The sequence below is a fragment of the Ascaphus truei genome, chromosome 6 (genome assembly GCF_040206685.1).
Source record: "Ascaphus truei isolate aAscTru1 chromosome 6, aAscTru1.hap1, whole genome shotgun sequence".
Lineage (NCBI taxonomy): Eukaryota > Metazoa > Chordata > Amphibia > Anura > Ascaphidae > Ascaphus > Ascaphus truei.
Window position 1 is genome coordinate 120,534,058 of NC_134488.1, and position 71,042 is coordinate 120,605,099.

Genomic DNA, 71,042 nt, shown 5'->3' on the forward strand with positions numbered 1-71,042 from the left:
CTAAAGCACTTATTCCCATGATCTGTTATTTATATTATCTGTTATTTATTTGATTACCACATGTATTACTACTGTGAAGCGCTATGTACATTAATGGTGCTATATAAATAAAGACATACAATACAACAATACAATATATATATATATATATATATATATATATATAGAGAGAGAGAGAGAGAGAGAGAGAGAGAGTGCCTTGTGCATTGTATTTTTGTGCGACCTATTTAACATAGCAGCTAAGCAAGTCATTTCTGTCAGTGTGCTTTACATATCTATCTATCTATCTTTTGTATAGTATATTAAGAATTCTGTGTGTGCATAATACTGAATATATGTATATATATATGTATATATATATATATATATATATATATATATATATATATATATACACACACACACACACACACACACACACACACATATATACACAGACATGTAGTGACCAGGGAAATCCCGTGAAGACAGCACACCGCAGTAATAATCCAAAAAATGTGTATTGTGAACCCCGGTTCCGCCAACCTTTCGGTCCTCGTAGGGGGACCTTCCTCAGGGCAGTGCACAAGTGACTGATCCAATAACGATATATATAGTATGATAACATTGACCACACAGTCTATTTAATAATATGCCTTGTGCTCTCACTACATCATTATCATTATATGTCACAGAATAGAATGAAGTCAGCATGTACTAGTCTATTAATACATTTGATACATTCCTGAGCTAATGTGTGTTAAATGCTAAAACTCCTTCAAAATAAATATCCCCATAGTCACCACAAGAGGCGCTATCACCTCCAGCTATAGAAAATATAGAAATAAAGGACATTTAGTAATGGAATCAGAGTTGAAAATGCCAACACACACGTTTCTCCGGGAAAGACAAGGGGTTTTGTGTGGTTCGGAAGGCCAACTTCAGAACTAACGTAAGGCAGAAAGTACCTGAAAATGAGCTGGGTTCATATCATTTACTTACACTGAAGTCATTGATTCTAACATTTCACATCATGCAAAAATATGTCAGTGCCTTGCAGTGATACAAATCCCTTGCAATATATTTGTACCATATGTATAAAATACTATTGAAATCAATAGTATTTTTCAGTGCACTTATTTTTGCCCCAGATTTGCACCACTTCTGCATTGATCAACATCTCCTGGATTCAAAACCAGGGCAAAGGTAAAGCAAAAAACATATTGGAGTTTATGGGGATTATGCACTAAGAGTTGCAAACACCTTTTTTGGTACAAAGTTGGCACAGGTAAAAATCCCATTTTAAATTGCACTTGCATGCTGCGTCTATGCTAACCTGAAATATCTCAATCTGCGTCAGATGTACGGAAAAAATGATTTCTTCATTATTTTTTTGCCGCACATAATTGGACTGCGCTTGGTGTGCAGGTGTAAATGGTATGTACTAAAAATATATGTTTTTTTGTGCGCCAAAAAAAAGAAGTGTTTTAAAAAATGTAACTTTGCTATAGACCGGAAAAAGGCTCTTAATAGTGTTAGCACAGAATTAATTTGCAATGTATTAATCTAAAAATGTATTTGACGCAGCGCAGATGTGTTATTATATAGGTTAATAAAATTTATTATTTTCACAGTATGGCTACTATATGACACTAATCGTTTATATTTACTAACTCCAGTTATAAGTAAATAAAATACAAATGATTCTGCTTTCATTTAAACTGTATCAATCCGGTATTCAAAATGACGCAATGCAATTCAAGCAACAAATAATGGCCACTTTAGTCATTTTATGAAGGTTATATATTATATAAATGTTTTATATATATATATATATATATATATATATATATATATATATATATATATATATATATATATATATATATAATTCACACTGATACACATACACACTCTTTCATCACTTGCTTTCAGGAACCTTTTGACACCTCCAGCCATAAAACACATCCACACCGGGGGAAGGACCAGCACAGATAACATTCCAATAGACACTGTTTATAGTATAGCTTTTGCTTGCTTCATTCATTGTAACATCGCCGGAAGAAGAGATCAGTGTATCTCGAAAGCTCGCACAAATAAAAGCATTTCGTTAGCCACAGAACGGTATCGTCTATTTATTTTTTGATTATTGAAGCTCGGCTAACACGGTACTGATACCTCTATATATATATATAAAAAATTTGAGTACATAGGCTCCCAAAAATCAAGACAAAATTAGTGCAATTATGGGGCGATCGCATTCCAGTTGGATTTTGTTTTCTTTGTGCAGTGTCTTCCTTTGCAGTTTTCTTCTAGCCAGAAATTCTACAAAGGTGCTACCTGGGCTTGGAGAAAGGTCCTGACCACTGGCCGAAACGTTTCCCTTTCTTCCTGTGATTTATTACAAACACTTGTGAGGTCTGTCCTGGGTTTGTAGGGGGGGGGGGGGGGTTCCTGCACTTATTCTTCTCCATATCCGTGTTGGTATCATTTTGGGTAGAGAAGGAGAGGTGTGTCAGTCCCAGGGCTTCCCTGTCACCAGCTTCTCCTCCCCCTCCACTTCTGCACACGCTGTGCCCAGCTGTGTTTGTCTCACTGAGAAGTCACTAAGTAGGCGATGTTGCAAGTGTTGTGGTTTAGGTGCAAGCAGAAACTGCAGATGGAGATAACAAGAGGTGTATTATCTCAGCCAGTAGAGCTCTGCCTCACTGAGTGTCACTTAGCCATGGAAACTCTTAGTCACTCCTGTGCCCCCCAACATGAGCTGGGGTCCCCTGTGATAATAAGTGTCTTTCTGATTTATCCTTCTTGTATGTGTGCTCTCTGCTTCTTACCCACACACTCTCCATCACCATAAGGTCTGGGCCACGCTCTTTTACCCCTTAGCACCAACATCAACCTCTGAGCCTACTGTAGGTGCAATGGGAACGAGGACATTTGACAAGGTGTGGGATCGCCCCTCTGCAGGCCAGAGGGTAGAAGAATAGTTCAAATTAGCAAATGCCTCGGGAGTGTGTCAAGAATTATATTAGACCTCCCACCCCTGGAAAGTGTCAACTTTATGGACCGCACCCTTTAATATGGGCAACAACCTTCTTTCAGAAAAGGGTCTACTTCCTGTTCAGTCCCACCCTTAAACAGCACCTATCCCCCTGGACAGCTCCCACCCCAGCCTCTTCCACAGCCTCGCAGGAATGAGCAGATCATAATAATTGCTCCCTGATTCCCATACAAGCAAAGCTATAATCAATAGTCTTTTATTCTGCATCAGTGTCTCCCCCTCCTGTGTGCCCCTGTTATTATATGCACCTCACCACCCCTGCTATGCCCCCTATTGTATTCGCATCCCCCTCTACTGACAAGTGAGGCAAATGTTTTTTAAAAAATGAACAGGCACAACTTGAAGTTTCAACTTTTGCAACATCTGTCACCAAAAGGAAACCAAGCTGTGACCTCACTTCCCAAAACGACACACAGACTCTCTCTCTCTCTCACACACACACACACACACACACTGACACACACACACACATTGATACACACTACACACATACACCACACACACAGCCTCTCATCCGGCCCCTCTCTGCGCAGTGAGCAGCACTTTTGCCTAACATGGCATCTTGAAAGCCCTGGAGAAGACAAGGTGTATCAAGGTGCTATGGATTGTACTATCAAGGTAGGTGCTGAGAGCTGTTGCTGGTGCACCCAGGGCCCCTACATGCTTCAGGATCTGGATTCCCCCCACCCCCCTCCTTTCTCACACTCAGGCTTGGGGCGGTAATCCGAGGCCCCCACTCTTTCCTTCTGGTACCAAATTTCCTCTTCCTTCCCCTTGGCGGTTCATGTCTGAGCTTAAATAACACCCGAAACCGCCAGCAAAACAGCACAGAGAAAGGACCTACTGACATAGCCTGGGACAGAGGACTTTGAGCTGAGGATGGGTGATCTATATACACATAGATGGTCATCAGCTCTGGGTGGTCTTCCTGGACCACCTGTTGATTTAGGAGGAGGAGGTGGGGGTCCACTCTACTGGCTCAAATAGTCTGTGGATCAGCAGGTGGGTGCTGCTCATTTTTTTGGAGGGAGGAGGGTGTGGTGGGGAAATCTAAGTCTTGAAACTTGAGACTTGGAGGAGCTTGTGGGAAATGGTTATGGTGGTCCTTCTGTACCCTATATCCAGCCCTTCTCTCCCCACCCCAATCATATAAAGACGGCGATCAGAGCAGATATGTCCATGGGACCTCCAGAACTGAGCTATAGACAAAGGAGGGGGAGGGGGAGAGAAGGGGTCTCCACTAATTTACAGAAGAGTCCCTCCTCCATCAATTAAAGGGAGGTGTGTATTTAATTTAGCAGCGTACCCCAATACCCCCAAACACAACCCTGCCCCATTTAATGTAGAAACGAGGCCTTTTTTTACCCCAAATTCCTACCACTTTATTCCTTCGTTTTCCATTTTTCATTAATCTCAACATTTTTATTTTATTTCAATTTGTCTCCCCCCCCCTCCACCCCCCCCCCCCCCCCCCACCCCATCTCTTTTAAAAAAAAATGTATTTTCTTATACTTAATTTCTGAATATTCAAACACAGTATCAACTAAATATATCATTTGCGTGTGACTGTTTTGATTGTACGATTTATTGTGTTAGTTTGCGGTACTGTATTCGTTTTGCGGTTTTTTTTTCATCCTTTTTACGCGTTATAATACATCGCTCTCTCCTCTGTATAAAGTCTCTTATTGATTGGGGGTTTGCCATATAATGTAGAATAATTCTCACAGAAAGAACAAAGAAAGCGTCATACACAAATATAAAGTGTAGAAAGTATCAACCTTAAATACACAAAAATAACAGATACAAAAGAAGCAATTTAATATTATCAGTCAAAGCCCGTGTTAGTAATTTTTTTTTTTTTACTTATGTTGTTTATTTGATAAAACGAATTATACATGTGCCGTTCCATAGTGACATGGTATACTATAGTACTATTTAATACCATGGCGGGTAATTGTTTATAGTATAAAATACATTCGCTTAGACATTGCTAGCGCGTTTCGTTCCGATTTCTGCTTTTCATTGTACGTTTATTCGATTTGTTTTCCATTATTATATATTAATATATTTGGCTAAAGATGTGTGAACACTTTGTAACTGAGAATGGCAAATATCTGGCTGTCAGATTGAAGTTCGATTTATTTATTTTTTTCCCCTAAAAGAACGTGGAAAATGTCAAATCTTAATTTTGGTTTAAAAACGAATTTCAAGCCAGTTTCTTTTCAGCTTAAAAAAAACCGCTTAATCCTCAGATATAGAGACATTAGGTGTTGCAATTGGAAATGATATATATATATTAATACGTATATATATATATACGTATACGTGTATATATATATATATATATATATAAATATATATATATATATATATATATATATATATATATATATATATATATATATATATATGTACATACACCCACACACCCGTGTGTGTGTGTGTGTGTGTGTGTGTGTGTGTGTGTGTGTGTGTGTGTGTGTGTGTGTGTGTGTGTGTTTTGCAGTTAAATAATTGCCTAATTGTTCAAACAATTGCTCAATTATTACAAGATTAAACTTTCACAAGATGTTCTGAGAAGTGTTAACCGAGCAGTGTGAGATCGGTATCAACAATCAGGGGCAGGGGGGTGGGACAGAGGTAGGAAGGCGGGGGGGGGGGGGTGAATATATATCCATACACATATATACACAAGGCACTCACCGATCTTAACAAATAGAGGAAAAAAGTTTAGTGCAAACAATTGACGTTTCGGTTTTATCAGGAACCGTTTTCAAGAACCGAAACGAATTTTTTTTTGCATTAAATATTTTTTCTCTACTTTTTAAGACCCGTGAGAGCCTTGTTTATATATGTGTAGGGATATATATATATATATATATATATATATATATATATATATATATATATATATATATAGATAGATATATATAGATATATATAGATATATATAGATATATATATATTATATATATATAAAAAGGGCAGAAAATAGCCTGTTAGTCCAGTTGCGATAGTGCAGAATAAATGAGTTCTTCAGTATTAGGTGATACCTTTTTTTTAGGTAAAAAAAGGTATCAGGAATACTGAAGAACTCATTTATTCTGCACTATATATATATTTATTTATATTGAGTGCCTTGTGTATATACGTGTATGGAGATATATATATATATCTCACATTCGCCCCTCACATTCAAAACATTTCTAAAACTTGTCGCTTTTTCCTCCGCAATATCACAAAGATACGCCCTTTCCTCTGTTGCTCGACTGCTAAAACTCTGACTCAGGCCCTCATTCTCTCCCGTCTTGATTACTGTAACCTCCTGCTGTCCGGCCTTCCTGCCTCTCACCTGTCTCCCCTCCAATCTATCCTAAATGCTGCTGCCAGAATCACTCTACTCTTTCCTAGATCTGTCTCAGCATCTCCCCTCCTGAAATCCCTCTCCTGGCTTCCGATCAAACCCCGCATCTCACACTCCATTCTTCTCCTCACTTTTAAAGCTTTACATTCTTCTTCCCCTCCTTACATCTCAGCCCTAATTTCTCGCTATGCACCATCCCAACTCTTGCGTTCTGCTTAAGGGTGTCTTCTTTCTACCCCCTTTGTATCTAAAGCCCTCTCCCGCCTTAAACCTTTCTCACTGACTGCCCCACACCTCTGGAATGCCCTTCCCCTCAGTACCCGACTAGCACCCTCTCTATCCACCTTTAAGACCCAAATTAAGACACACTTGCTTAGAGAAGCATATGAATAGCACTGTGGATATTCTGAACACATGATACATAAAGCTTGGCCCCCTGCAGACGCACTTACCAGAACTCCCTCCTACTGTCTCTGTACGTTCTCCCTACCTACCAATTAGACTATAAGCTCCTCGGGGCAGGGACTCCTCTTCCTTAATGTTACTTTTATGTCTAAAGCACTTATTCCAATGATCTGTTATTTATATTATCTGTTATTTATTTGATTACCACATGTATTACTACTGTGAAGCGCTATGTACATTAATGGCGCTATATAAATAAAGACATACAATACAACAATACAATATATATATATATATATATATATAGAGAGAGAGAGAGAGAGAGAGAGAGAGAGAGAGAGAGAGAGAGAGAGAGAGAGAGTGCCTTGTGCATTGTATTTTTGTGTAACCTATTTAACATAGCAGCTAAGCAAGTCATTTCTGTCAGTGTGCTTTACATATCTATCTATCTTTTGTATAGTATATTAAGAATTCTGTGTGTGCATAATACTGAATATATGTATATATATATATATATATATATATATATATATATATATATATATATATATACAGTATAGCACATAAAAAGATCACTTGTGAGCACATTCACATGTCTTAGACAGGTCTGCAACCTTGCCTTTCACCATTATCACCTAGCAGACTGTGCTTCCGCTGCAGCAAGGGGTTATATATATATATATATATATATATATATATATATATATATATATAGCAGAAAATAGCCGTGTTAGTCAGTGGTGATACATTTCTTTTAATTAAAAACAAATACCTGAGGCACTCCATATACAGATTTGACTTATACACATAGCACTGTATGTACTCAGTCAATATTCAAGGGCATTCTCAGGAAAAAGCTCATGTGAGAGCCAAAACATAGATACACTTTATGAAATATCTTTCATCTGGTGTGCCTAATCCTTACCCCTACTCTATACTCATTCTTCTACAGTTTTGCACCCAGGCAGTGTATATATATATATATATATATATATATATATATATATATATATATATATATATATATATATACTTAGTTAAGTTATGGTGGGTAAAATAAGTGACAAAAACCCTCCACAGCACTCGACTCAGCCACTGATTAAGCCACCTCTGCTGAAGCAGGGATATCCTGAAAACCTGACCTGTTGGTGGGCCTTGAGGATTGGAGTTGCCCACCCCTGATCTACATTACACGTCAGATTATTCATCCTCTCCACAGTGGGGAGTTAAGAATGATTTATTTATTAATGTAAACCTTTTAATTCCTTCTTCAAAACCTTCTGAGCACGTGGCCACGGGCCTAGGGCACAGATTAAAGTGTCAGGAGCCTTTGTGAATATTGAGGTATTTTTTGAGCAATAACAAAAACCAAACCATTAACGTTCGTTCAACTATCATGCAAAGTTTTCTATTGGCTGAGCTATTTATAGAGACATATTTAGTCATCTAGCTTTTTCCGCGCTGCTAAGCTGATTTTGTGGTGCTGTGCAAAATGCACCCGTTCCCTGCCAGAGAGACCCAAAACCTATTGCCTTGCATGTGTATATATATATATAAATATAGACATACGTTACCGTTCCGAGGTCTGGTAAAGCAAGAGACAGCACTCAATTGAAGAAAACTTCACTTGTGTCCCCCTGAGGAAGGTCCCATTTTGGAGGACCGAAACGTTGGGTTTCTTGATGTACCACTATTTTCACTAATACACTTTGTGAAGTTTTCTTCAATTGAGTGCTGTCTCTTGCTTTACCAGACCTCGGAACGGTAATGTATGTCTATATTATCCATATGGGACAAGCACCTACAGCCTATCAGCACCTATGGAGTGCCAACAGTTCTATTTGACTATATATATATATATATATATATATATATATATATATATATATATATATATATATATATATATAAAACACAAAATAGTTCAGGGCACTCTAAATGGGAGAAGAAAAAAAGGGCAAAAAACTTATCTTTCCAGTTGTGGTGCTTGCAGTGCAGCCAGGATCACCACCCAGCAACAAATATACACATGACAGAAATCCAAAGAAGATCCGCAGCACTCACCAAATTTTAGTTGTAAAAAAGTTTAATAGAACAAAGCAAGCATCAGGGGTAGTGACAGAAAAAATGGAGCGACGTTTCGGACCTCACGGTCCTTTCTCAAGCTCCAGCACCCAGCACACAGCGCTTCCACTACAGCAAGGGATTCTGGGAAATGACATGCAAATGAACACACAGTGCCACCTGTTGCTACAAAACCATTTAACATGGTCCCCTATAAGCTTAAGCTTGCTGCATTTCACAGCTTTGAGCACAGCTTGGGTTAAGATGCATAGCAGGTAAACCCACCCATAGACAGCCGTTCCGACCTTAATGGGTCTCATCAGTGTGGGTTGGTTATACTCGCTATGCACTTTTTTTTACCCACCATAACTTAACTAAGTGTGGTGAAACCTATCCCTGCTTCATTTTGCAAATGTATATATATACATACATAAAATAAATGGAAATATTACTATATATATATATATATATATATATATATATATATATATATATATATATATATATTACACAAAGAAGCTAATGACTCTGTTATTAACAAAGCATCAAGATAAGTGTAAAATAAAGTGCAGACTCCTATAGATTTTCACAATGTCCAGTTGCATTATACACCTGATGGCATCAGAATTATTTTACAAGGAACAAAAGAAAATCCCGTACACACATTGGGGCTTATTCATTGACTTGAATGGGGCTTTCCGTGCAGATCGCACATTACAGCGCTAACAGGGCTTACAGAATAAGCCCCAAACAGTCTTATCACAAATCATAAAAAGCCCTCAAAGCATTGAAAGCGTCATATGTTTGCATGTAATTATAATTCTATATAGAAAAAGGGATCTGCATACAGATGAACGCTGCAGATATTACTCTGCTCAAGCATAGAGAGGGAAAGTGAAGCAAACAGTGATGAGAGGGTGCTGCTCACAGGGAATGGGGTATTAGCAAACGGGTGGAAAGAAAGAATCCCTATAATGTGGCACTAGGAGAGAGGACACCCTAATTAAAACTTAATTTTATTATATAATTGTTAAAATAAAACTGTTTGGAAAAACCACATATACAGAACAAACAAAAATAGTTAAAAGGACGGAGAGGTGTGGTAGTGTGTTTAATGGAGGAGTGTTATATATATATACCTCTTATTATTAAACTTTAATGGACCCTATAATGAATGAGGGTAGTCTCTATATCATTGATAAGTGTAAATACTTCAGATGATATTATGTCTCAAATCTCCTGTAACCAATATAGTGTAAATTGGATGGGGTATACACAGTTATACATAAGCATGTCTGCTAGGGAGATGCAGAGCCAGACTGAACGCAATGGTGGCTAAAGTGAAGCAACCATACATATATCTGGCAATATAAATATCCAGCCTTTTACAGAGCAAGTTAGGACAACTGCAGAGATAGGAGAGACTAACCCTACGGTCTGAGTGCTCTTGCTGCCCACGGAAGCACTCTGCGAAGCACTCAGATGGTACACAGCCCACACCTCACAGATGAGCCGACGTCACGTGACGGTGACATCAGACGTACGCTACGTACGTTTCACCGTAACTGGCTTCATCGGGGGCCTTTAATTATAATTCTATAAGTGCTGATTGCTTACATTGAAACGTTATACGTCACTTTCATTAGTACACGTTAGTCTAGGACCTGTGCCATAGGCTCCGCTGGGAGCAAGGGCATTAAAACACCATTCTCACGGAACGTGTGTGTGTGTGTGTGTGTGCGTGCGTGCGCGTGCGTGCGTGCGTGCGTGTGCGTGCGTGCGCACGCGCGTGCGTGCGTGCGTGTGTGTGTGTGTACCACAGCTATTTAAAAAAATGTTGTTGAGATTTTTCTCACAACTGCAAAACTCAGGCAAAAAAATACAGCACCGGGTTTAGCAAAGGAATTGAAATCCATTGAAAGCAATTGGAGTTTTCCCTTAAATCTGGCATCATTATTTTCCAATGGTTTTGCCCCAAATAGTTTTGATGGTTTCAAATAGGGGCGGTCAACTCCAGTCCTCAACGGCCACCAACAGGTCAGGTTTTCTGGATATCCCTGCTTCAGCACAGGTGGCTCCATCTGTCCCTGCTGGAGTTGGCCACCCCTGGTTTAGAACTTCTCCAGATCAGACGTTGCACACTCACATTGTACGATTACGTGTGTATTAGAAGTAGATTTATAAGGAGAATTTGCATAAAAGTGCATTCTGCAATGACGCCCTTTAAACACTACGCCATTCTTAACACTGGTTTCATAATGACCACGTGTTTAACCCTTCAGATGCCAAGGGGGGGGAGCGCTAGGTTCCAAATGCAAGAGCCAATTAACCCTTCCGCAGCCAGAGAGGACACATAGCAAATAACAAGGGATCCTTGCAGCCGTAGTCCAAATTTTCAGGGGAAAGGAATAAAATGACTGTTTCTTTTATTTTTGTCGGTAATATGTCCATTGGCAGCGACATTCTGCGCCGGGGTTCTGTTTCTCCGTCTCCGTGCCGTACAGAGGCACAGCCGCTGCTACGTTATCTCCAGGGTTCTGAAAGCGATCACATAACAAGATGATGATTGGTCAGTGTGGTTACCGGGCGGGTTGTGCGCCACGTTGCGCAGGGGGGAAACGCTGGCAGATAGGAGGTTACCGCGGATCCGGACGTACACACTGAGGTGCCTATTCACTAAAGGTCCCTGGCTGCAAAACTGGGGCCAAAACAGTGTTAAAAAAACTCATATTTATCAAATAAAATGTATCGCATTGAAAGCAGTGGGAAGTTTTCCTTTGCTAAACGTGGCACAAATATTTGGCACTATCGCATTGGATTTCCCTTTGCGTTCAGGGGAGTTTCTGTGCGATAGTTCCCGATGGGCACTATTGCAGTTTAAGGAATAACCCCCATTGAATCCTTGGTTTTGTACAGTGGCTGAGAGGCTGTGATACATAGTAACCATCAGACTAGTATTGCTCAACAGGGATTCCTAGGTACCCTTGTGTTCCGCGAGCATCTCTCCGGTACCCAATTTTTGAAAATTGCACCAAATAGAGGATAATTTACAATGCATCTGATCTCAGACGCGCTATTATAGAGGGTTGGGGTTCCTTACAATGCATCTGATCTCGGACGCACTATTAGAGAGGGTTGGGGTTCCTTACAATGCATCTGATCTCAGACGCACTATTAGAGAGGGTTGGGGTTCCTTACAGTGCATCTGATCTCAGATGCACTATTAGAGAGGGTTGGGGTTCCTTACAATGCATCTGATCTCAGACTCGATATTAGAGACGGTTGGGGTTCCTTACAATGCATCTGATCTCAGACGCGCTATTAGAGAGGGTTGGGGTTCCTTACAATACATCTGATCTCAGACCCGCTATTAGAGAGACTCGAGTTTCTGCAGAATTTCAAAATATAATTATAGGGTTCCTTAACCGAGGAAAGGTTAGAAAGCACTGCTTTAGAATATCAGGTTTTTACCTTGAAAGAAAACTTTTGCAGAGCCAGAAAGTGGGACTTCAGTTGGAGAAACTGAGTGGTATTGAGCAGGTCTGTCACAGTTGAGTTCAGCCGTTAGACGTAAAACCGCTGCCTAGAATACTCAGACTAGACACTGTGGTTTCAGCAAAGCTGCAGCACAGACTGTAACCGTTACTAAAACCTACAAAAACCAGCTTAACAGTACATATTATATACCAGGTACAATCCAAAAATCCATGGAGGTATCACCTAGATTCAGCAAAAACAGCAACAGAGGAAAAATAGTGGGATTTGGATAATTCTGTCACCTTTTTTTTCCCTTGCTCAAATTTCCATCAATTTTGCTCCCGAAAGAATCTGAGAAATAATCTCCTTAGGGTGCTGCGGCATTTTTCGACTAAAGAGCGATTACTATTGACCTTTAAAACTCAACAAACCGACTGCTGTTCCCGATCGTCACGATGGACAATATTACACCGCTTTGTAAACGTTTGCTGACGATCGCTCATTCCCACTCGTTACCATTAACGGTAATGACCGTTAACATCGCAGTAACCATTTAAGAGTTCGGTGAGCAATCTTTTCGGGGAAGAGAAAACAGTGACTTGGTTATTTCTCGTCACATACACATTGGGTTTCTCCTCCTCCTCGTAGCAGCGTTCCCTGACTCATAAGCGCCCGCACGCAGGGGCAGGGGAGGTGGACAATAGAGTAATATGCTGGGGCCATTGACTTTTGTTATATTAAGGAGTCACCCATTTTTCTTCTAAATGTTTTTTCATTTTGCTCAGGCTTTACCGGTGATACTGTGTGCTCATTTGCATGTCATTACCCAGAATCCTTTGCTGCAGTGGACGCATTGTATGCTGGGAGATAATTGGGAAAGACAGGGTTGCTGACCTGTCTGAGACGTGAATGTGCTCACAAGTAGTATTTTTATTTGCTGTACAATGTACGGTGAAGGGTTTTGGTCACTTTTTTAATCACCATAACTTGTTTAGTCTCAGGCTTTAGGAAAACGTAATTTACCACCCTGATTGTGAATGAAGCAACCAGACACATTTGTTCCCCTTCTTAGACGAAAACCAAACAAATAACTAAATATCTGTCAGTAAAAAGCCTCCACTCACATCAAAATAGCCATTAACAAACTTGTCCCACTTTTACTATAAACTGTTCTTACAGTAATTGTTGCGACTGGGGCGGATCACCAAATTTGCATAAACCACACCCCCTTTTTGTTCATGTGCCAGCAATTAAAAAGCTTCTGGTGAGGAGCGGCGCAGAGCACAAGATGTGGTCCAAACAATGACAGGAAAACCTTTAATCACGCTGGGACAATGCCAGCGTTGGGGAATGTGCACCAAGTTTCAGCATGTGCGCATGACATCCCTTGTCCCAGCACCCCCTATCATTAACCTTTTATTATTTAGCTATGGTTAAAAATAAAAATACTTCCTTGTTTATAAAAATAAAATCATATACATATACATATATCTTGTGTGTAATATTGTGATGAATCCATAAACAGACAAAGGAGGAACATGGAACACAGTTGTCTGAGTGTGATGGTAGAGACCTTAATGCAGTGTTTATCAACAGGGGTTCCTAGGTACCATTGGGTGCCCCGGGCATCTCTTAAGGGGTCCTTGCAATTTTTAGGTCGCTGGAAAATTGTGAGGGATTGAGGACAAAAAACAAACAAAACAAACGTGTAAACACAAAATATAAAAATTTGGAGAGTATTCGCCAGGGTAGGACGACGTCGGCTGTTTCGGAGGGGCAAGGGCGTCCCTGTCATGTCAGAGCGTCTCGGAGACAGTGGCCGTGGATAGCAAGAACGCTCTGACACTTATATTTGTGCATCTTTATTAATTTATGCAGAGTATGTTTGTTGTTTCTTATACTTATTTTTTCAATCAGCCAAAGAGCTGAGAACTGGATTCAACACTTCCCAAAAAATATTTGTCAGAAGTATCTCCTAGTACTAACCAACTGAGCAAACATCTACAGTGCATGTTGCTCAGTGGTGGAGGGGTTACTATACCCACCCACTTACCTGGGTTCTTTAGGTTCTATTAATATCTATAGGAAATTTACTCAGCATCTATTTTTCACCATTTTCTCTAGAGATATAATGCAGAAGTTTTGGTATGTTTTTTGTCCTCAATCCCTCACACCTTTATTTTAATACATTATAATAAAATTGATTTTTAATTTAATTAGGTGCTCTTTGTGCCGCATAAGGGGATCCTTTTCTATCCCAGTATTATACAATTCACCTTCCCCAGTGAGCACCACTGATTCTCTGGTGTTTGGGATTTTTACATTTTGATCACTACACCCGCCCTCCTTATCTCGTTTGGGCAAAGTTTACATCCACGCCCTCACAGGCATCATTGTGTTCACTTGAAAATTGTACCAAATATAGAAGAATTTGCAATGCATTGGATCTCAGACGCGCTATTAGAGAGGGTTGGGGTTCCTTTCAATGTATCTGATCTCAGACACGCTATTAGAGACAGTCGGGGTTCCTTACAATGCATCTGATCTCAGACGCGCTATTACAGAGGGTTGGGGTTCCTTACAATGCATCGGATCTCAGGAACGTTTTTAGAGAGGGTTGGGTTTCCTTACAATGCATCGGATCTCAGACGCGCTATTAGAGAGGGTTGGGGTTCCTTACTATGCATCTGATCTCAGACGCGCTATTAGAGAGGGTTGGGGTTCCTTACTATGCATCTGATATCAGACACGCTATTAGAGACAGTCGGGGTTCCATACAATGCATCTGATCTCAGGAACGCTTTTAGAGAGGGTTGGGGTTCCTTACAATGCATCGGATCTCAGACGCACTATTAGAGAGGGTTGGGGTTCCTTACTATGCATCTGATCTCAGACGCGCTATTAGAGAGAGTTGGGGTTCCTTACAATGCATCTGATATCAGACACACTATTAGAGACAGTCGGGGTTCCTTACAATGCATCTGATCTCAGACACGCTATAAGAAACAGTTTTGGGGTTCATTGCAATGTAAGGAAAGGGAGTGGTGATAGGAAGTGATCAACCTAGAGGCCATACTAAAAAAATGAAAATAATCGATAGTAATAATGGTGGGTGCAAACTGTGAACTGAAAGTGAATGAGTAAAGTGATGCGTACACTAGACGGTGAGCTCGAAAGAGAATTCACTTAAATGCACACCACTAACAATATAAAATATAACTTTTAATTAGTATTTACATAAAACATATAATTCCGAATGTGAGTATAACAGTAATTAAAAAATCAATCAATGGTGAAACGATATGCCAATGCAATCCCTACTTAATAAACACTCTGACAAAGTGTAATGCTTGGCAGAGATAGGAAATTATTGGCTTTATTCGGTGCTGATGGCAATAGCCATCAAAAACGAGAGCAAAACACAGAAACTCACCTTACTAATGATGTTAATTATAAACTTACTGAAGAGCAAATACATGGTGCAAACTTTAGATGTAATGAGGTGTAGCTTTGAGAGTTACCTCTCGTTTTCAAGTATGTCCTGGGCACAGAGTTAAAATGACAAATAATACATGGTTGCAAATACATAGTTACATAGGTGAACAGGGTATACATTATATACAAGACATAGCATGCACAGTAAGAGATAATATATATTATAGGCGTATGTAACAGTTACAGACCAGATTAAAATGTCAGACAGCTTTCGTTTTGAAAGAACTTAGACTGGTGGCGGCTGTGAGAGTCTCCGGTAGACTGTTCCAGGTGTGAGGTGCACGGTAAGAGAAGGCGGAACGGCCGGATACTTTGTTGAACCTTGAAACCATGAACAATCTTTTGGAGTCCAATCTCAGATGATAAGTGCTGCATGTGGTAGGGGTGAGGCTCTTGTTCAGGTAGACTGGTAGCTTGCCCAGAAAGTATTTGAAGACATGACAGGACAGGAGGTGAACTCCTTTCTGAGTGCATCACGCAAATTAATTTCCCCTGACGAAGCTCCGTAACTGGGGGGGGAAACGTGCGTCGGGCACATCCATTATGACGTTCAAGAGTCGTGAGTACAGCTGTGACGATATCAGAGACAATCATACTCTGCAACAGATGTGACTGTCACTCACATTTGGCCGTGTGAGTGTATATTTATATGATCCTTTTCCAACACCCTATTCTAACATTTAATTTGTTTTATCACCATCTAACTAATTATCATTATTAACATTCTGTGTTTTATGTGCGCTCGCTGTTATCTTGTGAACATCCATTATGACATCAGACGCCATTATGTGTCTGCTTATATACTTATAGACGCTTCGTTATCACCGTTATTGTAGGGATTTAGATTTAGATTGTTAAATTTCGCCTCCCACCTACTATTATTGTTCTAACAGCCCAGCCGATCAGTCTTTCTAGTGTTTATTCTCCCTCCCTCCCCCCGCCCCCCCAAAGGTTTAGTGATTTTGGCAGATATATCTACTGGCGATGAACTTGTAGTTACAACTATGATGTTCATTTATATACTGTTCATTTGCCAACTATAGGCAAGATGCTATTTATCTCAGTGGCATTCGATTGGTGATATATTATCTTTATTCAGGCTGTTTACATTCAGCTGTTTATCAGTTTAGTGTAGTGATATTCCTAATGAGGCTATATTTATTTTGGTTTATTTGAGCTTATGTAGCCCCCCTTTCCCCGTGTCTAAGGGAACTACACGTGCTGAGCACCTGTTTAGCGTACAGGAGGCCTGATCCGCTGTCTCCGCTTGAAACAACATAACCACACACAAGTTTATATAATAAAAATGCACATTATTACATACAACTTAACTGATGCATAACTCTAAACCAGATTGAACAATTCAGTAAACATGGTTATGATCGAAACTAGCTTGCTCCGAGCTAGCCGCTGAGACTCATAGTAGGGTGCCCCTAATGAATCATATGCCACTCCAGTGGGAGTCTCAGTCGCTGACTCCTGCGAGTCTCTTCTGCAGCATATTCCTCTTGGGAGAGGCTGCCATTTGTTTGTGCCACTGTTAAGGGGTGACTCAGTCTCTGCAATGTCTCTGTGAGGAACGAAGCTTGGGCTTCTTGGGTCAAGTGGATGGCTTGTTGAAGCCGCGGGGCATTGCCCATGAGGCACTGGCCCATTACCCGTTGCTCCTTCGAGAGGTGCCCACCAGTCTCAATTTGAACTAGCGGAGGTTCCTTCCATAGGATCCTGATTTGGTTCGATCACTGAATCTGAGTTCTCGTCGGACCCCTCTTGCTCACTGGCCGTTACTATTGTCTCTGGTTCGGGGTCACTTTCTCCCACATCAGGAATGGGCTGCAAGTGATTTCGGTGTCAGACCTTTACCCTGCCATTTGCATCTCGAATTCAGTAGACGGAGGCCTGGCAGCTGAGACTCTACTTCAAAGGGAGCATCGCGCCAGCGGTCCTCTAGCTTGTGTTTACCGGGGACTCCTAGATTTTGCAGGAGAACGGCGTCTCTGGGCCGAAGTTCTCGATAGTGGGCCTTATGGTTGTATCTCAGCTTGTTGCTCGCATTCAGTGGTGCGGTGGCTTTTTCCGCCAACTGGTACGTTCAGTGAAGGCTATCTTGGAGCCATCTCATGTATTTGTAGTGAGTCATGTTGGGTACCCCATCGGTAGATACCCGCATTACGGATGTCCACAGACAGGCATTCCTCTCGCCCGAACATCATGAAGTATGGTGTAAATCCCGTGGATTCATGCCTGGTGCAGTTATAGGTGTGCACTAGTGACTCCACATGTTTGCTCCATTCTGCCTTCTGGGAGCCCTTTATGGTGCTGAGCATTTCAAGTAGGATCTGGTCGAACCTCTCCGGCAGAGCATCTCCCTCTGGATGGTATGGAGTGGTCCAAGACTTCTCGATGTTGAGCAAGTTGAGATCCACGATCAACTTGCTCTTGAAGTCTCTCCCATGATCGGAGTGCATCCGATTCGGCTATCCGTAGTGGATGAAATACTTCTCCCACAGTACTTTGGCTACTGTGAGAGCTTTCTAATCTTTAGTCGGGAACGCTTGGGCGTACCTGGTGTAGTGATCGGTCACTACCAGGACATTCTGATGCCCTTTGAGTCTGCCTCTATACATAGAAAGTCCATGCAGACTTGGTCCATGGGACCAGAGCTCTTTAAGTGACCCATTGGGGCACCCCGTGTGGGCAGTGTCTTCCGCTGGATACACCGCAGGCACTTCCGACAATGGCGCTCTACTGACTCCCGCATTTTGGGCCAGAAGAATCGGTCTCTCACTAGGCCGAAGGGCTTGTCTACACTCAGGTGTCCGTGGTCGTCATTAAGGGACTGTAGGACAGGGTACTGTAGGCTTCTGGGCAGGTCTAACTGTCTCCTGTTGGGGTGGTTGTGATTGGAGACAATTCTGTAGAGCAGATCGCGCTCTATGTGGAACTTGTCCCATTCCCTCATTATGACGGCGACTGTGTCCGTGGGAGCACGCTTCACCAGTGTGAGCTTGTTTTGCTGGATAACCTGGCATATAGCCCTAGCCACCGGGTCTTGCAACTGGTGTTCTACCAATTCCTTCCACCCCATGATGGTGTTTTGGATGCTGTACATGCCTTCCGGGTGGCAGTAGGCAGCAGGGAGTGCCTTGGACTAGCATCCCAGCGAATCGGCGACTCAGCACAGAGAATGTCACCTTGTCCTCCACTATTGTGGCCGTTGAACACATCGCCCGAAACCCAAGTCCAGGGATTTCTTCCCAAGGGCCTTCGTCCGGTGTTGCACTCAGTCCCGGTCTTCTGGACAGAGCATCGGCTCCGATGTTTAAAGGCCCAGGATTGTACTTGAGGGTGAATTGGTAGTTTGAGAGTGCCGCTAGCCACCTGTGCCCAGTAGCATCCAATTTGGCAGAGGTTAGTATGTAGCTTAGCAGGTTATTATCTGTCCACACCTCAAAAGAGACTCCATACAAATAGTCGTGGAGCTTGTCGACTACCGCCCACTTGAGTGCGAGGAACTCCAGCTTGTGAACTGGGTAGTTCTGCTCCGATGGTGTGAAGCTTCAGCTCTCATATGCCACAGGGCGGAGGCAAGCAGGGTACTTCTGATGCAGTACAGCTCCCAGCCCATTGAAGCTTGCATCTACATGCAGGATATATGGTTGCTCGGGGTTGGCATAAGCCAAGACTGGGACTTCCGTGAGGCTTTTCTTGAGCCCGATGAACACCTGTTCGCAGGCGGACGTTCACTTGTCTCCAAAGGGCGTCCGTGGGGTTGCAGCCTTCTGGCGAGGTTCCTCGGGGTATACCTTCAGGAGGTTATTAAGGACCTTGGCCTTACTGGAGTACCCCTACACGAATCGGCGATAGTAGCCACAAAACCCTAAGAAGGACCGCAGCTCCATTACATTGTCTGGTCTGGGCCAGTTTACTACAGCTTCGACCTTAGCGGGGTTGGTTGTCACTCCTTCTGCGGACACTATGTGGCCCACGTAGCTGACTGACGTGCGGCAGAACCGACATTTGTCCAGTGACAATTTCAGGCCTTCTTTGCCCAGTCTATCTAGGGAGAAGGAGTGGCTCAATGAGTAAATACACTGACTGGCACTGAGAGTTTGAAGCAGGGGGGCCTGGTTCAATTCCTGGTGTACGTTAAACTACCAGCGCTATACAAGAACATGCTATTATTATTATTATTATAATTATTATCCAGTACCTTCAGGAGGAGTTCTTCGTGCTCTCCAAGGTCTTACCAAACTCGATGATGTCGTCTAGATAGACTAGGCATTCCCGGGGTTCATATCGCCAATGGTCTTCTCCATTAGCCTTTGGAAGGTTGCGGGAGCACCACAAATGCCTTGGGGCATCCGGGTGAACTGATAGAACCCGAGGGGACAAACAAACGCCGTCTTCTCCTGGTCTTCGGAGCTCATAGGTACCTGGTAGTAACCAGACCTCAGGTCCAGCACGCTGAACCACTGGCTTCCTGACAGGGCGCTGAGGATTTCTTGTATCCTTGGCAAAGTGTACTGATCTGGTACCGTATGCTGGTTCAAGGTCCGGTAGTCTACGCACAGGTGAACGGACCCATTCTTCTTACGAACTACCACGATCAAGGAGGCATAGGGGCTACGGGACTCCATTACAATGCCCTCCGTCTCCATCTCCTTCAGGACGTTCCTAACATCCACTACATCTCGGGGAGCGATGCATCTGGAATGATCCAGGAATGGCATGGCGTCACTCAGCCGGATCATGTGCTACGCGTTCGTGCTGCAGCTCACATCCATCTTGCTGGTGGAGAATACTTCCCGCCACTCCTCCAATTTGGCACTTAGCCACTTCTTCCAGTCCTCGGGCAGGGTCGATTTCCCGAAGTCGAACTGTAGCCCGGACGGCTCTTCTTCCATGGTAGCGGTGTTCACATGGGCCAGGGATTCCACGGGCGTAACCGGGTATATCCAACCCAGTGCTTGACCGACGTCAAACCGTATGGGGTGAGGCAAAATGTTCTGTATCGCCACTTTGAAGCGATTAGGGAGGGCAGTCTTTCACTCCTTCATCTCTGGTACCTCCCGGAACCCTCTTTTGGTGTTGTCTTCGGGTGTAGTCTCTAGGGAGAAGTACCAGTTGGCATTGTCACGTCCCCGGTAGCTGGGCACCACAGCCATGCGCTTCACATCCCTTGGTGGAATCTCGGCCAACCCCTTATCTAGATTAAAAAATTGCCAGAATCCGTCTTGGGCGGAGTTCCTATAGCACTCCTCTTTGAAGACTGGGTGGATCCGTAGGGAGGATAGAGGTAATTCACCTGCCTCTTGCAGATAGGCTCGGATCATTGCCTGCACCCCATCTGTGTTGGTCCCCAGTATGATGGGGGAGCTTGGATATTCCCGGGCCTCAGGACATATTAGAGGCTCCACTTCCATCGGGGGAGTCTTGTTGGTGTTCAGTTATGGTATGTCTAACCGTACTTGCACCACACCATCAATGGGGTAGTCTTCACTGCTAAGACCCCATAGTTTCATCTTCTCCACCGATTGCATAGGCAGATGTTTCAGATGTGCTTCGTAGAAGGGGCAATAGATGATGGTCACCTGCGACCCCGTGCCCAGCAGTGCGGAGGCATATATCCCTTCCACTAGGACTCGTATGATAGCCTCTGGAACTACTCGGCTGTAGGCCTGGGCGCTCCCCGGGGACGTGGAGGGCTGTTCTGTTGTCTGCACAGAGAAGACAAACTGTAAGACATGTTATTACAGTAGCATGTACACTACATATAACTACAATATATGTTATTACAGCACATGTACATTACATATAACTACAATACATGTTATTACAGCCCCATGTACACTACATACAACGAATATAACAAATAGCATTTGTTACATTTTCTTTTTTGTCTATTCCTTACAATGCATCTGATCTCAGACGCGCTATTAGAAAGGGTTGGGGTTCCTTACAATGCATCTGATCTCAGACGCGCTATTAGAGAGCGTTGGGGTTCCTTACAATGCATCTGATCCCAGACGCGCTATTAGAGAGAGTTGGGGTTCCTTACAATGCATCTGATCTCAGACGGGCTATTAGAGAGAGTTGGGGTTCCTTACAATGCATCTAATCTCAGACGTACTATTAGAGAGGTTTGGGGTTCCTTACAGTGCATCTGATCTCAGACGCGCTATTAGAAAGGGTTGGGGTTCCTTACAATGCATCTGATCTCAGACGCGCTATTAGAGAGAGTTGGGGTTCTGCAGAATTTCACCATATAACTATAGGGTTACGGAACAAAAAAAGCTTAAAAAACATTGACTTAATGGAACAGTCTCCTTACGACATCATGTAATGCGTTATTGCGTAGTAGAATAATCAGCGCTGTACATAGAATTTACAAGTCAAAGGGCTGGAAGGACATTGTAGCATCATTTATATACATCATAAAAGACACACAAAAAATGCCATACTTCACTATTTTGTGATAATCGGTATAAATCTGTATATTATCACCACAGCTTTATAATAGTGAGTTTCAGGGCCTAATCTAAATAATGCACTTAGCTGCCAAAGCAGTGAAATTAGCGAGGGCCGACGGTCCAAGGTCCTTTGTGGGTCAGATCTGGTCCATGGGCCGCGAGTCAAGCTGACTTGCTAGCACAGTAGCACTACTTTAAATATCTCATACACTTGGCCGGGTGATACAGAGAGCAGAAAGTCTCTGTTAGAGTTAAGGGGGTGCCGCCCCCCCCCCCCCCCCCCCACTTCTATTCCCAGCACAGGAAGTTGTACAAAGTCTCTGTGATTATCTCCTCTTATCATTAGCACCAGAAGCCTGAAACTTCCGCCTCAGCATCCTGAGTGTTTCAGGGCCAGGACCAGGAGCCCTCCCTGCCCGGGCCCCACACCCTTCATTTCTAGACACAGTGGTATCCATAGGAATGCAGCATCACCATGTACACTACATATAACTGCAATACATGTTATTACAGCCCCATGTACACTACATATAACTACAATACATGTTATTACAGCCCCATGTACACTACATATAACTACAATACATGTTATTACAGCCCCATGTACACTACATATAACTACAATACATGTTATTACAGCCACACGTACACTACATATAACTACAATACATGTTATGACAGCCCCACGTACACTACATATAACTACAATACATGTTATTACAGCCCCATGTACACTATATATAACTACAATACATGTTATTACAGCCCCATGTACACTACATATAACTGCAATACATGTTATTACAGCCCCATGTACACTACATATAACTACAATACATGTTATTACAGCCCAACGTACACTACATATAACTACAATACATGTTATTACAGCCCCATGTACACTACATATAACTACAATACATGTTATTACTGCCCCGTGTACACTACATATAACTACAATACATGTTATTACAGCCACACGTACACTACATATAACTACAATAAATGTTATTACAGCCCCATGTACACTACATATAACTACAATACATGTTATTACAGCCACACGTACACTACATATAACTACAGTACATGTTATTACAGCCCCATGTACACTACATATAACTACATTACATGTTATTACAACCCCATGTACACTACATATAACTACAATACATGTTATTACAGCCCTATGTACACTACATATAACTACAATACATGTTATTACAGCCCCATGTGCACTACATATAACTACAATACATGTTATTACAGCACCATGTACACTACATATAACTACAATACATGTTATTACAGCACATGTACACTACATATAACTACAATACATGTTATAACAGCCCCATGTACACTACATATAACTACAATACATGTTATAACAGCCCCATGAACACTACATATAACTATGATACATGTTATTACAGCCCCATGTGCACTATATATAACTATGATACATGTTATTACAGCACATGTACACTACATATAACTACAACACATGTTATTACAGCATCATGTACACTACATATAACTGCAATACATGTTATTACAGCACCATGTACACTACATATAACTACAATACATGTTATTACTGCCCCGTGTACACTACATATAACTACAATACATGTTATTACAGCCACACGTACACTACATATAACTACAGTACATGTTATTACAGCCCCATGTACACTACATATAACTACATTACATGTTATTACAACCCCATGTACACTACATATAACTACAATACATGTTATTACAGCCCTATGTACACTACATATAACTACAATACATGTTATTACAGCCCCATGTGCACTACATATAACTACAATACATGTTATTACAGCACCATGTACACTACATATAACTACAATACATGTTATTACAGCACATGTACACTACATATAACTACAATACATGTTATAACAGCCCCATGTACACTACATATAACTACAATACATGTTATAACAGCCCCATGAACACTACATATAACTATGATACATGTTATTACAGCCCCATGTGCACTATATATAACTATGATACATGTTATTACAGCACATGTACACTACATATAACTACAACACATGTTATTACAGCATCATGTACACTACATATAACTGCAATACATGTTATTACAGCACCATGTACACTACATATAACTACAATACATGTTATTACAGCCCCATGTACACTACATATAACTACAATACATGTTATTACAGCCCCATGTACACTACATATAACTACAATACATGTTATTACAGCCCCATGTACCCTACATATAACTACAATACATGTTATTACAGCATCATGTACACATCATATTACTACAATACATGTTATTACAGCACCATGTACACTACAAATAACTACAATACATGTTATTACAGCCCCATGTACACTACATATAACTACAATACATGTTATTACAGCCCCATGTGCACTACATATAACTACAATACATGTTATTACAGCACCATGTACACTACATATAACTACAATACATGTTATTACAGCCACACGTACACTACATATAACTACAATACTTGTTATTACAGCACCATGTACACTACATATAACTACAATACATGTTATTACAGCCCCATGTACACTACATATAACTACAATACATTTTATTACAGCCCCATGTACACTACATATAACTACAATACATGTTATTACAGCCCCATGTACACTACATATAACTACAATACATGTTATTACAGCATCATGTGCACTACATATAACTACAATACATGTTATTACAGCCCCATGTACACTACATATAACTACAATACATGTTATTACAGCCCCATGTACACTACATATAACTACAATACATGTTATTACAGCACCATGTACACTACATATAACTACAATACATGTTATTACAGCACCGCGTACACTACATATAACTACAATACATGTTATTACAGCACATGTACACTACATATAACTACAATACATGTTATAATAGCCCCATGTACACTACATATAACTACAATACATGTTATTACACCCCCATGTACACTACATATAACTACAATACTTGTTATTACAGCACCATGTACACTACATATAACTACAATACATGTTATTACAGCCCCATGTACACTACATATAACTACAATACATGTTATCACACCCCCATGTACACTACATATAACTACAATACATGTTATTACATCACCATGTACACTACATATAACTACTATACATGTTATTACAGCCCCATGTACACTACATATAACTACAATACATGTTATTACAGCACCATGAACACTACATATAACTACGATACATGTTATTACAGCCCCATGTACACTACATATAACTACAATACATGTTATTACACCCCCATGTACACTACATAACTACAATACATGTTATTACAGCCACACGTACACTACATATAACTACAATACTTGTTATTACAGCACCATGTACACTACATATAACTACAATACATGTTATTACAGCCCCATGTACACTACATATAACTACAATACATGTTATCACACCCCCATGTACACTACATATAACTACAATACATGTTATTACATCACCATGTACACTACATATAACTACTATACATGTTATTACAGCCCCATGTACACTACATATAACTACAATACATGTTATTACAGCACCATGAACACTACATATAACTACAATACATGTTATTACAGCCCCATGTACACTACATATAACTACAATACATGTTATCACACCCCCATGTACACTACATATAACTACAATACGTGTTATTACAGCCCCATGTACACTACATATAACTACTATACATGTTATTACAGCCCCATGTACACTACATATAACTACAATACATGTTATTACAGCACCATGAACACTACATATAACTACGATACATGTTATTACAGCCCCGTGTACACTACATATAACTACAATACATGTTATTACAGCCCCATGTACACTACATATAACTACAATACATGTTATTACAGCCCCACGTACACTACATATAACTACAATACATGTTATTATAGCCCCACATACACTACATATAACTACAATACATGTTATTACAGCACATGTACACTACATATAACTACAATACATGTTACTACAGCACACGTACACTACATATAACTACAATACATGTTATAACAGCCCCATGTACATTACATATAACTACAATACATATTATTACAGCCCCATGTACACTACATATAACTACAATGCATGTTATAACAGCCCCATGTACACTAGATATAACTACAATACATGTTATTACAGCCCCATGTACACTACATATAACTACAATACATGTTATTACAGCCCCATGTACACTACATATAACTACAATACGTGTTATTACAGCCCCATGTACACTACATATAACTACAATACGTGTTATTACAGCCCCATGTACACTACATATAACTACAATACATGTTATTACAGCACCATGTACACTACATATAACTACAATACATGTTATTACAGCCACACGTACACTACATATAACTACAATACATGTTATTACAGCACCACGTACACTACATATAACTACAATACATGTTATAACAGCCCCATGTACACTACATATAACTGCAATACATGTTATTACAGCCCCACGTACACTACATATAACTACAATACATGTTATTACAGCCCCACGTACACTACATATAACTACAATACATGTTATTACAGCCACACGTACACTACATATAACTACAATACATGTTATTACAGCCCCACGTACACTACATATAACTACAATACATGTTATTACAGCACCACGTACACTACATATAACTACAATACATGTTATTACAGCCCCATGTACACTACATGTAACTACAATACATGTTATTACAGCATCATGTGCACTACATATAACTACAATACATGTTATTACAGCACCACGTACACTACATATAACTACAATACATGTTATTACAGCCCCACGTACACTACATATAACTGCCATACATGTTATTACAGCCCCACGTACACTACATATAACTGCCATACATGTTATTACAGCCCCACGTACACTACATATAACTGCAATACATGTTATAACAGCCCCATGTACACTACATATAACTGCAATACATGTTATAACAGCCCCATGTACACTACATATAACTGCAATACATGTTATTACAGCCCCACGTACACTACATATAACTGCAATACATGTTATTACAGCCCCACGTACACTACATATAACTGCAATACATGTTATAACAGCCCCATGTACACTACATATAACTACAATACATCTTATTACAGCCACACGTACACTACATATAACTGCAATACATGTTATTACAGCCCCACGTACACTACATATAACTGCAATACATGTTATTACAGCCCCATGTACACTACATATAACTACAATACATGTTATTACATCACCATGTACACTACATATAACTGCAATACATGTTATTACAGCCCCATGTACACTACATATAACTACAATACATGTTATTACAGCCCCATGTACACTACATATAACTGCAATACATGTTATTACAGCCACACGTACACTACATATAACTACAATACATGTTATTACATCACCACGTACACTACATATAACTACAATACATGTTATTACAGCCCCATGTACACTACATATAACTACAATACATGTTATTACAGCCCCATGTACACTACATATAACTACAATACATGTTATTACAGCCCCATGTACACTACATATAACTACAATACATGTTATTACAGCCCCATGTACACTACATATAACTACAATACATGTTATTACATCACCATGTACACTACATATAACTACTATACATGTTATTACAGCCCCACGTACACTACATATAACTGCCATACATGTTATTACAGCCCCACGTACACTACATATAACTACAATACATGTTATTACAGCACACGTACACTACATATAACTACAATACATGTTATTACAGCCCCATGTACACTACATATAACTACAATGCATGTTATAACAGCCCCATGTACACTAGATATAACTACAATACATGTTATTACAGCACATGTACACTACATATAACTACAATACATGTTATTACAGCCCCATGTACACTACATATAACTGCAATACATGTTATTACAGCCACACGTACACTACATATAACTGCAATACATGTTATTACAGCACCATGTACACTACATATAACTACAATACATGTTATTACAGCACATGTACACTACATATAACTACAATACATGTTATTACAGCCACACGTACACTACATATAACTACAATACATGTTATTACAGCCCCATGTACACTACATATAACTGCAATACATGTTATTACAGCCACACGTACACTACATATAACTACAATACATGTTATTACAGCACATGTACACTACATATAACTGCCATACATGTTATTACAGCCCCACGTACACTACATATAACTGCAATACATGTTATTACAGCCACACGTACACTACATATAACTACAATACATGTTATTACAGCACATGTACACTACATATAACTGCAATACATGTTATTACAGCCACACGTACACTACATATAACTACAATACATGTTATTACAGCCACATGTACACTACATATAACTACAATACATGTTATTACAGCCCCATGTACACTACATATAACTGCCATACATGTTATTACAGCCCCATGTACACTACATATAACTGCAATACATGTTATTACAGCACATGTACACTACATATAACTGCAATACATGTTATTACAGCCACACGTACACTACATATAACTGCAATACATGTTATTACAGCACATGTACACTACATATAACTGCAATACATGTTATTACAGCCACACGTACACTACATATAACTACAATACATGTTATTACAGCCACATGTACACTACATATAACTACAATACATGTTATTACAGCACATGTACACTACATATAACTGCAATACATGTTATTACAGCCACACGTACACTCTATATAACTACAATACATGTTATTACAGCCACATGTACACTACATATAACTACAATACATGTTATTACAGCCCCATGTACACTCTATATAACTACAATACATGTTATTACAGCACATGTACACTACATATAACTGCAATACATGTTATTACAGCCACACGTACACTCTATATAACTACAATACATGTTATTACAGCCACACGTACACTACATATAACTGCAATACATGTTATTACAGCCACACGTACACTACATATAACTACAATACATGTTATTACAGCACATGTACACTACATATAACTGCCATACATGTTATTACAGCCCCACGTACACTACATATAACTGCAATACATGTTATTACAGCCACACGTACACTACATATAACTACAATACATGTTATTACAGCCCCATGTACACTACATATAACTGCCATACATGTTATTACAGCCCCACGTACACTACATATAACTACAATACATGTTATTACAGCACATGTACACTACATATAACTACAATACTTGTTATTACAGCCCCACGTACACTACATATAACTACAATACATGTTATTACAGCCCCATGTACACTACATGTAACTACAATACATGTTATTACAGCCCCATGTACACTACATATAACTACAATAAATGTTATTACAGCACATGTACACTACATATAACTACAATACATGTTATTACAGCCCCATGTACACTACATATAACTACAATACTTGTTATTACAGCCCCACGTACACTACATATAACTACAATACATGTTATTACAGCCCCATGTACACTACATGTAACTACAATACATGTTATTACAGCCCCATGTACACTACATATAACTACAATACATGTTATTACAGCACATGTACACTACATATAACTACAATACATGTTATTACAGCACATGTACACTACATTAGGAAAGAGGCGTCTGAGAGGGGATATGATAACTATATACAAATATACAAAATATACAAATATATTCAGGTTAATACAGGGAGCTTTCAAAAGAACTACAGTATTCATCCCTCGGGCAGTACAAAGGACTCAGGCATCCCTTAAGGTTGGAGGAAAGGAGATTTCACCAGCAACAAAGGAAAGGGTTCTTTACAGTAAGGGCAGTTCAAATGTGGAATCCATTACCCGTGGAGACTGTGATGGCAGATACAATAGATTTGTTCAAAAAAAGGTTGGACATCTTTTTTGAAAGCAAAGGTATACAGGGATATACCAAAATAAGGAAACATGGGAAGGATGTTGATCCAGGGAGTAATCTGAATGCCATTATTGGAGTAGGAAAATTATTTATTTTTCCCATTATGAGACATTGTTGGATAAGGTTTCACTGTGGTTTTTGTTTGCCTTCCTCTGGATCAATATACTGTATATTACAAATATAGGATAAAGTATCTGTCGTATAAATTTAACATAGGTCGAACTTGATGGACGAATGTCTTTTTTCAACCTCATCTACTATGTAACTATATAACGATGTAGCTATGTAACTATGTAACTATGTAGCTATATAACTATGTAACTATGTATGTAACTTGAATGGCATGTAAGGTGTCTGTAGGCACAGGAAGGTGTCATATGGCATAGCACCGCTTAGTAAACATGGTCTACTCTATAGTGTAGCAGCTCTAAATACTTCTAAATTACTTCTAAATGCAGTGAAAAATAAAGTGCTACATTTCCCGTCATACGAAGCCAATGCGTAACATGAGCTCAACGCTAACACTAACAAAATATGTATCTGTGCCAATTAAATACTGCAGATTGCACCTTTTGAGAAGCTACTGTGTGAAGTCATTTTAAATCTTTACAAATGTACTATTTCAGCATATTGAATATCAATACATGTTCTAGTCTGGCAAAACACAAGCTCTTGTGTAGACCAGCATTTCCCTCGGCCGTGCCAATGAGTCAGGAAAATATTCAGTTTCTCTTGTCATTATATCATCGTTGTTTCTATTTATGTGCGGTTCTACTTCTCATTTTATGCTAAATCTGGAGTTTTGCTTTCTCACGGATTACATGACGGGACTGCACTGCAAGCCATGAGAAGGGTGGCTGCCATGATCGCCTTACTTGGTAGCTTGGAATTCTGGGGGATTGTAGTCCCACTCATATTATTCCATTGTCCTGCTTAGAGTATAGACCCGCAAGCTTTGTGATGCAACGCACAAATCAAGGCAGCTTCTTTCATGTTACGTTAAGGAGAGCATAATAGCATCTCTTAGCATCATTGTATAAAGGTGCTGTACTATGCACCCTGTGCGAGTGCGTCAGTAAGAGGATTGAAGGGAGGAGTTAAAAGACACACCGACAGTATTATACATTTAGTCTCTTTCCCCATTATTTTGTTCCCACTTTTTAAACGTCAAAAAGCTATGCCCGGTCTCTTGTAAACTTTTTGGCTGTTGACAATCCTAAGTAGGTAAAGGGAAGGTGACCTCGCTCAAACTCCCAAAAATGGTTGGTTTATTGGGGGTGCTACCTGGGAAATGTCCTAGGATATGCAAAATTGTACAGAGGGTACAGGTGTGCCCCACACTGGGACCTCTGTACCCTCTGGTACAATTTTGTTGACTATCTTACATTGAACTCCGGCGCCGACAGTAAAAAAAAATAACAGTGTATCAAACCGTACTTTTAACCCACCAAAGCAAGTTTCTGTGTGTAATTGGAGTTACTCGTGTTGAGCTGAGACAGATTTTTAGTTCACAAAATGTATTATAGTTTATTTTCTTCGTAATAGAAGTTCCCTTAACCCCAATTGAAGCGATCCCCTTGAGTGCTGGTTGGCTCACTGGGCCCATTGACGCTGAACAATTTAGCTTGAATTGTAAAAGATCTCCATGAGTTTCCATCCACGTCTCCCTGATAGGAAATGTCATATTTGGTCTCGTATAATGCTGCCCTTGCCTTGGAAACAAAGGATTGACACAGGATTGTATTCTCTGTTACACATGTGCCACTAACTGGACCAGTACAGATTACGTCACCTTTGCTTTTATACCACTTACTGTTCACAGGTGTGCTGCACCTGTAAATGCATTTGTACAGTACATTTCAGCTCAAGCTGGTCGTGACAGCTACACTGTGTCTGTGTTGGAGGCAGATTGTATGTTGACTGAGCTCAGTAATAGTCTGGTGTGGTTTGGAAATGTATGAGGAGTGGAGTGAGAAGGGAGAGACAGACAAAGGACCAAGTCAGCCTCAGTTTCATAGTGAATGTCATCAATAAACCGATGCTTTTGCTTCCCTTGTTGGTAAGGCTACTTACTGGTGAGTGCTACAGGGGGAAGAAAAATAGTTTCAGATGTCAGCAAATGCATTGAATAGATTCCAACATTAGAAACCCAGCCAGAAGCACACGAATACAGGTCCAATCGATAATAAAAATAGTTTTTACTAAACATAAATGTGTATTTTATTTAATGCCAACAAAGTATGCTGCACTTTACAGACTACCGGGAATATAATACAGTGCATAGCACTAACCATAAAAGTAAACATCACCTGACCCAAAGAACTTGCATTCTAAAAGGTATGTTGGGAGACTTACAGCGAGAGTAAGTGGAAGGCCAGAGAACGATAGTGTTTGGATAAGAGGGCAGGTTAGTATGTTTGGAAAGGCTAGTGTTGATAGATAGATTTTCCTAAAAGCAACCCCAAAACTTCCTTGGACCTCTAACGGGGTAATTCAATAGACTTCGAAGAGGCCAATCAGGAGTCAATTGGGGTTTTCGGTCATGGTGCAAACGACCGCTTCAGGGTATATTAAACGACCCCCTAAGTGGGAGAAAGTGACTCTGAAGAGTGAAACTCCCCGCTGCCTGGGATAAAACAACATGGCAGATACGATCAGAAGAAGCTGAAATTCCAGTCTGATAATGTCACTGCCCTCACTGGGGAGCGAGAGAAGCAATGAGAATGAGATGAGCAGCAGGAGAGTGTGAGAGAGCGACCACAGAGATTCCATAACACAGCGGCAATAAAGCCCATTCCCCAGCACAGACTTTGAGAAGCTGACGTTTTTTTGGCGGTTATTTACCACAGACCCCATTGTACTGCACTGTGGAATATCTTGGCACATTACAACTTAATGATATTAATAATAGTAACCTCTCCCTGCTGCAAAACTGGGGCAAAACCAGTGAAAAAGAATTGCAGCAGATTTATCAAAGGACAGCATCTCATCCAATAGGATTCCTTGTCTTTGTTTCATCTGTTGCTGCTGCTTTGCGCTGGTGTTGCCACAATGTTGCAGCTGAGATAATTAGAGCATTAATCAGTATGCTTCGAAGTGCCCCACTTGCACCATTAATGGGAGTTTTCGGCTGATAGAAGTACAATTGGCCTCTCCGGATTAGACTGAATTCGGCCCTTAGACTAGGGTTGCCAGACGTCTTATATATCCGGGAGGGTCCCTTATTTCATGGACTTGTGCCGGAAATGTCTGTCGGGGCCCATAATTGTCCCGTATTTTAGCGCCTTGACATGTAATGCCTGAACTTAAAATGACTGCAATGAAATCAGTCACAAAAACGTAACAGATTTCCTCTTGACTGTAATAGTAAAATTTTCCGATAGATGCCGCCTTACTAAATGATTAAAATAATAAAGTTAGGACACTGCCTGGTCATCTCATAATACCCTGAGACCCACCCCTATAGGCGTCACTTCTTCTCCTGCCGCTACTTGTTAGGTCACTGGGCGTCTTTCCCCGCCCGGCCAAGCGCAGAGATGATAAAAACAAAAGGATATAGTGGTCAAGCGCAAGATACCATTCAGCTCGCAGCGTTGGCAAATCATTCATCGCTCATTATGACGTCACACTTTCATACGGGGTTTTGGCGTCCCGTATTATAAAAACTTAAATGTGGTTGGACCCTTCTGTTTTAAATAATCCCCCCCACATCATATGGGGGGGAAAAAGTAGTCGAACGCTTCCAGGCCCCTGCGCTTTTCAGCTTTCAAACGTTGTCTTCCAGTATCTAGTTGGGAAGTTATTTTCCTTGTGCCAATCTTAATTTCAGTTCATTTGGAACAGCCCAGACAGATGTCCCAGACCGTGTTCCCGGGGGGGTGGGTTAGGGGCTGAGCTGTGCATGTGGTTTACCAAGAACTCTGTACTGGGCGCCCATCAGAGTCACACGGAAAGTGTAAAGCTGGAGGCTGGATCTCAAGGTCATTTAACCGGAGGAGTTTTTGTAGGAATAAAAAAAAAAAAGTATCAGGACCCTAAGCAATGTAAAACTAATTTAGATCTAAAGTACAATAAATGTTCCGGTGTTAGATGTGAAAATGTGTAATAAAAAGCATTGATTGCGTAGTCAGTAATCCCGCACACTTCCTGATCATTTCCTTAGCATTATAGTTTCTTGTTGATGTGCAATGTGTGGCAGCCGCCCTGTGGCAGCACAGGAGTTAATGCCGGAGAGGTTGGGTGCGGATTATAGCAGCCTTCCCATTGGGACAGGGAAAGTGAGCCGAGGGGAAACCACATGAATCAGTCCTAGGAAAGGTCATTTTAACCATTTCAGTGTCCTAAAGGCACCAAAAGAACCAGCACTCTCTCTCTCTCTCTCTCTCTCTCTCGTGGCGCTCGTGACCTTCACTGAACTTCACACTATTTCGCTGCCACAATCAGAACTGAATAGAAAGACTCACTCTCTAGATTTGGACGTTGCGACACTAGCGATTGCATGAGCGGTCACTGAAAGGGTTAATGTCGTCATAGGGGTCATGATAGATTAGTGTACATACTGTAGATGAGTGTGTGTAGATGAGCTTGCATAGATGAGTGTGCGAGTGAGTGTGTATGGATAAGTGTGTATAAATAAGTGTGTACAGATGAGTGTGTATAGATGAGTGTGCATAAATTAGTGCATATATGAGTGTGCATACAGTAGATCAGTGTGTGGGGGTGAGTGTGCATAGGTGAGTGTGCATATGTGAGTGTGCATATGTGAGTGTGTATGAGTTTTTCTTTGGCAACAACACAGACTTCTATCATAGGGTTCACACTGAGGGAAGATGACTTGTTTAACATGAGGAATAAACAACACTGCGGCAGTTTTACACACACCTTAGCTCATTTGTAAGAAGTCCAAAATGAGCCAGTTAGGCCTCGGAGCCCCGTGGGGAGGTGAAGGAAAGCATGGCATGACCGTCGCCGGCAGAGGAAATGACCCGGGGTTATCATAACTGATGGTTTGAAAGTGGCTAAACAATATAACAGGACAGTGAGAAACAGCAGCAGGATGTAGGCATTACAAGCTGAAAGAAAGACGTGGTTTAAAGATTATTGGTAACAGCCACAGTTGTCAACTCTTCCTGTTTATCAGGGACATTCCTGGGGGTCTGTATATTAACGCAAAGAAACATTTGTTTTGACGCATTGCACTATTTTTAGCTCACGCTTGTGTCACATTTAAGAAACAGTTTGCTCACACTTGCTACAGGTTGTGTTAGCCAGAAATGCTGATGTTTCCTCAAACTTGGCAAATGTTCAACATATAATAAAGGACAAAAAAAAATGATGGCGAGAAAATGACACACAGTGCCACCGAATCTGATACCCCAAGTCTGTGTCTCATGGAACTCTTCCCCTCTGGACATTCTCCCAATCCCAAGCTGAAGCACACAGTGCAAAATGGGAGCAAAGTACTTTGATATGCTGGTAAAAGATGAAAATGTGCTAGTTTTTCCCCAAATTGCCTTGATGCGAAGACCCTTTGGCTAGTAGCTGTGGTCTCCTCTGAGAGAGCTTCCATATGTTTTCCTGTAATAACCTAATCAAGGAAACCATGCAAGCTTCAAAAAAGGTGTATAGGCTCCCAATTAGAACATCAAATGAGTTATTGTAGTACATAGTTAGTTGGGGCTAATTACATGTTAATAAAGAAGTTTGTGTGGTTGATACCCATAGCACCAGCACAATACTCACTAAAGGAGTAACATGCAAAGCCCTAATTATTGGTAACGAGTATGGTATAATGCTGTACAGGCATAACTAAGCTACACCCTGCTGCTGTCTACACTAGATGGGATGATGGAGCGATGTTCTGTTGGTGGCTACAAGAGATAGTATTATGGAGCAATGCTCTTTTGGTGTCTACAAGAGGTAGTATTATGGAGTGATGCTCTGTTGGTGTGTACAAGATATAGTATTATGGAGCGATGCTCTGTTGGTGTGTACAAGATATAGTATTATGGAGCAATGCTCTATTGGTGTCTACAAGAGGTAGTATTATGGAGCGATGCTCTGTTGCTGTCTACAAGAGGTAGTATTATGGAGCGATGCTCTGTTGGTGTGTACAAGATATAGTATTATGGAGCGATGCTCTATTGGTGTCTACAAGAGGTAGTATTATGGAGCGATACTCTGTTGGTGTCTGCAGGAGTGGTGATGATGCTATAAAGAGCTAAAGTAGCAATGCTCTGTAAGTGCCTTAACATTGTGTCTCCCCATGCAGGAGGCTCTGTCTGTGGTCAGTGAGGATCACACTCTGTTCTCTCCACTACTGCTTAAGACAGAGATGCCAGAGGATTACTCACCCAGCATTAAGGAGCGTGGGACCCTGCCAGAGCATCACTGGGTGTCACCCAGTGACAGGCAGCACAGTATCAAACAGGAGGCAGAGGAGAGATCTGTATCCAGGTGAGACGTGCTCCTCTCTAGCACCTATCCTAGTAATACTCTATTACACATACAGTACCACACCTAGTGGGCTCCTCTAATATAGACATACAACAAGGTAGGTGGCTTTTCCAACACAGGGGGGGGGGCAACTCCAGTCCTCAAGTCCCCCTTACAGGTTAGGTTTTAAAGATATCCCAGCTTCAGCACAGGTGGCTCAATCAGAGGCTTAGTCAAGGGCTGATCTTCTGATTGAGCCACCTGTGCTGAAGCAGGGACTGATTGAGCCACCTGTGCTGAATGTGAGACTGATCGAGCCACCTGTGCTGAAGCAGGGATTGATTGAGCCACCTGTGCTGAATGTGCAACTGATTGAGCCACCTGTGCTGAATCTGGGATATCCAGAAAACCCGACGTGCTGGGAGGGTCTTGAGGACTGGAGTTGAGCCCCCTGCTCTAACACATTCACACGCACAGAGTCAGTGTTCTTGAATATACTAAACATCTCTTGTGCCCCTTGATCTCTCCTCAGGCTGCCCAGTGGAGGAGGCTCTCTGCTACGAGTGGACAAATCAGAAGTGGACAGCGATGGGCCTCACACAAACTACCAGACCAGTTACCATGACAACCAGAACATTGGGCCTACTGCTCCTTCCCAAGCCAATGGGAGTGAAGAAAAGAGAGTGATAGTCCCTGCAGGTCAGGACTGCCTCACTTGCGTGTCGGGGGGGTAGTGGGGAGTGACTCGGGCAACAGCCAAACACTACAGTAGTTACATTTCTCCAAAACATTATAAGCTCGGTGGTCTCAAATTCTTTTGCATAATAGCGTGTGGGGAGTTCTTGCCACACTTTCAAACAGAAAAGATGTAGTTTGAGCTTAAATAAAGCTTTACCTCAATTCTTAACAGGTTCAGGATTCCTCGATGTCAGACACATTACCACTACGTTTTCAGATATGATAACCCCCGAAGAGCAGTCAAATGTTGGTGCTCGAGGTCCACAAATGGCATTTTAAGGGAAAAGTACGGATTTATTTTTATCAGTGAAACGTCATCAAAGGTTACAACACCTCTCGTGCTACAAATCAGAGAGAATTACTAAGTCCCATACACCAGTGAAAACGGCGTTTTATAAATCAGGGGAAAGTACAGCATAATTAGGGACTGTGATTATTGAGGGGTATCTTTGAATAGTAGTTTATCATGGTGTCTCCCCCGTCACAGACCCAATGGTGTGGACTCACGAGCATGTGGCCCAATGGCTGGACTGGGCGGTGAAGGAGTACGGACTCTGTGATGTAGACTCTTCAATGATGCTGGGAGTGGATGGGAAGGAGCTGTGCAGGATGAGCCGAGAAGACTTCCTGAGACTAGCGTCCTCCTACAGCGCTGACATACTGATGTCCCACCTGGCGTATCTCCGCCAGAGTATGTACCCCAAAACCAGAACCCTCCCCCCAATCATCCATCTCTTTCAGCTCAGAGAATAAATCCAAGAAATCTTACCAAGAATAAGTCTGGGGTACCCATTTTTTACAAAATTCTGTACCCCACATCTAAAACCACTCACACCCAAAACACCTTCTCCACCACAGGCACGTTTTTTGTATTATTATTATTATTATTATATAGTGCTGAAGAAATACCAGCTGTGTACATAGATTTTTTCAGACACAAATCCCTGCTTTCAAGAGCCTACAGTCTAATTCAATGATGACTGAAGAACAGGGACAGAAAGTGAACTGCCCATGGTTCATAATCTACAAATCATAAGAAGCCCAGGCATGGAATTTGGGAAGCCCCTTAATCCACAGCTATGTTCTTCACTGAGCCTCCTCTTTCCATAACCCTCTTTGGTTTCTCTAACATTTCCACAGACAGCCCGACCTTCACATACTCATCAGTCCCTACTGTACCAGCACAGCAAGTGACCCCACGGAACCACGTGAAGACAGGTAAGGAGGCGTGACTGTGGGAATGTGTTGGAGTTCAGACGATATGCGTGAGCAATGAGTGCTGCTTCATGTTGGAATTACTTTGGGTGACCTTGGCTGTCTCTGTGTTACATCCACAGAGCCCTTGTATGAAGATGTTAGGAGAATAAACTGGAACACAACCGCAGGCTCAATCCACAGAGGTACAAGGGCAATGTGTTTAAAAGACGGAGTACTGATTAGTGAAGGGAGAGGCAATATTCATGATCTCTGGGAGGGGAAAAGGCATTGGGGGAAGTAAGGGTGTTTTATATACTGTGCATATATAGTTCAAAGTTCTAGTAGCCATATTGGGCCTAGAGAAAAGTAGATATTCTGCAAGTTGTGACACTTTTTAGTGGGCCAACGTTAGAGTTATTCATAGAAAAAATAATAGGGTACTGAGTTTTTTTAAACATCATACGTTTCTTATTTAATTACACTTGAATAAAAGGTATTACAACCTGTGACAGAGAGACAGAGAGACAGAGAGACAGAGAGACAGAGAGACAGAGAGACACAGAGAGACACAGAGAGACACAGAGAGACACAGAGAGACACAGAGAGACACAGAGAGACACCAGAGAGAGAGATACACACATACACAAACACACATCCGTATATATGTAAATAACAATGTGTCCTCTTGTAGGTTCCCCTCCTGAGACACCTGGAATCACAAGCACAGGAAGCACAAACCGAAGCAGCCAAGGTGAGTCTGGGTATTACTTGAAATCCATGTTGGAAATAGTTATTCAGACCTAGATTGACACCATGGCTCAGTGCCCCCGGGTGCTGCACACAAGGGGATTCTGGGAAACCTGTTGCTGTTTTTTTTTTTTGCACTAATATTACTAAAGTTTTGCACCAACAGTCTTTTCTCACTAAACCCATAACTGTTCCTGCCACTAATACTCAAAACAATGGCTCATCTCTTTCACAGATCCATACCAGGTCCTCGGGCCGACCAGCAGCCGTCTCTCAAACCCAGGTTTGTAACCCCTCAGGTCACCACCTTGTTTCCTGTGTCCTGGGCAGTGATTGTGTGGCTGAAAGCAGGGCCTGAAAAAAAAATCAATATGCCCTATCTGCCCCAGTCCTTGGGTGGCATGGTGCCGCGATTCATTTTATTGTGCCACTTTCCTGGTCATGGTGTTTGGCCGGGCCTGTGAAAACCGCGGCACACCGACTTCTCGTCGTTTCCAGTAAGTGATCCCAGTGGAATGGTGCAGAGAGACTTGCCCAGTGGCAGGGATCCTAGCTGACCCCACTTGGTTTACCACGTGTTCAGTTTTGCTGGTTATGGTTTAGGAGAACTTCAGGGCCAGGTGTACCAAAATATTTAAAATCTCGTAGGCAAATTGAATTATTAGATGGTGAAATGCCCAAATTCCCTGACACGTTACGTACACATCTTGATCAAGCCAAGCAGTCTCATCAGTCCAATCAAACACGTGCCAGGAAAGGCAGCCACACGTTCGTTGTTTGGGATTACTTTTTTAACCTCTTAACTGCCAGTGGTTTATGAACTAACAAACATTTACACCCCCTGTAGGCGAACGCTCACAGAGGTATGCAAGGGAGTCTGGTGATAGTGAAATTAAATAAGGCTTTTAGTGCACCTGTTTCCTTAACATCAGGAAACCATCCAAACAAGGGGTAAACAAAGCTTCTATTCACTTGGGGGTATTTCTAGTGAAATACGATGCAATCCACCACTCCCTTTAGATAAGCATGTCTCCCAGCCCCAAACATATAGCATGAAAATAAGCAGATATATAAAGTCTCATAAATGAAAGTCTTATCTGTTCCTTGTGGTTTGGAGGGAAAATCTTCTCTGTTCCTGCGTTGCTACCTTTCCTCAGGTTTTTTCAGCATTCAGGTTTAGAAGTTTCCCCTGTGTCTTGAAGCAGCTCTGAAGTTTCTTCTGGCAGGGCTCAAGACAAGTTGTGAGAGTCAAGGACAATCCCTGCTCTGTCTCCAAGTTCAGCTCAGGTGTGAGCTAAGGAGTCTCTCTTCCTGTCTCAAAAGACAAGCTTTTCTAAGCAATCTAATCAGGCAGGTGGTGTTTGTTAATTGACTACCAGCAGTTAACCACCACACTGCTGGATTAGAGGCACATTACCTGAACAGGGATAACTCCCCTGTTACACCCCCCTTCCTCCTGATAAAGGGAGGTTAGCACCAGAGAGCTTACCCAATAAAAAGTTATCCCACACTACATGTACCGACACATTTCCTTTTACATGTTATTCAGTATGCCGTGGAGCCACTTCCCCGTGCTGGGGGAATTCTTGGTCCCATTCATTTGAATAGAACTGATCTTTTACTCGGCACTGAGAACAGCTCACACCATATTGTATATAGGGGGTCTCTCTCTATATATATATATATATATATATATATATATATATATATTTATATATATATACATATATATATATATTTATATATATATATATATATATATGTATATATATATATATATTGACATCTTTTATTCTCAGCACCTCCCAGTGGTAGCAAATTGAGCAGGATATCAGGGTGTGTGTGATAAGATGGCTGCCTCTTCTATGATGTTGAAGGGTGCTATTTAGAGACCCAAACTGTTCTGCCTGTATACTCCACCGGGGGGGGGGGGGAGGAGCCTGGAGGAGGGGGGGGCCCCGGGGTCAGAGCGCAGACATGATTATACTTGTTTCTGTAAAGATGTATTATTCTGTTGTTACGGGTTTTTTTGTTGTTTTTTTTTTTACAAATCCGGATAGATAAATAAACAACGTTTTGTTGCGAAAGCGTTTCTTGTGCACGGGCGGCGTTTCCGTTTTCAGGTTTTATGGAACAAAGCAAACACGGGGCAAATCTGGGGCAACCAAATCCCTGGATATATCAAAGCAAAAACTCTTTTTGTTTTAAACGGGACTTTGATACTTATGCGGTAGTCTTTTTGCCCCAGAATTGCACCACCTTAACGCTGGTCCGCACCTGCACCCTAGGGTGCCTATAAACAGGGGTGCCTATTTACTAAGGTTCCCATGGTGCAAAGCCAGTGTGAATAAACCCCTATATTTATCAAACAAAAAGAATCTTATTGAAAGCTTTCCTGGTATAAACCTAGCACAAATGTGTGCACTGGTTTTGCCCTATGATAAAGAAACCCCTAAGGTTCGCAACACCAGAGATTTATCCATATCCTACACACTCATCAACGTACCCAACTGTCTCCAAGTAAACACGACACCAAAAAAATGTGTAATCCTCGTTACACATCTTCTGCTCACTTCCTTCTTCACCTCACAGGTTCCATTTCTATTTCCTCCCTTCTCATGTTCCCCCGTCTCACATTTCTGTCACCCCCAAGTGCTCCTGAGGTTGTGTTTCCAGTCCCTCCCCCCCCCTGTATAATGTGTACACGGCGCTGGGCCAGCAGGCTCTGTTGTTTTCTTATGTAACCTGCCCGTAGGTCTCAGCAGGTAGTAAGGGGAGGTAGTCAGACCACTGCAACAGGTTCCTCTCTCTGTACTTGCTTGTGCTTAATATACAAATGTATGTATGTCTTTATTTATATAGTACCCACAGCTGTACTTAGCGCTTTACAAGAGAGACAATACAGTACAGGGAATTATAATACAATGAGGGCAACAAATAAGATCAGACAATAGGAAAGGAAATCCCTGCCCAGGAGAGCTTATAATCTAAGGCTGCGTCCATAGATGGACCAGCCGTGCTGAGGCGTGCGGACGCTCCGCGCTGAGCCCCTGCATCCTCAATGAGGATGCCTTGAGAGGGGGCTCACGCGAGCGTCCGCAGGCGTGCTGAGGCGGAGGTTTCAGCTGAGCGCCAAGCTGTTTTTCAGCGCGCTGTCGGCTGAAAACCTCCAATCACAGCACAGCAGCGTCAACGTCAAGGCGCCGTGACGTCGGCGCCGTGACATTGACGTCAGTGCGTCGCAGGCGATTGGCCCAGCGACGTCACTGCCCCGCCTCCAACCACCTCCCCCCGGCTCCCTTCGCGTACGCTGGCTCGCCTGCAAGTCCGTGCAATCGCGCTGACTGAAGCAGGCGAGCCTCAGCGTTAGCGCGCCTCCGCTCTCCCCACACCTCTATGGCCCGGGCCTAAGTGGTATGATGGGAGATTTAGAGAATCAGCAGGTGAGGGAATAAGTGCAGTAGATGGCAGTCACTGGTAGGAGCGACTGCGAGTGTGGGACAGTAGCCATGAGTCCAGGGTATTGCAACGCTTCTTAGGCTGCGTTTATAGTGCCGGCGACAGCGACGCAAAGTTGCGTGAAAACAAATGCATTGCCGACATCGCGTGCGCTTATAGTAAGCGCGACGCGACGGAGCGACGACTTGGTCGCGATCGCTGGAAGTCATCTAAATTTGATTTTTCCAGCGACCGCAACCTGACGTCACCGTCGCTATAAGCGTAGCCATAAGAGGTGAGTTTTAAGATTAGTCTTAAAAATGGGGATAAAGTGTGCTTGGTGTATACCGAGTGTGAGGGAGTGCCACAGGTAAGGGGCAGCGAGGGAGAAAGGTTTAATGCAAGAGATGTAGAGGAGAAAGGGGTGGGAAGGAGACAGTTATGGGTGGAGTGCTGGAGACGAGAAGGGGCATAGCGAGAGATCAGCGCTGATATGTAGGAAGGAGCAGATGATTGGAGAACCTTGGAGGCAGGGAGGAGAACTTTGTGGGTGATCCGAGCTTGATGGGAAGCCAGGAGAGGGATTTAAGGAGGAGATGAGCAGAGACTGTCCTTTCAATGTTTCAGTAAAAGGAGCAGTCCGATACAGTGGTTAAAAACAACGTATTCATATTATTAGTTTTAATCACGCTTAAAGTATGATTTTCATTTTCTTGGTTTAAAAACAAAAGTGAACACATTTCTATTTTGAGGTTCGTGTAATTCTATAAGAAAATACTTGTAGCATTTTTTTAAAACAACTCTGAATGACATTTTAGATGTATTATAATGTAACACGCATTTTTTGTTTCTATAGCAATTTACAAAGTCACATTCCCTTCCTCTTCTGAAACAGGCTCTGACACACCCGTTTGAGTCCTACCCTCTCTCTAGCAGTGCACCAATTGCATCTAGTGACTGCCTGGTCACATGATCTTCCCCACAGCACTTTGCATCTTGGGTCCTCTTCTGCTGCGTGGATTGTATTGATGCTCATTTTAAAGGGGGAAAAATAAAAACAGCCGCTTGGGCGCCTGCTTTATGCTAACGATTAGTTTAGGCAAACGCCAAAAGCAGAAATGTCTTGATTAACAATTTGACTGGATCTGCAACAGTTTACAAACAATGAGGAGTAAATAAAGTGACACTGAGTGTGCTAAGACGAGCAAAGATTCATTCACCCTGTTGTTATGTCTTGCACAGATTAAATGGAAGTTTCCCCTAATACGACCTATTTTGAAAGTGAGCCTCATGTGATGTCCTTAAACGCAAATTGCATGCCTTATTTACATTTTTTTCCTAGCTGATTCTGGTTCTATTTTACATTTGTATTTATAAAGGCCCAAAAGCCTGCAGTAGGGTGTTCACATGGTAACTCCTGCTGTGTTGTCCCCTTTTTCTACTCCACCGGGCAACACAAGTCTGTTTTCCATGCAGACTACAAAGGTCCTCATTGGAATCGTCTTATCCTAATTTTCTCACATAAGGATCTTTGAGGTCTACTAATATCACTGAGAGGGGATTAGCTCCAAATTAATTTAGATTTAAGGCTATTTTTTAAAATACAGTTTAAAAAAAAATAGTGAGCAGGAAAAAAACTAGAAATGAAAACCTGCTGTACAGTATTGTAAAGAATAAATAATAAAATAAATATATGCCAGAAGAAGCTCTCATTTAGTTCCCTTTGGTCCTATGATGACCTGCCCCAGTAAGGCAGCAGTGCTAGATGGAAATGCAGAGCCCTGTATCGGCTCCTCTGACTAGATCCAGGACACGCCCTATCTTCCTTTGCTTCTGTTTTCTTTCTTCTCGCCCCACACTTTCCTTCGCAGAATGTTTGACCTCCCAGGCAGCGGGCACATCCAACTGTTGCGGGATCATCTCTCTCTGCAGGTTATTCATTACGATACAGTAGTCCCGATCTGCGCACTATCACACAGAAACTACCATCGACCTCCACTGGAGTGATAGTGCCCCGGTCAGCACTATGACCGCTTAATGAATGTCTCTTTCTGGGAGCTCACTGATCTGTGGTAGATGTTCCTCAGTTACCATTAACAATCACGGCTGTCTTAGTTTAGTCCTCTCTCTGACACCCACCTGTCAATCTGACCGCTCCCGGGGATAATTTCTCCCGGAGCTCCTCTTTCTGACTGTCTCTTTTTATGACAAGGTCAGGGTAGGCAGTTGCCAGGTGCAGCTGGAGCAGTTCCTCCTGGAGCTGCCCTCTCTCTTTCTCTCTCCCTCTCTCTGGCCTCTCTCCATCTCTCAGGCCACAGTCACATCTATTTGTGTCAGTTCCTCTTGGAGCTCCTGTCACTTTCTCTTGCTTGTGCTTGATCTCTGCAGTGGTTAGATCCAGCGGTGGCAGTTTCTTTTGGAGCTTCTATCTTTCCCTGCCTTTTCCTTCTCTCCGTGTGTAATTCCTCTCTTTCTCTGGTTCCTATTTAATATGTTGTGAAGACATCTTCCCGATGCTGTAGAAGTCAGCTCTATGGGTCTACAATCTTATCCACCCTGGGGAAGATGACTACATGTGATATAGAATAGGTGTCTCTACCTCTGCAAGCAGTGGTCAGATCCAGCAGTGGCAGTTCCTCCAGGAGCTCACATCTCTGACGCTCTCTCTACCTCCATAGGCAGTGGTCAGGTCCAGTGGTGGTGGCAGTTCCTCCAGGAGCTCACATCTCTGACTCTCTCTACCTCCGTAGGCAGTGGTCGGGACCAGTGGTGGCAGTTCCTCCTGGAGCTCCTCTCTGACTCTCTCTCTACCTCCATAGGCAGTGGTCAGGTCCAGTGGTGGCAGTTCCTCCTGGAGCTCCTCTCTGACTCTCTCTCTACCTCCGTAGGCAGTGGTCAGGTCCAGTGGTGGCAGTTCCTCCTGGAGCTCACATCTCTGACTCTCTCTCTCTACCTCCGTAGGCAGTGGTCAGGTCCAGTGGTGGCAGTTCCTCCTGGAGCTCCTCTCTGACTCTCTCTCTACCTCCGTAGGCAGTGGTCAGGTCCAGTGGTGGCAGTTCCTCCTGGAGCTCACATCTCTGACTCTCTCTCTCTCTACCTCTGTAGGCAGTGGTCAGGTCCAGTTCTGGAAGTTCCTCCTGAAGCTCACATCTCTGACTCTCTCTCTCTCTACCTCCGTAGGCAGTGGTCAGATCCAGTTCTGGAAGTTCCTCCTGAAGCTCACATCTCTGACTCTCTCTCTCTACCTCCGTAGGCAGTGGTCAGATCCAGTTGTGGCAGTTCCTCCTGGAGCTCCTCTCTGACAGTGGAAACGCTGGCTGCATCGCCTGGGAAGGAGTGAACGGGGAGTTCAAGATGACAGATCCTGACGAGGTGGCCCGGCGCTGGGGAGAACGCAAGAGCAAACCCAACATGAACTATGACAAGCTGAGCCGAGCACTGCGCTATTACTATGACAAGAACATCATGAGCAAGGTTCACGGCAAGAGATATGCCTACAGGTTCGACTTCCAGGGCATCCATCTGGTGCAGCAGTCCCATACCAGTGACCCCTCCATCTGCAAATACCCAGAGGGGAGCTATTACTCACCCCAACCCAAGCAAACCCTGCCACTACCACCCCATCACACGCAGCCCCCCACCCTACCTGCCATCATACCAGTGCAGTACTTCAGCACAGCGCCTGGTGGGGGGCTGTACTCAGGGCAAGGGGTAACAAGGCAGCACGGGGGCCAACTGGGGCCACATCTGGGATCCTACTACTGAGAAGGGGGAAAAAAGGGGGAGGGTGACGAAAGAAAGGAGAAAGAGGGGGGTGAGAGTGAGAGCAGGGAACGCAAGAATGATCAAAGAAAAGAAAAATTGGGGGGGGGGGATGTCATGCATAAGAAAGGAAGAAAGAAAAAAAGGTAAGAAAGAAACCAAGGATTGAAGAAAGATGAGAAAGGAGAGGGCGAGCGAAGTGAGGGATTAGTGGAGGAGAAGTGACGTCGGAAGTCGCGCTTCCGTGATATTACACGGTTTGTAAGAGACACTTGGAATTTCCCACAGAAAATGGACTGCAAGGAGCACAGGGAGTTGTACTGAGAGCACATGGAATCAGGGAGCATTTGCCCCCCCTCTGCTGCGAGAGGCAGCCGGCAGGCGGGGAGCTGTCTATCACGTTTATGTTATTTGTATTTTCTATCTGTAATTTCACTTATTAAATGAACTGGACAGTCCGTGCCATTTTATTTCACAGCTCCCCCTATGCTTTGCAATGTGCCGCCCATTTCTCTGGTAGTACAGGTGGCTTCATTTCTTAAGTACGGCCAATGTTGACCAGCATGCACCTTACTGGGCAGAAGTGTATATCAGACACTCCATTTTGTCTCCCCGTGCAATCTCTGCTCAGTGCAGCGTCCTGCACACCGCGGCTTGCAGATACTCACAAGGCAAACATCTGAAGTAGCAACACAACAGGTGTAATATGTCATGTGTTGTTGTTCATCTGAGGTTGTATTTACCTAATTTTAAGACCTGCTAAGGAACAGATGATTGTTATTATGTCCTGATATGTAAAAGCATGGGATTCACAGAGGGTGTACTTTCTTTTTCACATGACTGTATGTGAAAGCACCGAAGTGTGTCACGTGGAACTCCCTGTACCATATAGGCCGCGGGCCCGGCCATCGGAAGAGGGATTTGGTTGTGGGCGTCCCGTTGCGACCAAGTGCCCGCTGGTGTTTGGCCGCAAGGGGACCCTCCACCACAGCCGCTCCGCCGCTGGATCCTACGCCACAGCCACTCCGCCGCTGGATCCTACGCCACAGCCGCTCCGCCGCTGGATCCTACGCCACAGCCGCTCCGCCGCTGGATCCTACACCACAGCCGGTCCGCCGCTGGATCCTACACCACAGCCGCTCCGCCGCTGGATCCTACGCCACAGCCGCTCCGCCGCTGGATCCTACACCACAGCCGCTCCACCGCTGGATCCTACACCACAGCCGCTCCACCGCTGGATCCTACACCACAGCCGCTCCGCCGCTGGATCCTACACCACAGCCGCTCCGCCGCTGGATCCTACGCCACAGCCGCTCCGCCGCTGGATCCTACGCCACAGCCGCTCCGCCGCTGGACCCTACACCACAGCCGCTCCGCCGCTGGATCCTACACCACAGCCGGTCCGCCGCTGGATCCTACGCCACAGCCGCTCCGCCGCTGGACCCTACACCACAGCCGCTCCGCCGCTGGATCCTACACCACAGCCGGTCCGCCGCTGGACCCTACGCCACAGCCGCTCCGCCACTGGATCCTACGCCACAGCCGCTCCGCCGCTGGATCCTACGCCACAGCCGCTCCGCCGCTGGACCCTACACCACAGCCGCTCCGCCGCTGGATCCTACACCACAGCCGCTCCGCCGCTGGATCCTACGCCACAGCCGCTCCGCCGCTGGACCCTACGCCACAGCCGCTCCGCCGCTGGATCCTACGCCACAGCCGCTCCGCCGCTGGATCCTACACCACAGCCGCTCCGCCGCTGGATCCTACACCACAGCCGCTCCGCCGCTGGACCCTACGCCACAGCCGCTCCGCCGCTGGATCCTACGCAACAGCCGCTCCGCCGCTGGATCCTACACCACAGCCGCTCCGCCGCTGGATCCTACACCACAGCCGCTCCGCCGCTGGATCCTACACCACAGCCGCTCCGCCGCTGGATCCTACACCACAGCCGCTCCGCCGCTGGATCCTACGCCACAGCCGCTCCGCCGCTGGCCCCTTGCCACAGCCGCTCCGCCGCCCGACCCTCCGCCATCGGCCGCTCCGCCGCCTATAAAGTAAGTTTTAGGGTAGGGGAATAATATTAGGGGTTTTAGCAGTTAGGGTAGGGGATAACTTTAGGGGTTTTAGCAGTTAGGGTAGGGGATAACTTTAGGGGTTTTAGCAGTTAGGGTAGGGGGTAACATTAGGGCGTTTAGCGGTTAGGGGGTAACATTAGGGCGTTTAGCGGTTAGGGTAGGGGGTAACATTAGGGCGTTTAGCGGTTAGGGTAGGGGGTAACATTAGGGCGTTTAGCGGTTAGGGGGTAACATTAGGGCGTTTAGCGGTTAGGGTAAGGGGGTAACATTAGGGGTGTTAGCGGTTAGGGGGTAACATTAGGGCGTTTAGCGGTTAGGGGGTAACATTAGGGCGTTTAGCGGTTAGGGTAAGGGGGTAACATTAGGGGTGTTAGCGGTTAGGGTAGGGGGTAACATTAGGGCGTTTAGCGGTTAGGGTAGGGGGTAACATTAGGGCGTTTAGCGGTTAGGGTAGGGGGTAACATTAGGGGTTTTAGCGGTTCGGGGCTATGGTTTATAGGGTAAGGGTTAGTATTACGGGTTACGATTAGGGGGTTTTAACGTAAGGGTCAAGGTTACAGACTAGACGTAGCGGCTTAGGGGCCGGCAGTGAGTGGTCCCTGCGGTCAGGACACATACTCCTAAACACCGGTAGGGGGTTGATCGCGGTGTAATGGCCGCGACCAAATGTCCTAGACCGCTGTCCACTGCTTCTTCTTAACCCTTTCTTATAAAGATTTACTAAACAGCAACTATGTATGTATAGCTTTCTATAGCGCCCACAGCTGTACTCGGCGCTTTACAAGAGACGATACAGTACAGGGAATTATAATACAATAAGTGCAACAGATGAGATCAGACAATAGGAAAGGAACCCCCTGCCCCGGAGAGCTTACAATCTAAGTGATCCTCTACTTAACCCATTTAGCTTGACAAGTATTAGACCAGGGGTGCTGAACTCGTCCTCAAGCCCCCTCCCCCCCAGGTCAGGTTTTCAGGATATCCCTGCTTCAGCACAGGTTTCTCAATCAATCCCTGCTTCAGCACAGGTGGATCAATCAGTCCCTGCTTCAGCACAGGTGGATCAATCAGTCCCTTCTTCAGCGCAGGTGGCTCAATCAGAGGCTAAGTCGAAGACTGAGCCGTCTGTGCTGAAGCTGGGATGTCCTGGGGACCTGACCTTTTGAGGTCTTGAGGACTGCAGTTGAGCTCCCCTGTATTAGACCGCCCCTGTATTAGACCAGTAACCTCAACCAAAAGGCTGTATATGGTTACTCTTAACCCTGTATTTGCCAGTTACCTGCAGTGACCGAGCCACCCTCCCTGCGAGCAGCCTGCAGAACTTAACGCCTTGTCTGCCGGAGACGGGCGGCGGGCCACGCCATTAACCCATTCCTCTCCACGGCACCCGGAGAGCTTTACTGCCCCGATGCTGCCCCTTCTCCGCCGGTTCCCTAAATCCCTGGCGCAGGAGAGAAAGCGATGTATTAACCCTTTCCGTGCTGGTAGGCCTGCAACGCATTGGCGGAGCAGCACTTCCAGCGCCGGAGGGGTTAACCCGGACTATCTGCAGATCAGCAACTCCTGCGCGCGTTATTGCTATATCTAGCGGCTGTGGAGGGGAAGTACCACTAGTTTTTAATGTATAAACGTCATCACAATTTAAAAAATAAATAAAAGACGTTACATCTGTCGCTGCAGGAAATGTGACGGGTTATTTTAGACACAGAGTATATTGAGCGGTTAAAAGGATCATGAACAGAGACATTAAGATGTGGTGCCTCCCCCATATATCCTGTGTGCAGCGACACTCCCCACACACACACACACACACACAAACACACACACACACACACACACACACACACACACACACACGTACATCCTGCCTGCACACACGCAGCTGCCTTCCTGTTTATCAGGAAATGGAACAATGAGCAGAAACGACTCCCAGAATCCTCTCCTCTTCTGCGTCAACGCCAAGGCATCAAACAATGTCGTGACAGGGTTACTGCTGGGGGAAGCTGACACTGGGACAGGGCACGCAGATGTGGGCACACTGACAGGGCACTGCTCAGGGGAGGTCACACTGTGAGAGGGTACGGAGAGGGAGGCACATTGCTAAGGCACTGCTAGGGGGAACACTCTGTGCCAGCGCAGAGATGGGGGTACACTGTGATATGGCACTGCTAGGGGGAACACTCTGTGCCAGGGCAGAGATGGGGGTACACTGTGATATGGCAGTGCTAGGGGGAACACTCTGTGCCAGCGCAGAGATGGGGGTACACTGTGATATGGCACTGCTAGGGGGAACACTCTGTGCCAGCGCAGAGATGGGGGTACACTGTGATATGGCACTGCTGGGGGGAACACTCTGTGCCAGCGCAGAGATGGGGGTACACTGTGATATGGCACTGCTAGGGGGAACACTCTGTGCCAGCGCAGAGATGGGGGTACACTGTGATATGGCACTGCTGGGGGAGCGCTCTGTGCCAGGGCAGAGATGGGGGGTACACTGTGATATGGCAGTGCTGGGGGAGCGCTCTGTGCTAGGGCAGAGATTGGGGTACAGTGTGATATGGCAGTGCTGGGGGAGCGCTCTGTGCCAGGGCAGAGATGGGGGTACACTGTGATATGGCAGTGCTGGGGGAGCGCTCTGTGCCAGGGCAGAGATGGGGGTACCCAGTGATATGGCAGTGCTGGGGGGAGCGCTCTGTGCCAGGGCAGAGATGGGGATACACTGTGATATGGCAGTGCTGGGGGAGCGCTCTGTGCCAGGGCAGAGATGGGGGTACACTGTGATATCGCAGTGCTGGGGGGAGCGCTCTGTGCCAGGGCAGAGATGGGGGCACACTGTGATATGGCAGTGCTGGGGGGGGCACTCTGTGCCAGGGCAGAGATCGAGGCACACTGTGATATGGCAGTGCTGGGGGGAGCGCTCTGTGCCAGGGCAGAGATGGGGGTACACTGTGATATGGCAGTGCTGGGGGGGGCACTCTGTGCCAGGGCAGAGATCGAGGCACACTGTGATATGGCAGTGCTGGGGGGAGCGCTCTGTGCCAGGGCTGGGATCGGGGTACACTGTGATATGGCACTGCTGGGGGGAGCGCTCTGTGCCAGGGCAGAGATTGGGGTACACTGTGATATGGCAGTGCTGGGGGGAGCGCTCTGTGCCAGGGCAGAGATGGGGATACACTGTGATATGGCAGTGCTGGGGGGAGCGCTCTGTGCCAGGGCAGAGATGGGGGTACACTGTGATATGGCATTGCTGGGGGTGAGCTCTGTGCCAGGGCAGAGATTGGGGTACACTGTGATATGGCAGTGCTGGGGGAGCGCTCTGTGCCAGGGCAGAGATGGGGGTACACTGTGATATGGCAGTGCTGGGGGAGGTCTCTCTGTGCCAGGGCAGAGATCGGGGCACACTGTGATATGGCAGTGCTGGGGGGAGCACTCTGTGCCAGGGCAGAGATCGGAGCACACTGTGATATGGCACTGCTTGGGGGAGCGCTCTGTGCCAGGGCAGAGATGGGGGTACACTGTGATATGGCAGTGCTGGGGGGAGCGCTCTGTGCCAGGGCAGAGATGGGGGTACACTGTGATATGGCACTGCTTGGGGGAGCGGTCTGTGCCAGGGCAGAGATCGGGGCACACTGTGATATGGCAGTGCTGGGGGAGCGCTCTGTGCCAGGGCAGAGATGGGGGTACACTGTGATATGGCAGTGCTGGGGGAGCGCTCTGTGCCAGGGCTGAGATGGGGTTACACTGTGATATGGCAGTGCTGGGGGAGCGCTCTGTGCCAGGGCAGAGATGGGGGTACACTGTGATATGGCAGTGCTGGGGGAGCGCCCTGTGCCAGGGCAGAGATGGGGATACACTGTGATATGGCAGTGCTGGGGGAGCGCTCTGTGCCAGGGCAGAGATGGGGGTACACTGTGATATGGCAGTGCTGGGGGGAGCGCTCTGTGCCAGGGCAGAGATGGGGGTACACTGTGATATGGCAGTGCTGGGGGAGCGCTCTGTGCCAGGGCAGAGATGGGGGTACACTGTGATATGGCAGTGCTGGGGGGGGCACTCTGTGCCAGGGCAGAGATTGGGGTACACTGCGATATGGCAGTGCTGGGGGAGGTCTCTCTGTGCCAGGGCAGAGATCGGGGCACATTGTGATATGGCAGTGCTGGGGGAGCGCTCTGTGCCAGGGCAGAGATGGGGTTACACTGTGATATGGCACTGCTGGGGGAGCGCTCTGTGCCAGGGCAGAGATGGGGGTACACTGTGATATGGCAGTGCTGGGGGAGCGCTCTGTGCCAGGGCAGAGATGGGGGCACACTGTGATATGGCAGTGCTGGGGGAGCGCTCTGTGCCAGGGCAGAGATGGGGGTACACTGTGATATGGAAGTGCTGGGGGGAGCGCCCTGTGCCAGGGCTGGGATCGGGGCACACTGTGATATGGCAGTGCTGGGGGGAGCGCTCTGTGCCAGGGCAGAGATGGGGGTACCCAGTGATATAGCAGTGCTGGGGGGAGCGCTCTGTGCCAGGGCAGAGATGGGGGTACACTGTGATATGGCAGTGCTGGGGGAGCGCTCTGTGCCAGGGCAGAGATGGGGGTACACTGTGATATGGCAGTGCTGGGGGGAGCGCTCTGTGCCAGGGCAGAGATGGGGGTACACTCTGATATGGCAGTGCTGGGGGAGCGCCCTGTGCCAGGGCTGAGATGGGGTTACACTGTGATATGGCAGTGCTGGGGGAGCGCTCTGTGCCAGGGCAGAGATGGGGGTACACTGTGATATGGCAGTGCTGGGGGAGCGCTCTGTGCCAGGGCAGAGATGGGGGTTACACTGTGATATGGCAGTGCTGGGGGAGCGCCCTGTGCCAGGGCTGAGATGGGGTTACACTGTGATATGGCAGTGCTGGGGGAGCGCTCTGTGCCAGGGCAGAGATGGGGGTACCCAGTGATATGGCAGTGCTGGGGGAGCGCCCTGTGCCAGGGCTGAGATGGGGTTACACTGTGATATGGCAGTGCGGGGGGAGCGCTCTGTGCCAGGGCAGAGATGGGGGTACACTGTGATATGGCACTGCTGGGGGGAGCGCTCTGTGCCAGGGCTGGGATCGGGGCACACTGTGATATGGCAGTGCTGGGGGAGCGCCCTGTGCCAGGGCTGGGATAGGGGCACACTGTGATATGGCACTGCTGGGGGGAGCGCTCTGTGCCAGGGCAGAGATCGGGGCACACTGTGATATGGCAGTGCTGGGGGAGCGCTCTGTGCCAGGGCAGAGATGGGGGTACACTGTGATATGGCAGTGCTGGGGGGAGCGCTCTGTGCCAGGGCTGGGATCGGGGCACACTGTGATATGGCACTGCTTGGGGGAGCGCTCTGTGCCAGGGCAGAGATGGGGGTACACTGTGATATGGCACTGCTTGGGGGAGCGCTCTGTGCCAGGGCAGAGATGGGGGCACACTGTGATATGGCAGTGCTGGGGGGAGCGCTCTGTGCCAGGGCAGAGATGGGGGTACCCAGTGATATGGCAGTGCTGGGGGAGCACTCTGTGCCAGGGCAGAGATGGGGGTACACTGTGATATGGCAGTGCTGGGGGAGCGGTCTGTGCCAGGGCAGAGATGGGGTTACACTGTGATATGGCAGTGCTGGGGGAGCGCCCTGTGCCAGGGCTGAGATGGGGTTACACTGTGATATGGCAGTGCTGGGGGAGCGCTCTGTGCCAGGGCAGAGATGGGGGTACACTGTGATATGGCAGTGCTGGGGGAGCGCCCTGTGCCAGGGCTGGGATCGGGGCACACTGTGATATGGCAGTGCTGGGGGAGTGCCCTGTGCCAGGGCTGGGATCGGGGCACACTGTGATATGGCAGTGCTGGGGGAGCGCCCTGTGCCAGGGCTGGGATCGAGGCACACTGTGATATGGCAGTGCTGGGGGAGCGCCCTGTGCCAGGGCTGGGATCGGGGCACACTGTGATATGGCAGTGCCGGGGGAGCGCCCTGTGCCAGGGCTGGGATCGGGGCACACTGTGATATGGCAGTGCTGGGGGAGCTATAGAAACTGTAAGATAAGTGGCCCTCGGGAGCACAGGTTATAGTTACTAGCAGGATGTGAGCAGGGACTCAGTGCTAATGGGCGAGCCTCGTGTTTGCAGGAAGATATACATTCACAATAAACTCACCCTGCTCTTCCGTTGTTCCTTTGGATCGTTTTCTTGTTTGATTATTTAGAGGTTTGTGGATTCTCCGTGGTGAGATTTCCCAGCCACCACCATACAGTATATTCACAGCCAAACTGGGACCAACAGCTGCACTCTTCTGCGCACCCCGAGAAAGGGTTAACACCGGTCCCCGAACCGTCGTCGTGCTAATGTGTGTCTCTAGGAATTGCAATAAATTGAATGAATGATGAGCTATTGGAAAGAAGCGCGGCTACTTCTCTTTGTACTTTCGCTGTGGAGATGTACATTACAATGTATTACTTCCTGGTAAAACACTTTATAAATACTGCAAATCAATCTTTCAATCTCACAGATCAACCATCTTCTAAGGAATCATATAGGGACCCGACATCGACCGTGTATACAGTACCCGACATCGACCGTGTATACAGTACACAGGAGTACATCAGACAATGCATGCTGGGCCGCGTTGCTCACTGTACAGACAGGGTTGCCCCCTCTCCAGGTTTGACCCGGGGACCCTGGGTTTTGAGCACTTGCCTCTGAGCTTCCGGTTTAACCCGTCAATCTCCGGGTGGCGGCGGTGTCTCCGGCATTTTCCTGTATTTCGCCCCTCCAACTGCGGTGAACATGGCTGTGCCGCATCAAATGAAGCCGCGTTGCCATGACAACGGGGCGCTACGCGGCCGCGTAACGTCATGGTGTCGCATACCCGTCCCATTGTCACCGGCGTCATTTGACGCAGCCATGTTCACTGCAGTTGGAGGGGGGACTGCAGGAGAATGCCGGGAGACGCCGCCGCACCAAGTAAAATAATTTTGTTTTTACCTTTGTCTCCGGGTTGGCCTTTAGTAGAAGGTGCGCAGAAGAGAGCGCTGACATTCTGGGATCCCCTAAACAGCAGCCATCCACAGTCTTACTGCTACAGAGCAATGACAAGTCAGGAGCTCCTCACTAAACCCTGTGCCATCAAACAACTTGTCCTCTCACTCCCAGAACAAAACACCATGCAGATCAACAGCCTGCCGAAAAAAGAAATCAACCCAATCGCCAGCGAAATGAAGGAACAGTATGTGACAATGTGGGAAAATGATATCCAGAGCTCAAAGAAGCTGGAGACCTACCACAGCCTAATGAGAGAATACACTCTGGCACCCTACCTACTGAAGGTAAAAGACCCAAAGCAGAGACAGACCCTGGGCCAGTACAGAATGAGCGCCCACAGCCTGGAAATAGAAACAGGCAGACACAGACAGAACTGGAGGCCCCTGGAGATGAGACTGTGCCAGCGATGTGAGCTAGGAGAGGTGTGTGAGAGACACAGACAGAACTGGAAGCCCCGGGAGATGAGACTGTGCCAGCGATGTGAGCTAGGAGAGGTGTGTGAGACACAGACAGAACTGGAGGCCCCTGGAGATGAGACTGTGCCAGCGATGTGAGCTAGGAGAGGTGTGTGAGAGACACAGGCAGACACAGACAGAACTGGAAGCCCCGGGAGATGAGACTGTGCCAGCGATGTGAGCTAGGAGAGGTGTATGAGACACAGGCAGACACAGCCCCGGGAGATGAGACTGTGCCAGCGATGTGAGCTAGGAGAGGTGTGTGAGAGACACAGGCAGACACAGACAGAACTGGAAGCCCCGGGAGATAAGACTGTGCCACAGATGTGAGCTAGGAGAGGTGTGTGAGAGACACAGGCAGACACAGACAGAACTGGAAGCCCCGGGAGATGAGACTGTGCCAGCGATGTGAGCTAGGAGAGGTGTGTGAGAGACACAGGCAGACACAGACCGAACTGGAAGCCCCGGGAGATGAGACTGTGCCAGCGATGTGAGGTAGGAGAGGTGTGTGAGACACAGGCAGACACAGACAGAACTGGAAGCCCCTGGAGATGAGACTGTGCCAGCGATGTGAGCTAGGAGAGATGTGTGAGAGACACAGGCAGACACAGCCCCGGGAGATGAGACTGTGCCAGCGATATGAGCTAGGAGAGGTGTGTGAGAGACACAGGCAGACACAGACAGAACTGGAAGCCCCGGGAGATGAGACTGTGCCAGCGATGTGAGCTAGGAGAGGTGTGTGAGACACAGGCAGACACAGACAGAACTGGAAGCCCTGGGAGATGAGACTGTGCGAGCGATGTGAGCTAGGAGAGGTGTGTGAGACACAGGCAGACACAGACAGAACTGGAAGCCCTGGGAGATGAGACTGTGCCAGCGATGTGAGCTAGGAGAGGTGTGTGAGACACAGGCAGACACAGCCCCGGGAGATGAGACTGTGCCAGCGATGTGAGCTAGGAGAGGTGTGTGAGACACAGGCAGACACAGACAGAACTGGAAGCCCTGGGAGATGAGACTGTGCCAGCGATGTGAGCTAGGAGAGGTGTATGAGACACAGGCAGACACAGACAGAACTGGAAGCCCTGGGAGATGAGACTGTGCCAGCGATGTGAACTAGGAGAGGTGTGTGAGACACAGGCAGACACAGACAGAACTGGAAGCCCTGGGAGATGAGACTGTGCCAGCGATGTGAGTTAGAGGTGTGTGAGACACAGGCAGACACAGACAGAACTGGAAGCCCCGGGAGATGAGACTGTGGCAGCGATGTGAGCTAGGATAGGTGTGTGAGACACAGGCAGACACAGACAGAACTGGAAGCCCCGGGAGATGAGACTGTGGCAGCGATGTGAGCTAGGAGAGGTGTGTGAGACACAGGCAGACACAGACAGAACTGGAAGCCCTGGGAGATGAGACTGTGCCAGCGATGTGAGCTAGGAGAGGTGTGTGAGACACAGGCAGACACAGCCCCGGGAGATGAGACTGTGCCAGCGATGTGAGCTAGGAGAGGTGTGTGAGACACAGGCAGACACAGACAGAACTGGAAGCCCTGGGAGATGAGACTGTGCCAGCGATGTGAGCTAGGAGAGGTGTATGAGACACAGGCAGACACAGACAGAACTGGAAGCCCTGGGAGATGAGACTGTGCCAGCGATGTGAACTAGGAGAGGTGTGTGAGACACAGGCAGACACAGACAGAACTGGAAGCCCTGGGAGATGAGACTGTGCCAGCGATGTGAGTTAGAGGTGTGTGAGACACAGGCAGACACAGACAGAACTGGAAGCCCCGGGAGATGAGACTGTGGCAGCGATGTGAGCTAGGATAGGTGTGTGAGACACAGGCAGACAGACAGAACTGGAAGCCCCGGGAGATGAGACTGTGGCAGCGATGTGAGCTAGGAGAGGTGTGTGAGACACAGGCAGACACAGCCCCGGGAGATGAGACTGTGCCAGCGATGTGAACTAGGAGAGGTGTGTGAGACACAGGCAGACACAGACAGAACTGGAAGCCCCGGGAGATGAGACTGTGCCAGCGATGTGAGCTAGGAGAGGTAGAAGATGAAACACACTTCCTGCTGCGCTGCACACAATACTCTGAAGTGAGGAGTGCCCACCTCGAGAAACTCACAGCTCTTAGGCTACGGCCCCAGTCCTCCATGCTGCACGCGTGCCTGGTGGCATGACGGCGCGTGCAGAGACTTCAGTCGAGATCGGCGGTCTGTAGGGGAGTTCTAGGGGAGTGCTGGGGGCGGGGCCGTGACAGGGGCATGGCCATGACGAGGCATATCTGCCCTGCCATTGGCTGCGTGCCGACCACGTGACCGCACGGGAAAACAAAATTATTGTCTTCCATGTCAGCCTACGCGTCACAGCGCTTTGCGCGTCCACACACACAGCCACAGAGAAAGCCTGTCCCGTTGCTGCTCCCAAACTACAACTCAGACCTCTTGAACCAGCAGGTGAGCTACAGTACCCAGGGAAAACACCCATGTAGTGGCCAGATCTTCCGTGAGGCGGGGGAACAGGTGCTACAGCAGATAACTATAAAATAGTGATCCTCCTAGGAGTAGATGAAACCACAGCAGGACTGGCTGCACACTATATCAGCACCTGTCACAGGCTGAGAGACATCCAGTAACACCCACATCCCTGTGTATAACTTTTACCCATGTATTGTGTAATCATTATACCGTAACCCCTGGTATTCACATACTGTTTAAATCATCATACATCAAACCCTACCCCTTGTTATTCATGTACTGTGTAACCATTGTACCCTACCCCCTATTATTCATGCTTTGGCAATACTGAAATGTTCTTTTGTCATGCCAATAAAGCTTATTTGATTTGTATATTGGACAGAGGTGGATTTCCTGATTTCTTGCGTGTCCTGAGCTGTGTGACTGGTTGATTTCAAGTGCTGGTTGTATTAAGTGTGCAGTTAGAACCAGGAGGAGTTTGAACAAGGAACAGATTCAACAATTTATAGTGAAGTACAGTTAATTGTTAGTACTTATAACTCCATAGTTGCAATAATGAGCAGGATTGAGAATGCCACTCAATGCACATCTTGCCACATGTATGTGCACTCGGAGCAGCTGTTCAAAGGAGCATACCGCTGTGAAGTGTGAGCGGGTGGTCTCTTTTGAGTCAGAGATTGCTGATCTGAAGAGGAAACTTGCAATATTGAGGAACATTGACGATCTTGGAAGGGGTTTAATGCTCACTGAGCAGGCCCTGGCTGAGACTAGTGGTGCAGATGGGGGCGCTGTGAGTGAGGAGCAGGTAGGTAGCTGGGTAACAGTTAAGAGGGGGATGCAGGGGGAAGAGGCAGGCCAGTTCTGAGCTGACCCATCCCATTAAATTTGCCATATTGAGTGAAGACACTCAAAGACCGCCCCCTCCCCCCCCCCAAGGTTTAAGCTTGCCCCTCCCCACTTTCCAAGTTGGCAGGTCAGTTTCATTTTGCCAGGTTACGACAGATCCAATGTGATCATTCTTCCTGTAATTATACAGGTTAATAAGAATTTTAACCCAGGGAGTGTTAGGACCTGCTACGGTCATGCCTTGTAAGTGGCAGCAGGCTTAAGAGGCTTTGGCCAAAGGGTTAAACTAAATGACCCTTTTTTCAAGAGAATATATAGGTATTGCACTGTGTATTTTTGTCACATTGGAAGTAGCTTTGGGCATCTTTGTCTGTTTTTTGTTCCTCATATGTAGAAAGTATTACTAACAAGGATGCACGCAGCACCAAAATGATTATCTAAAGCCCTTCCAATGACCAAACCTTGAAACAATGTATATATGCGCACATACTGTCCAGTTTATGAAAGCCGCAGCCCTGAAACACGGTCGGCAGCTTCCCGTAATGCTGAAGGTAATGTAGGGGAAATAAAAAAAACACAAAATCAAAAATATCACAACCATTTTATTTACACTGTACATCAGACAGACAGCAGGACACAGAGACACACAGGGGGATATCCGTTAAACGGATTGTGTCAACCCGGGAACAGGAATCCCCACTGACTTCAATGCACTGACACCGTATAATGAATAAACCCCACAGGCACAAAGGGCAGAGTCTGCTGAACTGCTACAAATGTCCGTACACCAGCTGAGGCGATGGTATTCCACGTAGGCATACCGGGAGAAGTATTAAAGATTACTTTCGTTATTATTATTATTTTTTAATAACTAAAAAAAAGGTTGGGATTTGTCCCTGAGCGATATCACTACCAGGAGGCTGCGGATAGCACTGCCAGGAGGTACACACAGCAGAGGCTGCGGATAGCGCTACCAGGAGGTACACAGCAGAGGCTGCGTATATCAATGCCAGGAGGTACAGTCTGTGACCCAAATTAGGAGCAGAATATTACATTACAAGAATAGAGAAATAATTACCCCTTGAAATAAACAGTGTGTTATAAACCAATATGTCCACTGCAATAATTAGAAGGTAGAGTGGTCATTACATTGGTGGAGAACCCCTACAGGAAGTGTACTGACCAGTCGGTGTCAATGTGACCAAGAATATATTCCTCAATACACTAAGTGACCACATGGTGGCACTGGCATGGCTCTGTGTGTCACTGTGATCAAGAATATATTCCTCACAATACACTAAGTGACCACATGGTGGCACTGGCATGGCTCTGTGTGTCACTGTGATCAAGAATATATTCCTCACAATACACTAAGTGACCACATGGTGGCACTGGCATGGCTCTGTGTGTCACTGTGATCAGGAATATATTCCTCACAATACACTAAGTGACCACATGGTGGCACTGGCATGGCTCTGTGTGTCACTGTGATCAGGAATATATTCCTCACAATACACTAAGTGACCACATGGTGGCACTGGCATGGCTCTGTGTGTCACTGTGATCAGGAATATATTCCTCACAATACACTAAGTGACCACATGGTGGCACTGGCATGGCTCTGTGTGTCACTGTGATCAGGAATATATTCCTCACAATACACTAAGTGACCACATGGTGGCACTGGCATTTAAAGGTAAACAACTAAATGTGAATTATTTTTGACCTATGTATACCCAGTCAGTGCCTGCATACTATTCCAGCACAAAAGGGATCACAAATCTATGAGCACAATGCTTTGCTAGTTTTCTGCCCTACCCCTGTGCAACCCAGCAAACCGCTGTATAATCACATTTCTGCAATGCAAAAAGCAGTACTTATTTTTCTTTAAGGTGCCAGACCCTGAACGTCTCTTTGTTGCTGTGATCGTGTAACGTTTTGTCATTCGTTGTAGTAATTATGTCCAACTGTGCGCTGACCAGTTAGGGCGTGATGTAAACTGTACGCTGTACTGCAGGGACGCAACCAGAAATTATTTGGGTGAGGTCAGTTTTTACCTGCCCTCCCGCAACATCACGGAGAATTGTCATGACGTGTCGCCATGCCGAGGACGGCTGCGGTGTTACAGGGCCCCCGCTATCTCTCGATAACCAGATTCATTGCGGTGGAGAAGAGCCGGGACATCTGTCACCGAGAGTAAATCTATGAAATTCTTGAGAGGGTGCAAATGCACCCTGGCACATCCCTGGCTGCGCTACTGCTGTACTACCCCAGGTGATAACTGATGGGCCAATGTGGAGGCTTCTCACCACTCGTAACAGGACTGGTTTATTCTCAGAAGTAACAGGGATGAGGCCTACAAACCTACACGTTTTAGTAATAAACCCTGTGTCACCACAGGGTGCCTGTAATTTTGCAATGCGTTACAGGCACCTGTAGCAGCAAAGGGTTACATTAATTGCCTTCATTTTGCCTCCTCTTCCTGGGTTGCTCCCGTCACGCTCGGATGAATCCCACCATGATGCATTAGGAAGACATCGATTCGAAAAGCGAGGGAAATACAATAACTCTTCTCATTCTAGTAATGGGCAGAACCGAAATGGATTCAACGGAGAACGTCAGGCGCTCCCAACACAAGCGGGGTGTGTATTAGGAGTGCCTGGTTTTACAGCAGATTGCGGAAGTCACTCCTATATTGGGAGCTTTGAGAAGGTCGGGACTGGCCTGACGCCGGTGTAGATCGCTGATTAAAATGGTTTGGCGGAGCAGCCTGCAGACAGGTGCTGGACCTGTGGTAGTTCATAGTAAGGTCACAGGTTTCGGTCTCGCAGCAATTTCCCCGGTTACTATCTCAGGCCGAGCTTCTTCTTTTCCTTCTGCTTCTTGCGCACCACGTCTATATTGCGATCCTTCCACATGCTCTTCCGGAGCTTAATGGGGCGAGAGCCCACGTATTTACCTGAAAGAGAGATCAACATCTCACACCAGAAAAGCTAGAGACAAAAGGAGTGTGTTTACATGGACGAGACACGCATACACATCAAGGGTACAATACACCAAATCATTGACCATCTTCAGACGGGTGTGCCACCCAATGTCAAGTACCTGGTTGAATTTTGCAGGTGCAGTAACAGCGGGGATTGAGCACCCAGCACGTCGTTTTTGTTTTTATGTTGTAATTATTGTTGAAAACCACAAGTACTCTCTAAACCAGTAGTGGGGTAAATCCAGTCCTCAAGGGCCACCAACAGGTCAGGTTCTCAAGATATACCAGCTTCAGCCCAGGTGGTGGTCTTGGATTGAACCACCTGTGCTCAAGCAGTGATATCCTGACCTGGTGGTGGCCCTCAATGACTCGAGTTGGCCACCCCTGTACTAAACCTATCTCCACTACATGTTTCTTTGGGAAACCGATGTAGACACTTTCAATAAAAGCAACACAATCCCCCCACACATAGTAATGTGTGTGTGTACATGGATCAGCTAAGTGTGTACGTCGAAATATGTTAATCTAGATCAGGACCATTTGTTTTCTCATCTCCTTTCCTATAGCCAGCACAATCCCTGATGGAAGGATGGCAGGATGGATGGAAGGATGGATGGAAGGATGGATGGATGGAAGGATGGATGGAAGGATGGATGGAAGGGATGGATGGAAGGATGGAAGGATGGAAGGATGGATAGATGGAAGGATGGATGGAAGGATGGAAGGATGGATGGAAGGATGGATGGAAGGTTAGGCCACCTCCCCTCGTCCTTTAACTGAAGAAGATGTACTTTCAGAATCCAACAGTGTGAAGTATTCTCAGATTTCCCTAGTCTTCCGCCATTATTCCTAACTCTTACCACTTATTTTAGAGATGGATACCATCAACGGGTTTAAGTCATTGCAAATTGAACTTGCCCAAATAAAATATACCCACGGAATATGAGAAACACGCACACACGGAACTTCCCTCCTCCTTGCTCACCGTTCATCTCTCGCATGGCTCTCACATAGTCGTTGGGGTCCTTGAAGCTCACGAAGCCGTACCCTTTGGTCTTGCCCGTGCGCTTGTCTCGGATTACTTTGGCCTTCAGGAAGGAGGGATAACGGCTGAACGCACGCGCGAGGATATCATCGTTCACCTCGTTCCCCAAATCCCCGCAGAATATGCGGAAATCATCTGCAGGGACAAGGAAATTAGGCAGAGGTAAGAGGCCCACGTTTCAGATCCTATGTATTCACCCCTCCGTGTATTCTCCCTCTCACTGACCCGTGTCCCAAGTGTTCCCCCCGCCTCACTGACCCGTGTTCCCCCCGCCTCACTGACCCGTGTCCCATGTATTTCCCCCCCGCCTCACTGACCCGTGTCCCATTCCAGCAGACTTTGATCCTCCCAGGATGTCCCAGCGGCTGTACGGATGCATCTCTTTAACTTCTCTGGTTTCACCTTCTTTTTATCCTCCTGCACGGGCTCCAGCACCACCTGAGGGGGGGAGAGCGGTGAGCATAACCGGGAGCGCACATACTCCCCATGACAAACCCCGACCCGTCACAGGTCCCACCCCAGGGTCTGACCTCCGGCTGCACAGGCTCAACTTCTGGCATGCTGGGACCAATCACAGTTTCTTCAAAACTCAGCATCTCCTTCTCGTCCGGTACCACTGGGATCTCCGGGGGCTCCTCCTACAGAAGGAACATGGGATCTTACAACACGGCTGTGAGGGAGCAGGTGGGAGAGACCACAACACGCAGCTAGAACTGAAGTAGGTATGATATGTGGCACTCACCTCTTGTTTCTTTACGGGTGGCGCAGTGTAGACAGTAGGAGCCGCCTGGATCACACTGGGGCTGATTTTAGGAGCAGGCTGAACCACGGGGCGGGGAGGAGGAGGCATGGGGCCCACAGGAGCCGGCTGGAGAGGGTGGCATGAAACAGACAGTAATGGTCAACAGGACACGGAGAGCAAGCACAAGGAAACCAGCCACACAAAATTGAATTTAAGAAAAAAGGTACAGATAAAAGACATGAGGGATAGATGCTCAGACACGGACTCATCCGAGTAAATCAACACGCTACAGAAAAGCACAGAGCCCACCACATGCTACAGAGTACACACACACACACACACACACACAGAAGACTCAGCAGTTATTAGACAAGTTATGTATGAATGCCCAGCAGATAACACCCAGAGAGATACTCACAGGGGGGCCACTGCGCATGTGTAACGGAGGGGGAGGCAAGTGGTGACTCATCAGTGGTGGCGGGGGACCATGCATCTGATGGGACATCAAAGGCTGTGGGGGAGGCATCCCCGGGTGACGGGGGCCGACTGTAAAAAAAACACAAAAAAAAAAGGGGGGGGGGCGAGAGAGAATAGGAGAAAGTGTTTAGCAGTGACATCTGGGTGTCAGAAAGGACAGATACATAAAAGGGAAGACCCCAAATACACTTACACCAAGATGTGATCCTTCCCACGGAGTACAAAGAAATACAGCAAAGGGAGAAAGACATATTTCCTTCTCTTATACCGAGATACATTTCTGTAGCAGCCATTCACAGTGCTGTTTTTTATGTTCAGAAGACAGAAGTCCCAGCACATCACACGCATACTGTAAATGAGCATCCCCTATATATCTCAACTGCACTACAGTGACCGTACGCACAGGGGAACAACTTCTGATGTCTGAGTTACCTGCTCGCTGCTGCAGGACGTGGGGAAGGAAGGAAGGCCGGGGGGGGTGCTGCTCCATCGGCCGCTGCAGAGCATGTGGAATGAAATTGGGTCTCATCAGCGGAGGTCTTTGGGGCGTGATCACTGCATCCACACAGAAAAAATAATAATAAAACATGTTACTCAGTCGTATGAACAAAAACACACACACACACACACACTAAAAATGGCATCCTGCCTGTGTGCAAACTACTGAAATACAGGAAAGATAGAGAGCAGGCACAACAGGACTTAAGAAAAGGTTTACTTTGCATTTTGTCCATGTGCCATGCTATGACGGCACCTGGGAACTTGCCGTTTATAATACTTGGTTTACTTGTGCACTTTACTGATGTATTGCACTTGGTGGGCACCGATTATCCTCAACGCTATAAACGTATACAGCAGGAGGCCTTACAAGCATTTACAAGAGAGAAAGAAAAATCTACAGCAAGACTGTCTCCTCTGTGTCTGTGTCTTTGCAGGGATCCAGTGAGCTCTTAGGCTGGGATTCACTAAGCTCTGACAATAGTTATCAGAGTCCGGCATCAACTGTCAGTGACATGAATAGCAGATAACGAGGGATTGAGCTCCGATAGCCCTTATCGAAACTTTGCGCACCCCTCACTGAATCTTATGAGCAAACACCACAGGGAAAGCAATCGAACACCAATCATAACATGCAGGCATCAGGCCACGAATTCACCACTAGTAGAAAACAAACACACACTGGGTTCATGTGCTACAGGAGGAGGTATGAAACCACACGTCCCCATCACACGCTGATCACGGTTATTACCTGGACCAGCAAACCGTACTGGGGGAACCATCATAGGAGGCATCACAATGGCAGCAGCCGCTGCTCTCGCTTCCAAACTCTGCTGCACCTGTGGGTAGTGATGCGTATTACATAAATCCTATTTATACACAAAAATTGGCAAACATAAAAACATTATAAAAAAATATTGTGCCGTATAACAGAAAATCCTGGGTAATAATCCCTCATACAGCCGCCCTGCAGAACAATACAAAGCTGACGTTAACAGCTCACACACATTCATTACTAGTGTTTGCCCTGCTCTCCCCTCATCAGACTTAACTCTCTCCCCCCCACCAGCTTCCTGTACCCCTGCTCTCGCTCTCTGCCTCCAATCCACACTTACCTGGCGGTAGGTGTTCGTTGCGATAACAGGTCGGATAACAGGCACAGCCGGGATAGCCAGAGGGATGGGTTCTCCCGGAGGCAGAACCACAGGAGCTCCCAGCACCTCCTGCTCAAACCTGCAGGAAGAGGACGGGTCACAGTTAGGGCTTCAGATTCATGCTACGTTTATTAAATTCCACAACACAAGAGAGATCTAGAAGTGAACCAAACGCCTGTATTATCTGAGTGCCTCATAAAACTGGTATTAAAGAAGATAGAAATCTCTGAACCATGCATGAAACGTTTTAATCTTAACCTGCTGATATTAATTCCCATGTCATCTTTTCCTAACTACCCTTTCCAATGTAGGTTTTTTAGCTGTTTCAGGGTTTGTTAATCAGCTGCATTTAATAAAAACTAAAACATGTTAATACTTTGCAGATTCTACTGGAGCAATATGAGAATACTTCTTGCAAAGCCAGTATAACCAACCCCACACTGAGGAGACCCATCAAGGTCGAAACGGCTGTCTGTGGGTAGGTTTACTGGCTATGCACCTTAACCCAGGCTGTGCTCAAAGCTGTGAAATGCAGCAAGCATAAGCTTACAGGGGACCATGTTATATGGTTTTGAAGCAAAAGGTGGCACTGTGTGCTCATTTGCATGTCATTTCCCAGAATCCCTTGCTGCAGTGGAAGCACTGTGAGCTGGGTGATAATGGTGAAAGGCAGGGTTGCAGACCTGTCCAAGACATGCAAATGAGCATACAGTAATACTTCCATTATATATATATAAATAAAATAAAATTAAAAGTAATCCACACAAAATGTCATCACTAATAATTGAAAAGCCTGCGAAACTGCACAGCTGCTGGGGCCTCAGTCTTGCTTTGAGCTAACGTCACTGCTGCGTCTGTGGAGAGCGGGGAAGCAGCTGATGGCTATGCTGGCGGCTGAGAGCATCTCTAGTAACCAGGGCAACAAATGTCTCATTTAATATCCGTGTGCGCATGCGTAGTGCTTGGGTGTCGGTTAGTCATGCACCTAGGTAGCTTGTGTGGGATCAGTCTTGATTGGAGCTGACGTCATTGGAGGGTGGGGAAACCACAGATCGCTATGTTGGCTGCTGCGAGCGCCTCTGGTAGCCAAGGCAGCCAGTATCTAATGTCTATGCGCATGCGTAGTGCCAGACTTCGAGGAATGCAGCAGGGGTCCAGCAATGGGTCACACACCATGTTAAATGAAGCATCCAAGTCTAAAGTCCTCATTAAGACAGTATGGAGACATGATTTTTGATTTAAAAACAAATCTTGACCTCCAACTGTAATAACAATTTGTTTCTGTCCCCACCACGCGAAGATGTGGTGGCTTGCAAAATTGGCATCCATTTAAGGGTTGCCAGGCTATGTTTATGCTTCCTACAATGACTAGCTACTGGCAGGCGTTTCAGATCCTCCTCTGTGTTCTGGTCAAGCAAAGCTTTTCTTATAGTGGACCTATGAATAGCTATTCTCTCCTTGAACATCCGGCTAGTTTTGCCTATATAATAAAGGCCGCAGGGGCACCTCATGAAAGACAACAAAAACGTGTTTCACAATTAATATAAGTCTTGATGCGGATCTGTTTCCCATTGTGGGGGATGGGTGAAAGATTGACCGGTCTGCATATAACTGCCAATTAATGCAGCCATGATATTTAAAAAGACACCAGGTTTTCATTGAAGCCATGATGTAGTAGGTGCATATTTGGTGACTGGGTCGGCCTGTGTCAGGCGTCCCTCAGGTTCCTGCCCCAGCGGTAGCACATTCGTGGCGAGGTTTGGCAAGTATCGTCTATTTTTAATTTGCCAAGATATTCCAATTCTTACGAATGCTTCGCCGAATGAGGCTCGACGCAGTAGTGTAAGTACTGCTGATATTGAGGCACCTGTCTTTGGCCTTGTTTGCATGTGGTATGAGGAGAGATCCCTTGTCCACTACCCGTGCTTTGGCCAGGGCATCGTCAATTTCTGCTTTGGGGTATCCCCCGTCAAGAAACCTTTGGGCCATTTTGCATAGTGAATCCTCCGTCATGCGGTCGCTGGTGATTCGCTTGACCCTTAGCATCTGTGAGTAAGGAAGGCCACGTTTTAATGAGACAGGGTGGTGGCTTGTCGCAAAGAGTAATGTATTCTTGTCCGTTGATTTTTGGAAGATCTTGGTTGCAAGCTTTCCATCTTTCTTATAAATCACTGTGTCAAGAAATGCGATGCTGGTCATACTGTGGGTTGGCCGTAAACCGAATTGTAGACGCAATCAAATTGAGATAAGAGATGTACTGTAAGAGCTCCTCCTCCTGCCCTCCCCAGATCAGGAATATGTCATCAATGTAGCGTGTGTAATGGACGATATTCCTCGCAAAAGGGGCATCGTTCAAGAGATGTACCTGATCGTAGCTGTCCATAAACAGGTTGGCATAGGAGGGTGCCATGTTTGAGCCCATGGCTGTCCCCATCGGCTGTAGGTAAAAACCCAGTTCAAATCTGAAGATGTTTTTATGTAAAATCACTTCAATGAGGAGTATGAATTCAGTAGGGGGACCATCATGTCCTGAAAGGTGAGAGTAGTGCTCACAAATTGCCTCCATGTGTGGAATGTTGATGTAGAGGCTCGAGACATCCATCGTCACCAGCAGCTTATCCGTGATATCGAATGTAATCTTGTCCCGTTTATTTATAAAATCTGTGGTGTCCTTCACATATGATGTTATTTTGGCCACCATCGGTTGTAGCAGAAAGTCCACATACTGGGATACCGGATGGCAAAGGGAGCCCCTCGCTGAGATAATTGGTCTGCCCGGCGGGGTGGTGGACTTGTGCACTTTTGGGAGAACATAGATAACTGGCAACAATGGCTGGTGCAGTCTCAAAAAAGTGCCAGTTTCCTCAGAGATCCAGGCATTATTGACCCCTAGTTGGATAATGGAGTCAATTTCTATTTTAAAAGCTGCTGTTGGATCCACCTTCAGGTTCTTATAGTGTTTGGTGTTACTCAGTTGTCTCACAATCTCTGCCCTGTAGTCAATGTAATTCAAGACCACAATGCCCCCTCCCTTATCGGCTGGCTTAATGATAATGCCTTTGTTGTCCTGTAAGGTTTTGCTGGCTTGTTTTTCTTCCATCGAAAGATTCGAGAAACTCTTTTAAGGATTTTTAATATGTATCCATGTATCATTGCCCAGGAGTCCCATAAAGGCAGCGATGCTGTGGTTAACTACCGTGGGGTCAAAATTGCTTTTTGCCTTGAATTTATTGCCAGCCTGGATTATCTGATTAGAGTTGAAATGTCCTTCCCCAGTTCTGGTGAAAAAGTCTTTAAAGGCGTAATTGGCGATCCAGTTTATACATATCGATTTCCCACTTGAAAGGGTCTTGTGTGTTTGTCGGAACATACGACAGTCCCTTTTGTAGGACACTCATTTCTGCTGTTGTAAATTGGTGAGAAGACAGATTGAAGATCACCTCCTCCTCTGTCACCCTCAAACCTCCTTGGTCTCTCGTTCCAAATACCTTGTGCTTCCTGCCGCCTCGCCTGATCGCTCGCCCACGTCTGAGTCCGGGATAGGTGGTTTCTGTGGTCTCCCTGGACCTGCTCCTAAAAAAAAGACTCAGTGTGCCTTCTGGAGCATCCGACACGTCCGTGTCGCTCGTATTGCAGCCAGCGCTGGTGGCGGGGATCCTCTTTGAGCGTGAGTAGATTCTTCTCTGTCCACCTCACAGAATCTGGTTCACTCAGGCCAAGGAGCCATCTGTAGACTCATTTGTCCTGATAATCACTGGTCACCTGCTTCAGTTTGTCACGTTTATATTTGGTGAGGCTGTCCCGGTAATTATCGATGGGGGTTTGTATTTTATTTGCCCAATCTGTGGATGTATCAGCTGCAAGTGTTTCTCCGTGTCTATCGGTGATGACCTGTATCTCTTTAAGACGTATAATCTCTTTACTGGATTGCTCTACCACAAGGACATTGAGATCAAAAGAACACTTATTCAGAATTCCTACCCACTTCTTACAAAATTCGGTGTCAGTGCAGCCAATGGTTGGTTGATTTTTAATGCGGAAGCCCCTGGGGATGAGTTTCTCTCTGTGATAGTGTGACAGTGTTACCCCATGCATGTAATAGTCCACCTCCCTTCTGTAGTTTGAGGTCGTTGTAAATGTCTGATGCCTTGTCAGGACCCAATGCTGCTTCAAATGACACAGTCATCCTGATTTTAGCAATTTCAGCCTCACTGTAGCTCACACTATCAGAAATAGTAGACAAAATCCCAGAAATTTCTGTAAAATTTTCCATAGCTAGTGAAGCATAGGAAGCATAAACATAGCCTTGCAACCCTTAAATGGATGCCAATTTTGCAAGCCACCACATCTTCGCGTGGTGGGGACAGAAACAAATTGTTATTACAGTTGGAGGTCAAGGTGATTTTTGATTTAAAAGC

General features: G+C 45.4%; 2 protein-coding genes across 4 annotated transcripts in view; one reads left to right on the forward strand and one right to left on the reverse strand.

Annotated features, from left to right (window-relative positions):
• The first annotated feature begins 3,477 nt into the window (after positions 1–3,477).
• LOC142497785 (Friend leukemia integration 1 transcription factor-like) lies at positions 3,478–47,291 on the forward strand. 3 transcript variants are annotated; one of them, XM_075606087.1, is made up of 9 exons: positions 3,478–3,658; positions 36,788–36,972; positions 37,484–37,650; positions 38,177–38,380; positions 38,830–38,907; positions 39,027–39,089; positions 39,578–39,637; positions 39,869–39,916; positions 46,325–47,291. In XM_075606087.1, exons 1-9 carry the CDS (start codon positions 3,641–3,643, stop codon positions 46,834–46,836), a joined length of 1,335 nt encoding a protein of 444 aa, XP_075462202.1. In that variant the 5' UTR covers positions 3,478–3,640; the 3' UTR covers positions 46,837–47,291. The 3 variants fall into 3 exon arrangements, with proteins under 3 accessions (XP_075462202.1, XP_075462204.1, XP_075462203.1); XM_075606089.1 differs by lacking the exon at positions 46,325–47,291 and adding an exon at positions 45,750–46,208; XM_075606088.1 differs by lacking the exon at positions 3,478–3,658 and adding an exon at positions 3,853–4,042.
• A 13,015-nt stretch (positions 47,292–60,306) lies between these two features.
• RBM42 (RNA binding motif protein 42) overlaps positions 60,307–71,042 on the reverse strand; it is a 12,431-nt gene continuing 1,695 nt past the window's right edge. Inside the window, exons 2-10 of the mRNA XM_075606090.1 lie at positions 66,586–66,703; positions 66,222–66,309; positions 65,405–65,527; positions 64,914–65,041; positions 64,496–64,621; positions 64,284–64,391; positions 64,071–64,191; positions 63,694–63,888; positions 60,307–62,681 (exon numbers count right to left, since the gene is read on the reverse strand). Of these exons, the coding sequence (XP_075462205.1) occupies positions 62,569–62,681; positions 63,694–63,888; positions 64,071–64,191; positions 64,284–64,391; positions 64,496–64,621; positions 64,914–65,041; positions 65,405–65,527; positions 66,222–66,309; positions 66,586–66,703 (1,120 nt within the window). The 3' untranslated portion in view covers positions 60,307–62,568. The remainder of the gene's footprint in view (positions 62,682–63,693; positions 63,889–64,070; positions 64,192–64,283; positions 64,392–64,495; positions 64,622–64,913; positions 65,042–65,404; positions 65,528–66,221; positions 66,310–66,585; positions 66,704–71,042) is intronic.

Coding starts and splice junctions, on each gene's coding strand:
- LOC142497785 (XM_075606087.1), top strand. Junction 36,973..37,483: donor GAGGAGAGATCTGTATCCAG/GTGAGACGTGCT, acceptor ATCTCTCCTCAG/GCTGCCCAGTGGAGGAGGCT. Junction 39,090..39,577: donor CGCAGGCTCAATCCACAGAG/GTACAAGGGCAA, acceptor GTCCTCTTGTAG/GTTCCCCTCCTGAGACACCT.